This window comes from Urtica dioica, chromosome 8, assembly GCF_054948205.1.
Source record: "Urtica dioica subsp. dioica isolate 48M chromosome 8, U.dioica_male_clone48M_v1_H2, whole genome shotgun sequence".
NCBI classification, from domain to species: domain Eukaryota; kingdom Viridiplantae; phylum Streptophyta; class Magnoliopsida; order Rosales; family Urticaceae; genus Urtica; species Urtica dioica.
The window spans coordinates 30,512,116-30,582,973 of record NC_142763.1 but is presented as its reverse complement, the minus strand read 5'-3'; the positions used below and the strand labels follow the sequence as shown (position 1 = coordinate 30,582,973).

The 70,858-nt window shown below is 37.1% G+C and overlaps 7 protein-coding genes across 9 annotated transcripts; 4 read left to right on the top strand and 3 right to left on the bottom strand.

Moving 5' to 3' along the window:
- The first annotated feature begins 8,969 nt into the window (after positions 1–8,969).
- Positions 8,970–10,292, top strand: LOC149389128 (SWIB/MDM2 domain superfamily protein). Its single transcript, XM_089621594.1, has 2 exons — positions 8,970–9,412; positions 9,900–10,292. The coding sequence occupies exons 1-2, from the start codon at positions 9,119–9,121 to the stop codon at positions 10,014–10,016; spliced, it is 411 nt and encodes a 136-aa protein (XP_089477720.1). The 5' UTR covers positions 8,970–9,118; the 3' UTR covers positions 10,017–10,292.
- A 6,254-nt stretch (positions 10,293–16,546) lies between these two features.
- LOC149389127 (Pentatricopeptide repeat (PPR) superfamily protein) lies at positions 16,547–19,372 on the top strand. The gene is made up of 2 exons (XM_089624246.1): positions 16,547–18,081; positions 18,171–19,372. The coding sequence occupies exons 1-2, from the start codon at positions 16,645–16,647 to the stop codon at positions 19,200–19,202; spliced, it is 2,469 nt and encodes an 822-aa protein (XP_089480372.1). The 5' UTR covers positions 16,547–16,644; the 3' UTR covers positions 19,203–19,372.
- Positions 19,373–26,501: 7,129 nt separating this feature from the next.
- On the bottom strand, positions 26,502–43,414 carry SSN2 (zinc finger SWIM domain protein). Of its 3 annotated transcripts, none has more exons than XM_089623106.1 (6): positions 43,151–43,414; positions 43,029–43,050; positions 42,836–42,941; positions 42,655–42,762; positions 42,445–42,552; positions 26,502–27,024 (listed from the first exon to the last, which is right to left on the bottom strand). In XM_089623106.1, exons 1-5 carry the CDS (start codon positions 43,209–43,211, stop codon positions 42,451–42,453), a joined length of 399 nt encoding a protein of 132 aa, XP_089479232.1. In that variant the 5' UTR covers positions 43,212–43,414; the 3' UTR covers positions 26,502–27,024; positions 42,445–42,450. The 3 variants fall into 3 exon arrangements, with proteins under 3 accessions (XP_089479232.1, XP_089479231.1, XP_089479230.1); XM_089623105.1 differs by lacking the exon at positions 26,502–27,024 and adding an exon at positions 41,196–41,327; XM_089623104.1 differs by lacking the exon at positions 26,502–27,024 and having other exon boundaries at positions 42,412–42,552; positions 43,151–43,413.
- Positions 29,894–32,826, top strand: LOC149389126 ((S)-8-oxocitronellyl enol synthase ISY1-like). The gene is made up of 3 exons (XM_089623231.1): positions 29,894–30,085; positions 30,169–30,600; positions 31,918–32,826. Exons 1-3 carry the CDS (start codon positions 30,047–30,049, stop codon positions 32,614–32,616), a joined length of 1,170 nt encoding a protein of 389 aa, XP_089479357.1. The 5' UTR covers positions 29,894–30,046; the 3' UTR covers positions 32,617–32,826.
- Positions 40,664–42,288, top strand: LOC149389125 ((S)-8-oxocitronellyl enol synthase ISY1-like). The gene is made up of 3 exons (XM_089623103.1): positions 40,664–40,786; positions 40,893–41,321; positions 41,546–42,288. The coding sequence occupies exons 1-3, from the start codon at positions 40,748–40,750 to the stop codon at positions 42,242–42,244; spliced, it is 1,167 nt and encodes a 388-aa protein (XP_089479229.1). The 5' UTR covers positions 40,664–40,747; the 3' UTR covers positions 42,245–42,288.
- Positions 43,415–56,833: 13,419 nt separating the features above from the next.
- On the bottom strand, positions 56,834–59,138 carry LOC149389123 (Protein phosphatase 2C family protein). The gene is made up of 4 exons (XM_089623002.1): positions 58,696–59,138; positions 58,237–58,610; positions 57,608–57,844; positions 56,834–57,366 (listed from the first exon to the last, which is right to left on the bottom strand). The coding sequence occupies exons 1-4, from the start codon at positions 58,952–58,954 to the stop codon at positions 57,109–57,111; spliced, it is 1,128 nt and encodes a 375-aa protein (XP_089479128.1). The 5' UTR covers positions 58,955–59,138; the 3' UTR covers positions 56,834–57,108.
- Positions 59,139–67,515: 8,377 nt separating this feature from the next.
- LOC149389122 (RING/U-box superfamily protein) lies at positions 67,516–69,585 on the bottom strand. The gene is made up of 3 exons (XM_089624689.1): positions 69,131–69,585; positions 68,814–68,980; positions 67,516–68,280 (listed from the first exon to the last, which is right to left on the bottom strand). The coding sequence occupies exons 1-3, from the start codon at positions 69,350–69,352 to the stop codon at positions 67,797–67,799; spliced, it is 873 nt and encodes a 290-aa protein (XP_089480815.1). The 5' UTR covers positions 69,353–69,585; the 3' UTR covers positions 67,516–67,796.
- Positions 69,586–70,858: the final 1,273 nt, after the last annotated feature.

Sequence of the window (70,858 nt, the reverse complement as noted above, 5' to 3'; positions counted from 1 at the left end):
TACAAGGCATTGGAAAAAAAAAATGGAGTGGTCTTGGACCAACCATTTCAACAAAGTAAAACTTTGGCCAAAGAAATAAATATTTTGAAACACAATTCTTAGGCAACTTTAGCACTGTGCCTAGGACCTCAGATTTATTCTGAAAATATTGTCATGTTTGAAATGTTACAAGGCCTCAATATTTTGAGAAATAATGTCTCAGATTTGCGAATGTTAATGTAGATAACATTATGCCATCGGTGAATTATAAATTGGTGAGCCCAGATTATAATATAGGCCCTCAAATTTGCAACTTGTAACGTAAAGACCTTCACAAATCTAGTTGATAATTATAAAATCACTAAGGTTCAATCTAATTTGAAAGTTTAAAATTATACTATTTTTTTTAAAGCCTGGTGGTTAGTCTCGCCTCGCTTAAGGTCCCATGATTTATTGGGCTCGGCCGTGAAACAAACTAATCAGAGAAAATTTCATAACTAGATTAAAACATGCGTCACTTTTCATATTTTCAAAATATTTCACTAGTAGCTGTTTCTCTTTTTTCGGACAAAAATATCTCATGTTTCATAAATTTAGTCAAACAATTATTGAAATTTGATCACTAATTATTGAAATCTGGTCAACAACTATTGAAATCTGGTTAACTGTTATTGAAATCTGGTTAATTTTTATTGAAATCTAATTAATTGTTATTGAAATCTGGTTAAATGTTATTGAAATCTGGACAATAATTATTGAAATATAGCCAACATCTATTGAAATATGATAAACTGTTATTGAAATCTGGTCAACAACTATTGAAATCTGGTTCATTATTATTGAAATCTGGTCAACAACTATTGAAATCTGGTTCATTATTATTAAAATCTAGTTAACTATTATTGAAAAACGGTTATTTATGAAAATTAAAAAGTTTAGCGGTTAATATATTTTGAATTTATTCTTATTTACATATGAAATTAAATTCGTCCCTCTCAAAAATTTTAAAATATAATTTTGGCTTTCTTTGGTTTTAGAAAATTTATTTACAATATTTGAATGACTTATTATTAGAGAATATATTTATGATTAACAATCGAAGATATAGTGTTGTTGTCTCATATGTGAAGAGAAATTTTATAAATGGGCTTAATAATTAACAAAATATCATGGCTAGACTTTTTAGTTTAAAAATATTTAAAATTGGAATTTATCTAAAAAAATAGACAAAAATACCCTTCAACCAAATAATCAATAGTTTTTCTTCTTTGTTATCTCATTTTCACTCTCCCTGCCTCTCAATCACCCAATTTTATGAAGAATTTTGACGGGTTTGATGTGAGTTTGATGTTCTTGCATGGATTTGAGCTCGTCCTCCGTTGAATTCCGAAAAGTATGAATTTCTTGCTTATTTTATGTTTCATTGCTTATAGATGACTTTGAATGATTTTGATTGAATTCGGTAAAATTTTGATTTTCAATTTGGGAAAAATATGATAATGTACGATGAGATTCATACAATGCACATGGTGTACGATAGTGTAAGATGTCATTCAAAGGCTAATTTTTTTTTTGAATTACGATGATGTACGATGGTATACGATGGTGTACAATGATATACAGTGATATATGATGAAATACAAAAGATAAAAAAGCTAAAAGAGTATTTTTGTTCTTTTTTCGTCAAAAGCCCAATTTTAAGTATTTTGAAAATAAGAAGTTTAGCCTTTAAATTTTGAGATTTGTTAACAACTAGCCTATTTAGAAAGTAGATTTAAAATTATAGCCAATCTATTCATTTATTTAAAACAATAGCCAACATAAAATTCGGTTACACAAAATACCCCCACAACCCTCGTCAAAACTCCATGAGCCTCTCCGAAGCTCTCCTCCACTCCAAAATCGCCGCCTTCCTCGCCTCCGACACCTCTGCCGCCGATCTCTTTGCCGACTCCATCTCCGCCGCGATCTGCGCCCTAATCCTCCCCAACCCTCCCTCTTCCTCGTCTCCACAGCCATCACCGTCAATTTCAGCGCTCGGAGCCCGATTCTCACCGTCGATCCCATCGGCCACGGAATCCGTACAGTTTCAGGCCGTGAATTCATGCCATTTCTTCTCACCCGCCATTAAAGACCTCACGAACTCGAAGCGAACTCAAAAGCTCACTCGCAGAGGTTTGGCTCCGCTTGGGCTGGGACTACTCGCCTCTCCGCTTCTCTCTCGTCCAGGAATTTGTTCACTGTAAGTAATTCCTATTTGGCAACTGAAAAAACGAGTGTTTGTTTTCTTTTCTAACGAACTTATTTTTTTTGTTCTTATTAGAGAGAGATGTGGAGCTTGGTGAATTCGAAGCACGTGAACTGTAGAAAGGAAATGCGCAGAGTTGTAAAAGCTGAAATGTTTGGACAGTTGACCAGTGGATTAGAGTCAGCTTGGAACAAGCTCAACGGAGAAGGGTTTTTTTTTTTTTTTTTTTAAAGATTTTGTGTTTATTTTGTCAATTTGTTGTGATTCTTCAGAGATTTTGACGAAGGAAAACATTGTTGAGCCAATTCGAGATATTAGGAGGGCTTTATTGGAAGCGGATGTAAGTTAGAGAATAATAATAACAATAACTAAAAAAAATCCCTTGACATCACTTGAAAAATATTTGATTTGAAGAAGTGATTTATTGCAGGTCAGTCTTCTTGTTGTAAGAAGGTTCGTTCGATCTCGCTCTCTCGCCGCTCGGTCTCTCGTCGGAGCTTCGCCGTCAAGGCTTCCTTGCATTGAAAAATCTAATATTTTTTTTACTAATAATCTGTAATTATGATTTACTGTCCTCGATTGTTCACGGAAATAATTAGTAAATCATATTTATTGTTTGATTAACTAGTCCTCATCTCTAATACTTTTCCTGTTAGATTAACTAGAAAATGTTATGGTTAATCGTATTTACTATTGTTCTTGTTACGGTAAATAAGATTTACTATTATTCTTGTTACGGTAAATAAGATTTACTATTGTTCTTGTTACGGTAAATAAGATTTACTTTGTTCTTGTTACGGTAAATAAGATTTACTATTGTTCTTGTTACGGTAAATAAGATTTACTATTTTTCTTGTTACGGTAAATAAGATTTACCTTTGTTCTTATTACGGTAAATAAGATTTATTGTTGTTCTTGTTACGGTAAATACGATTTACTGTTGTTCTTATTACGGTAAATAAAATTTAATATTTTTTGTTACGGTAAATAAGATTAACTATTATTCTTGTTACGGTGAAAAAATATTTACTCTTATTCTTGTTACGACAAATAAGATTTACTAATTTTTTTGTTATGGATGATATTATTTACTATGATAGTTAATAATATTAACCTAAGGGTATTATTGGAATATTGGAATGTTGTCATGATAAATTGGCTATTTTCCTAAATATATTAATAGTTGGGCTATAATTTTAAAGTAGGGGTGTTGTTTTGGTTAGTTGTTTAACCGGCCCTTAAATTTTGACGATCATTTTATGAAATTTCTCTATTCGAAAGTAACATAGGATTGGCCACAGGGCGGTAACTATTGACTTGGCTTTGGGCTGGAGTTATGACACACATTTTCAGCTAAGGTCGATGACTCCACTCCACTCGCGGAGGCCTTCACCTTTTCCCAAAGTCTCTTTATTTTGAGCTTCAAACTTTGTCCATCTACTGTCTCTCTCTCTCTCTCTCACCACTTTATTGAGTATCAGAGCTTGGCTTGGAAAATCTCGTGCACGCCCCAGTAGCTCAATTTCTTTGTTCTATTCAGGTGATGAAAGGTTGGAAAATCATATCTTGGTGGAGTTAAGGTAAAGAGAGCCAATTGATCCATTTTGTTTATAGTTTATCCTAGAAATGTTCCTACACAGTATTCGTCCTCTCACATTCAAGTAAAAGAAAAAAGATAACAATAATCTCTTTAGTTCTCACGTGGCACTTTGGGTCCATCCTTTTATTGTCAAGTGTGATCTCAAGTGTTGATCAGATAACACAATTACCCATCAATACTTGTTTGAAATTTCGGGGGAACCGGTCACTTTCCGTCCGAGAATCAGAAAATGGTGGGATTCGCAACTCACGAGGAGGTTTTATAAAGGCTTTTAGCAGCTCTCAATTCAAGTTAGCTGAGTGTTAGGGGTAGAGCTCACCGTATATCCCCCACATTATTGAATTAGACTTCAAAGAGATTGTCTCTCTGTCTTTAGAAGCTATGGACCGTGTCTTGGAGGAAGATCTAATCGAGGACATAATGTCTTAAATTTTTACTCTAATTTTTTTCTCTTTTATTAAAATAGGAGCGAATAACGTTGCCCACCTTCCTGTTTTCTTGGGATTTAATTCCACAATTTTAAACCATTTTTTTTCCCAAAGTTAGTACTTTGTAATAATAAATCTCGTTTTACTGATTGAAATGAAGAGGGATTTCAAACAGAAAAGGAAAAATGAATAACAATGTGATCATAGAATTACAATAGTTTGAGAGTAATATACCATAATACAACCACAAAGGAAATAGGAAAGGATTAATAATAACAAAAAATTAGGTAATTAGCCAACTAAAATATTTGAGATTGCTATATAATCAATGTTTCGTAAATCTTAAGTAAATAGCCATAAAGATGACGTGACATTCCTAGTTTATCCTTTTATTGACATAAAAGAATGGGGTATTTATGTCAATTTACACGTGTAAGTACATGGACGTGACTGTTTACCTAAAATTTAAGAAATGTTAGCTATATAACAATGTGAAACTATAAGTATGACTATATGTAATGAACCCTAGTAATAATAATTAGATTATGCTTCACGTGAGCTTTGAAGCTTGTATTGCAGTAGGTAAGTATCATCCAAATTTGTCTTTAAAAGGCTTTTACTAATTTATTAGTTATAAACTATTAATTTTGACGACTTTTTTCTTCAAATTGTATTTTTTTTTGTCAGCAATACCTTTTGTGGATAAGTTGTTAACTTTAAATTCATTGGGTTTGGGATATAAACTGCAAATATCAATTACAAATAGCTTACGCAATATTTATATTTATCGAAAAATTAAAATCTTAAGATATAAAAAGTATTGGCGTTCTCTTAAACAAAAATAAAAGAAAACGACTAGATGTAAAAGTATAATGTTTACCGCTTTTACTAAATAATAACGTTTTTACTATTGAAGTTTGAAGACCAAATTTTCATATATCGTTTTTGTTGTCGTTTCGAACTTCTAAATTTACGGATAAGCGTCATGCTAATAAAAATTCGCATGAATAATTACTAAAACAAAAACAAAAACAAAAAAATTTATCGGCAATATGTGTAATCATTGATCAATGAGTTACCCCTCTTGTTACTATTTTTTAATGTTTAAAACTTGAATCATGTTGCACGTGTTACTATTAAGTTAATGCCTGCAATTTTTACTTAGTGCAATAGATCAATTGGTGAGCACCTTAACCCAAACTTAATGCAGAGTTCCACTTGGAATTAATTGTCCTTAAAAAAGTGTGTACAATTTGTAGAAATATACAAGTACTCCCCTTTTATTAAATCTAGAGGAAATGGTGACAAAAGTCCCTAAAGTTTCCAGAAACAGCTAAGTTAGTCTCTATTCTTTTTTATTTTTTTACGGTAAAAGTCCTTAATGTTTAGTATTCATAATTCCGTAGGTCCCTAACCCCATTTTGGCGTTAATATGTAACGATGTTAGGTCAAAAACGTTAGTTTTGACTGAAAACATATTTTAAGTAAAAAATTAAACAAATAAAAACAAATTAAATGAAAGGTTTTGAAATAAAACAGAGGCCATATTGCCGGGACCGATATTGCTTGTGTGAGACTATGGATTTATAAGTCACCTGCCAAATAGAGTTTAGGATCATCAGCAAGGAGCAGATGTAAGCCTTCTAGATCTATGTGCTCCGAAATAGCCCAAATAACATGAGCACATATTCTTGGAGTATTCATCTGCCAAATGGACAGAACGATTTATAAGCAATTAAACAGGGCCGAGCATAACCATTTAAAGAATTTCCAACCTCACGTAAATCTTTCACAAGTTCACGTTGCAAGTTTTGCAATCTTGTCTTGTTTAAGATTTGGTCTTGAGAAGCACCGTCCTTGACTTTTTTCACACCTCCCCTCGTATCATAGATTTGGCATAACCTAACGAGCAGCTTCAAGTAGCAGTCTATGGCATACGTTCGACCATCACAGTCCCATTTGACACAAGGCCTGCAAACGTCAACCACTTCAAGAGAAGGCTCGGTCCAGTTTAGCGCACCATAACCAGTTCCGTAAGCTAAAGCTCCGATGACCCTGCTATCTTTACCCGAGTTCTTTTGTTCGGGCAACAATAGAGATAACTGGAAACAACTTTCCACCAAAGACGCCACTAGCTCCTCCATAAACAAGCTTTTATTCGTAACACTGTTAAGATCATCTCTTATTCTAGCTTCTTCAAAAAGAGAGGCAATATCGGTCCCGACAACATGTTTCTGTTTTTATTTATTTTATTTCTTTCATTTGTTTAATTTCTGACTTAAATATGTTTTCAGTCAAAACTAACTTTTTTGACCTAACATCGTTACATATTAACGTCAAAATGGGGTTAGGGACCTACGGAATTAGGAAAACTAAACATTAATGACTTTATTGTAAAAAAAAAAAAGAATAGGGACTAAATTAGCTGTTTCTGGAAACTTTAGGGACTTTTGGCGTAATTTCCGCTTAAATCTATAAAAACAAACATACTTTAGATATATTAACCAATTAAACCACTAAAATTAAGAGATTTGGTAATTAGCCATTTTATTTGTAAATTTTAAGTAAATATCCAATTCAGTGACATATCATCCTGTGGATGATTTGGGCTTTCCAATATTACATTTTTTTTAACGTTTTAGTTTATATAATTTAGACAGTTTTCATTTTAAATTTTGAATAGCCTTAAAATTGGTTATTAATTAAGATATAGAGGCCGTGGCGAAAGTCGCGGTGGAGCATGCACTCGAAGAAGGTTGATCAAGGGAAGGACGTGCAGGAGCAAGAGTGATGCTCGCATTAGATACCTTTATACCCTATCTCTCTCTCTCTCTCTCTCTCAATTTCTCAGATCTCTTCTTCTTCTCGCCGACGATTCTAGGCGAGGGCGACGGGGGTGAGGCTGTGCCACTTGTTGACGGAGGCAGGGACGTCGTGGGATCTGCCGAGACCGAGGCAAAGGGCGCGGCAGAGCATGGACTCGAGATAGGACAACCAAGGGAAGGAACGATGGGGACAAATATGAATCCGTGGGATGAGGAGTTTGGAGACATCAAATGCGGGTCTTAGAAGAAGAAGAAGTTGGCGCGAGCATACTGGAAAGGAAACCCGAATGTTGGATCTCCGGTTCGAATAAAGCTGCCTCAATGTCACCACTCTCGCATTTTGGGAGCCCGAATTTTTCATCAGGTGCTTTTTTTATTCTCGTGTCGAAGGATCAACGTATGTAATAAGCTCTATCTTCATGAAAACAAGATTGGGGTAAATAGGAGAGCGGTGGCTACGAGAGGTAAAAGTGTTTGATCAGTGTAAAATTCAGTTAGTGTCGATTGATTGGAAATTTAGAAAGTGTGTGTCAATTTTGCAAGCTGAAGGATATGCTTGGTCTGTGAGCTTGAAATACATTATGCCTTGGGATCGATCGATTGCTGTTTTTCAATACGGCATGGAGCGAATCGTGGCGCGAACGGCCATCGTCGTGGAACTAGGTTATCCGCGACGAAGAGATAGTCGAAACATGTCTCCTGAATCAGCTTCAAATATTGACGATCCAAAATACAGTGGTATGTGTGAAATGTTGTAAATAACAGTTTCAACATGTATACAAATGGTTATCTATTAATAATTTAATTAAAAATATTTATTGACTGTAAAAAATATGGGAAGAAACTTACATTTAAAAGGTTGACTGCAAAAATATTCATAAAGTAGACGTTAATAGTTGTAAATAGTTGTTAATATGTGCAAAAAAGGTCAATAACAGTAAATGGTAGTTAATATGCAATATATAATAATCGTCAAATTGTCAATACATTATGGTACAACATTCTTGCCAATACATTATCCACACGCATAGTACGTTTACTAATTAGCGATTTAAGTGTTGCGGGATAAGATTTGGCATAATTAATATGGATTTAAACAAACGACAACAGTGATAGTCAATGAGTAACAGATTAACATATGCGGATGGAGTTAAACAAATGACAACGGTGAAAATGTAAATGACCATGTCGGGAAGCTAGAGTTGGTTTTTTTGTGTGCGCTTAGGCTATTTGTGTGTAGAAAAATTAGACTTATCTTTGATTTTAAAATTGTTTATGATATATTTTTTAACGAGAGTCCAATTACCCTTAGAATTTCACATCGTTATTTTACCTTTTTTTTTTTTTTTTTTTTTTTTTATGTAATATCGTTATTTTACTTAAAATGTGAATGTGAAACTTCCATAATCAACAGAATAATGTGATATGATGACCTTTTTATATCTATGTTAACAATTTGATTCTCAAAGTCAAAACCACTTTATAAAAATAAAATACAAATTTCGTGTTAAGGGTTTAGTTTTTGAAATTAACCTACGAACTATCCTTAATTAAGATTTGAATAATTAAGGCGTCATTAAGAATTAAATTCAGATATTAATGATACAAACTTTAGATGACAATCTAAAAACAAATGGGCTTTGGATATGGTATGATCCAGAGTGAAAATCTGCAAGCAAACGAATACGCACTTATTCATAGCCCAAAGCCACAAAAATCCAATTGTCTGCCCAAAGCTTTTCATCATTCTTTATTTCCATAGTTATCCCGAAAAGCATACGAAGAGAACAACGAGGGTAGAGGGCATTTTAGTACTTACGAACTTTATTTTCCCAAAAAACATAAAATATATATATAAAAAAAACAAATAAGAAACAGTACAAGTTTTTAAGCGGGTTTCAAAAATCCTTTGTCTCACACACACACATATTCACTCGCTTCCCCTCTTTTCTGATTCAGACACAGACACACTCCCAAAGTCACAGAGACGTTATCTTCTCGTCTCGAGGGACCAAAGCAGTTTCAAACTTTCGAAGACATGGCGCTCTCTGCAAGCTTTATCTCCTCGACCTTTCTCTCCGGCGAAACTCCGTCGTTCTCCTCCGTCCCCCTCTCTCGCTCCGCCGCCACGCACGTGCGCGTGGTTCGCACAGTCACCCGCGCCGCCGCGTCGAAGCAGGCTGCGGCGTCGCCGCGCAAGGGAGAGCCGAGGGGAATTATGAAGCCCCGCCCTGTCTCGCCGGAGATGGCAAACCTCGTCGGTGTTCCCGAGATTTCTCGCACCCAGGCCCTCAAGGCCATCTGGGCCCACATTAAGGGCAACAATCTTCAGGTCTTTTTCTTTTTCCAATTAGAAAACCCCTTTTGTGCATTCTAAAATGGGGTTTTCTTCGTTTGTGGGTTTTGAGTCTTTTTTCCCCATGTTTTGTGTTTGGATAAGACTAAAGTTTGTTTCTTTTTCATGCGGTTCAATATTGTTTCAAGCTTATTTCTTTTCTGGATTAGGTTATACGACATTGACAAATTCATTGTCTGAGGTTTTGCTGTTTAGGTTGCGGCTTATCGAGAATAGAACGTTATAATTCTTGTTCGGTGTTTATCATTTGTTTGTAATGTATATTATGATTTTGGTTACATTTTGGGATTCAGGGCTGGCTTGTGTAAACTGTTCGTAGTTTCTTTTTTTCACTCGGATGTTGAAATAATGCTATTTTTTTTTCGGTGGTTTCTTTCACGGGATGGCCTGAAATGGTCCAAGTTTATTTTCAGATGCTGAGTTGCATTATAATACTAAAATGTGTATTAATATATCTCTGCAGGACCCTGAAAACAAAAAGATCATCGTGTGCGACGAGAAGCTGAAGAAGATATTCCAAGGGAAAGACCGTGTCGGATTCCTTGAAATTGCAGGGTTGATTACCCCTCACTTCCTTTGATGGATGACTCGGGAGAGACGGCGGTTATGGATTCTGATAAGTATCTGTGTAGCTTTTTTTTTGGGGGTGGACTTCATTTTGAATCTTAGAAGTGGTATTATTAGTTGTAGTATTTCCTATAGAACTAGATCTTGAAGAGGTTTTGTATCAGAATGTTCTATATAATGTGGTAAGCTATTAGGTGATATCTTCAATGAATGATGTGTTTTGCGTGTTGTCTAAAATCTGGAATTTTGCATTGTTCATCTTCTGTTATATAGTTTTTGCTCATGTTCATGTTTTTTTGTATCCTTTTTCTAACTGATTTCGAGTCGCTCTCATTTGTAGGGCTTTAAAGTTCTATAATGAGGTTAGATTAACAATAATCAATGGAATACTACCCAAAAAAAATATTATACTAATGTTGACAGATATATCAGCAATTTTTTTATTTTTTTTTTATTATTATTTTTTTTTGGAAATTAGGTTTTAAACATTCACTTTTGGAAATTGGACATGACTAGTAAGTTTCATGAATACAAAACAAAGGGTGATGGAGTTCAAATCATGAATATCTTAACAGTGAACTGACAATTTTGGCTTTGTGTTTCTTTCTTGGATTTGAAGCAACCAAGAGAGAAAATGGCTTTCGCCTTGCTCGGCGCAAGTACGCAGCCGGGTTGTTAACGAACAATAATATCCTCACATCAAATCCGAGCACTTTACCTATGTGCAAGATCAAGAAATTATCTCGTGAAGAGGTGTCTTGATTGACAATTTGATTTAGATAGAAAAACATTTGGAGCTCTTCAATACTTAATTCTCGCGCGACCTACTCTTTACTTTAATAGTCAACAAATCCCGAGGCACCTCAATTTTCTCATCTTCATAGAGAGCTGGCGTTTAAAATCACATGTTAATGTGTAGTCCTTGACAGTGACCTCATCAATTAAATGTTGTAGCTTGATCTAGCCGTGAAGCTGACTTCATGGCGGTCGCATAAGCCATTGCTCAACACATATGGCTAAGAAGTTTCCCGCTAGAGATGAGAATCAAAGAAGATGGAGAGAATGGTCAGTGTTGTGACAGTGTTGGAGCAACGTCTCTTGCACTGCAAACCCAATCTTTCATGAAGGACTATGCCTGTGGCGATTGATGTGCATTTGTTTTCCGTTAAATAAAGGTCTTGTAAAGGAACCAGAAACACGATATGTGTCTTCAGAGCATCAAACATCTGACATCTTTACGAATGCCCTATCGATTCCTGGCTTTCAAGAGCTTTGCTATTTTCGGATCCCCATCGAGGGTCAAAAATTGCAAAAAAAAAAAAAAGTTTGGGTTCTTCATGATGAATTGATGCCACGTCCTAGCTCTTTCTCCTTCATCGAGCGACCATTCCTTCCAAATGACACTAGAGTGGAGGACCTTTGACATGGAAATGGAGATTGGAATTCAAGCTTTATTCGGGTAGTTTTCAAGCTCGGAGATGCGGATCCCATTCTTAACATTCCCATAAGCTCCCGATACGTCCATGACTGCCTCCGTTGGCATTACTCTAAGGATGATGAGTATAACGTCAAAAGCGAATACTATTTAGCCTACAACCCAAACCATAACGCCGTCTCGTCAGGTTCCAATTCATCGGCGTCATGGTGGAAGTGCCTCTGGAGTCCAAACCTTACACATAAAGACCAAACACTTTTTATGGCGACTCAGCCATGGATGGATCCGTCAATGATACCCTAGCAAAATAGAAAATTATTTCTAACTCCGTTTGTTTATTTTGCGCTCGGCCCCGGAGACGGTGGTCCATGCTATTTGGACGTGTCCCGATGCTTACGCTTTGTGGCCGAGTGTCGATCTAGCTAGACCACGCCATAGATCCTCGCTTTCTCTCGGACCAAATTGGATTTCTTACATACGCAACGTGTTTTCGGCAATTTCACCAGATAAACACTTTTTTTTTTCTATATACAACGATGCATGGTTCAACAAAAATTTAATAATAAAAAAAGTTTATATTGATAACATGAGTTAAGTAATATTTGTATCAATAACACCAACGTGAGTTTATTAATATTTGTGTCGAAAATTATGAAAGTTGAAGGAGTTTTGACTCTTGTTGTCACTGAAAATTGGACAACATCGAATACTTCAGGCGGTTCGATCCAAGGCCAGACCAAGTGGCCGGCTTGTCCGAGCTGGGTTTGTAGAAATTCGAAAGTCACGAGTTCCCTCCCCTAGCTCACGAACGTTCTTCGTTCATCGCGGAGATTTGAGAGTAAGCATAAGAAGAAAATAAGTTTAGAGGAAAGTAGAGGCGGTGCCTCTGGTTCGCGCTCCGACGCTCGACAGTAGTCTGATTTCCATGTGTGAAATGGAGGTGCCCTTATTCTTTGAGAATATTTGAGAGAATCAGGCTCGAGAGGAGTGTAATTATGTGCTGAGAGTCCTCGGCAGTGTTTCACGACTCTGGAATCAAGTGATTGTGTTGAGAGAGAATTGCGTACATTTTACCTCTGGGTGAGAGGCATATAAATAGGGGAATGAGGGCTGGATAAACCCTAAATTTCGTGGTGCAAGGAGTGCACGCATGATTTGGCTTGCGTGGGGCACAATAGCCGTCAGCACGGCTCGCCAATCGTGAGGCGCGGTGCACCGGTTGATAGGCTTTGGGACGCACCGCGCCACTTGATCGGTACGGCGCACAATTCGATTAGCATGCACGCCTCTCTATTGAGGCGTGGGCTAGGGGATTTTTAGGAGCGCGCACCGCGCGCGTATCCGTGCGGCGCACGCGCGCCTCTTTTCTGAGGCGCGCACGAGGAGATTTTCAGGAGCGCGCGTCCGTGCGGTGTGCCAATGTCTTTTTGGCCTGTTTCTTCGTTTTTATTCATGTGCTCGGCTCGAGTGGACTTTTTAGCTTTCGTGGGCCCGAGTCGAGCTTCTTTGTAGGCCACATTTGAGGTTTGACGTGGAATTCCATGTAAGTCACAAAAAAAGTTAATATTTTCAAAAATGACAAACAACTCTTATATTGTATGTAATGGATTATGGATTAGTAACTAGTCTTGCTGTAGACTAAAATTAAGTTTATTATGCTTGAATGGCCTTGTAATAATGGATTTAATGGATTAAATTGAACTTGTGACAAATGAACGGTTATATGAATAGGATAAAGATTGGTCACATTTCTGGCAGTTAAAATAATAATAAAAAACTGCATAAAAACTAGGGTTATTAAGTTATATAGTCACACGACTATAGTGAATTGAGATATAGTCCACATTTGGTTAATTTCTTGTAAATAGCCAAGTGGACTTATTAACAGATTAGTAAAAAACTTATTTAACACAATCAAATATGTAAAAAATAGGTAGTTAATAGGCTGCCACGTATGCAAGTTGGCAATTTACAAAGTATTTAGCAAATATTGGCTAATTTACAATTCATATAGTTTAGGTGGCTTACGTAGCCAATTTTTTGTAAAAACTATTTAGGAAAAAGGATCTCATAGTTGCAAAATATTTAAATCTGGAATTTTGATCTAAATTCAGACAAAAGCCTATTTTTCTATCTTAAATCATCGCATTTAATCGAAAATCATCGTAAATCTTCGAATTTCATCGGAAATTATCATAAATCTTCGAATTTGATTGTAGATCATCTTATTTCATCGTAAACAGCTATGAATTTCACCGGATTTTATTTTAAACCCTAGTATTTTATAGGGAAAAAAAATCACAAATAGAAAATCCTAACTTTTCCAAAATTGATCCAAATCATCTAATGACCATTCTAATCATTATTAAAGTTTAAAACTATACTACAACAATTCAAACACAAAATAAAAAGGAAAATCTTACCTTTTTTTTTTGTTATTTTGAGCATCAGAATCCTAAATCCGAAAGAAAGAGAGTATCATTTTGATTTGGAATGAGGGAGAGATGAAAAAGGGGAAAAATGGGCTGAAAATGACATTTTTGTCCGATTTTGAGTTACAAGTCCAATTTTAAATATTTTGCAACTATGAGGTCTAGCTTTGATATTTCTCCACTTTTGAGCTCTACAAAATGAAATTTCTCTTTCTAGAGGTTAAAATATTAAATGAAAACTCCATAAAAACTATATATATTAAAAATAAGGAACAAACAATAAAACCCCGCAATTGATAAAAATAAATCTTTTCCATGTCCTTCAATTGTTATCCAATGTTCATCTCGAACGACAATCATCCTCTCTTCTTTCTCGTTTTCTTCTTCAATCCAAATTCCAAACCCAAACCCCAACAAACCCCCCAAAAACTCCCCCCCAAAGAGGAAAAAAAAATCCTTGTTCTCATGATATATACGGACGAAAACCGCACTAAAACCCTTCAAATATATATTTTCTATGGTGGATAAACTAGCTCTACCTCTTCCTCCTTCCAAGCCTTGTCTCTTATCACCATCTTCAAAATCAAAACCTTTCTTCTTCTTCTTCTTCTTCTTCTTCTTAAACCCTCTTCTTCGAGACCTCTTTCTGCCGCCCCCTACAGCACCAACACAACCTTCACAGAAATCTTGTAAAGATCAAATTATGGGGACCCCTTTCATTCATACATATCATATACTTGATTGTATGGAACAATTAAACTCGTATTACAAATAAATCTTGGAAAGATCAAATAATGGAGATAAATTATTGACTCAAGAGATTGAACCAATGTCCCTACACAGGAGAATACCTCACAAACAGGAGGTAGTGTTACTCAAGTTAGATGTTAGGAGGTGTGTCACTTTATCGTGATAAGCCAAAACTCAAATTTTTAACAACTCTATTATTAAAATCAGGAGAGATAATTATTTCTTAAAAAAAAAACTCTTTCGTGACTATTTTTTATAATTATTTTCATATCTCATGATCGACATATCACGAAATTATGAAAGACATTCTAATTTCTTCACAACTTATTTAGTTATAGGATTGTCAGATTTTGAGTTTAGTTGATTTTGGTAATATATCGTGAGTTTAATAATACTTTTATCAAAATTTTATGAAAGTTTCGACTCATATAACTTATGTAACAAATTATGGAATACCAAGTTACTAACTATGCAATGGACTAAATTTAAGTCTATTATGCTCGAATGGTTTTTTTTTTTTTTTTGCTCGAACCCTTGCTTTAATGGTTATAGGATTAAAATAAACGTGATATTCAAATGAACGGTTGGATTGAATAGGATAAGGACTGGTTACATCTCTGGCGGTTAAAATAAAGAAAATTCCATGAAAACTAAATATTATTATGGGGTAACAAGCAATACGGCAATACCCTTGTTGACAAGCAATAAATTGAGTTAAAAAAAGAGAAATTTCATTTTATAGACCTACAAGTTAACAAAATATCGGGGTTAGACCCCACACTTTTAAAATATTTAAAAATAGACTTTTGTCCTAATTTCGGACACAAATACCATTTTAAACAAATACACTCATTTCACTTGAGATATCTTCTCAATCTTTTATTCGATCTTTCACGCTCGATTCCGACGAGATATAACTAAATTCAATGAGATATGAAGGAATCCGACGAGCTATGATAGTATAGAATGACAAAATTTCACGTGAATTTGACTTTTTCCGCTTAAAATATCCAAAAAATATGAATTTTATCGTATAGCATCGTACATTATCATATGGCATCGTACGTTATAATTATAATGTACATTATAATTTATATGATTTTAATGTACGATAAAATTCATACAAATTATGATGCACATTATAATTATAACGTACGATGTCGTACGATGGCGTACGATGAGATACGATACATTATAATTATAATGTACGATAAAATTCATACACATTATAATGTACATTATAATTATAACATACGATGCCGTACGATGTCGTACGATGCCGTACGATGAGATACGATACATTATAATTATAATGTACGACAAAATTCATACACATTATAATGTACATTATAATTATACCGTACGATGTCGTAGGATGAGATACGATACATTATAATTATAATGTACGATAAAATTCATACAAATTATAATGTACATTATTATAATTATAACGTACGATGTCATACGATAATGTACGATGTTATATGATAAAATTCATATTTTTTGGATATTTTACGCGGAAAAAGTCAAATTCATGTAAAATTTTGTCATTTTATGTTATCATAGCTCGTCGGATTCCCTCGTATCTCATTGAATTTAGTTATATCTCATCGGAATCGAGCATGAAAGACCGAAATAAGGATTGAAAAGATAGAGAGTGAAAGTGAAATGAGTGTATTTATTCAAAATGGTATTTATGTCCGAAATTGGGACAAAAGTTCATTTTTAGATATTTTTAAAGTGTGAAATCTAATCCCGATAAAAAAAAAAAAAAAAGGGTAACAATCAATACAACACCCCAGTTGATAAACGATCTTTGCCACGTCCTTGAATTGCTATCCAATGTCCCTCTCCAACGAAAGTCATCTACTCTTCTTTCTCTTCTTCTTCAATCCAAACCCAAACCCAAACCCAAACCCAACAAACCCAAACCCAACAAACCCAAACCCCAACAAAACCACCAAAAAAAGAATCAATCTTTCTCAAATACATACCATTCAAAACCACACTAAAACCCTTCAAAAATGTTTTCTATGACGGATAAACTCGCTCCACCTCTGCTTCTTCCTTCCAAGGCATTCGTCTCTCGTCACCATCTTCACAAATCAAACCTTTCTTCTTCTTCTTCTTCTTCTTCACAGTCTCAGGTAAACCCTCTTCTTCAAGACCTATTTCTTCCGCAAACCCAACAACACCGTCACAGCACTATCCCAACGCAACAGTCTCCGATTACGAGGAAACGCACGAGAATCGGACGGCCACGAGATGTCCACCGTGGCAAACCCTGGTCCCACCACGCCGAAATCTCCACCCAAGGTCAGCTCACTCTCTCTTCCATGCTCGACCCGAATTTCGACCCGGAAAAACTCCCCAACCTCCTCGCCGAGCTCGTCAAGTTCCACAGCCCGAGCGCTGGAGAAGAACCTCTCTCCGCCGACATACTCTGCATAATCAAGAGCCTAGGGTTCCACAAGAAACCGGACTTGGCTCTGAGCGTCTTCGAATGGGTGAGGAGCTCCGAGAAATTCAAGTCCGCTCTGAGCTCCTCGGCGGTGGCCGTGATCGTCAAGATGCTCGGCAAACAAGGCCGTGCCTCAATCGCCGGGAATCTCTTCGCGGGACTCGACAGAGACGGGTTCGAACTCGACGTCTATGCCTACACTTCGCTGATAACCGCTTATGCCGGGAACGGAAGGTTCAGAGACGCCTTGGCCGTGTTCAACAAAATGGAGTCCGAGGGTCTCAGACCGACCCTGATTACATACAACGTAATCCTCAACTTGTACGGGAAGATGGGAACGCCGTGGAGGAAGATCTCGGGATTGGTCACGGAAATGAAATCCGCCGGAATTTCGCCGGACTCGTACACCTACAACACCCTCATAAGCGGTTGCCGGCGAGGCTCGCTGTACGAGGAGGCCGTCGGAGTGTTCGAGGAGATGAAGAGAGCGGGTTTCGAGCCCGACAAGGTGACCTACAACGCGCTGCTCGACGTCTACGGGAAATCCCGGAGGCCGAGGGAGGCCATGGAAGTGCTCCGAGAAATGGAGGCCCACGGGTTCGGCGCCACAGTGGTGACCTACAACGCACTCATCGCGGCCCACTCGAGGGACGGGCTTTTGGAGGAGGCCCAAGAGCTGAAGGCCCAGATGGCCGAGCGGGGAATCAAGCCCGACGTGTTCACGTTCACGACGCTCCTTTCTGGCTTCGAGAAGGCCGGGAAGGAAGAGTCTGCGATGCAAGTCTTCGAGGAGATGAAGGAATTCGGGTGTAAGCCCAACATATGCACTTTCAATGCTCTGATCAAGATGCACGGAAATCGCGGCAGGTTCGCCGAGATGATGAAGATCTTCAACGAGATCAAAGCCTCTGATTTCTCCCCCGACATCGTCACGTGGAACACCCTCTTGGCGGTTTTCGGCCAGAACGGGATGGACTCGGAGGTCTCCGGGGTTTTCGAGGTTATTCCAATTTATTACATTTAATTTTATTTCGTTTAAAATTAACAGAGAATCATTTATCATAACCGAAATGGCATGTCTTATTTCAGGAGATGAAGAGAGCCGGGTTCGTTCCGGAGCGGGACACGTTCAATACCCTCATCGGGGCGTATAGTCGGTGCGGATTGTTCGATCACGCCATGGAGATCTACGAGAGAATGATCGAGTCCGGAGTCAACCCCGACCTCTCGACCTACAACGCTGTGTTGGCCGCTCTGGCCCGGGGAGCCATGTGGCAGCAATCCGAGAAGATCCTCGCCGAGATGAAGGAAAACGGACGGTGCAGACCCAACGAGCTCTCTTACTCCTCGCTGCTCCACGCGTACGCCAACGCGAAACAGGTCGACCGAGTCCTGGCCCTCGCGGAGGAGATTCACTCTGGCGCGATCGAGCCCACCGCGGTCCTCCTGAAGACCCTCGTCCTCGTCTTCAGCAAGATCGACCTGCTGGCCGAGGCCGAGCTGGCCTTCTCCGAGCTGAGGCACAGAGGGTTCTCGCCGGACATGACCACGCTGAACTCGATGCTCTCGATCTACGGCCGGAGACAGATGGTTGAGAAGGCCGACGAGGTCCTCGCCTTCATGGAGCAAAGCGGGTTAACGCCGAGTCTCACGACCTACAACACGCTGATGTACAGCTACGCCCTATCGGAGGGCTTCGAGCGGTCGGAGGAGATTCTGAAGGCCATCGCGGAGAAGGGGTTGAAACCGAACGCGATATCGTACAACACGGCGATCTACGCGTATTGCAGGAACGGGCGGATCGGGGACGCTTTGAGGGTGTTCAAGGAGATGAGGTGCGTGGGCGTGTCGCCGGATGTGATAACCTACAACACGTTCGTCGCGGCTTACGCTGGGGAATCGTTGTTCGACGAGGCGCTCGGCGTCTTGCGGTACATGGTCAGGAACGGGTGCCGGCCGAATGAGAACACGTACAACACGATCGCCGACTGGTACTGCAAGGTCGGACGGCAGCGAGACGCCAAGGCGTTGGTAGGAGATCTGCGCGGCATCGATCCTCACTTCTCCAGCACGGAGCAGAGTAGGTTGTTGCAGCGGATAGCGGAGAAATGGTGTACATGATATGTATATAATCTGTTTTTATTGAGATTGGAAATGTGGACTATATAACAACCAGGTTTGAGATTCATGCTCAACATGCCTGGCCACCTCATGTTTTGTATTAGATTAAACAGACTGGCCTCTATACGTATTTGCTCAATATTATAGTGTCTTTTTACATGGGCCACGAATTACTCGATTTTGAGATGGAGGACTTACAACTTATTTATTTATTTATTCTAATATGATATTTTAGATAGAATTTAGTGATACGTAGTAGTATCATAGAACAACAAAATTCTCTAAATGAGTGAGCATAAATACTGGCATGGGCCGGCCAAAAGAGGACTAATGAGTTGAGGTACAAGAAATCTCACAAAGGAAATTCCAAAAACTGGCCCTGCCCTTGTCTACCAAGGAACGCCGGCCACCTAAGGCGGCCACTTGGACTGGCTTCTGGAAAATTTCTAAAAGTGTCGGAGAGCGCGTCAAAGGATAACCCAATACGCCCATCTAGCTAACTTCTCTTTATTTTCTCATGAAGAGTCATGAACCACTTTCCGGCGAGGTAAAGGTGACGAATTAGAAGATTCCACCACTGCAGACCGGGGGCAAATGCCCTCATGAACCTTTGGAAAATTGTAATTTTTACCCTAAATTTTTTATATTTTTAGCCTAAAATTAGTGATTCAACCTCAGACATCTGAGGGGCTTTTTTCATATATGTTGCAATTTTGTATCACCTTTGTAATCTAAGAAACATGAAAGACAACATAGCACACAATCGATTATGAGCATAAGTAAGACGAGGTGCACTATAATTAATGGGATTTTTTAGATGCTACCTCGAGGTGATGTCTCTTTGAGAGCATTCATCTTAAGCCGAATACTAAAGATTGGGTTGGATGCCTGTTTACAGTTGCTGGGTTCCGATAACATGTTAAAAGTTTGTTGTCACACTTATAATGATCACATTGCATAGAATTCGAGTCGATGTGAGACATTCTAATACATAAATTTATACAACAAAAGAACTTTTTTTAGAAGTGATATACGTCGTTTCTAAAGCATAAATGCTTCTTCTAAATGTGATTTAGAAGAAAACATTAATTAGTAAAAGAGAGTAGCGAACGTATAAAAAAAATATTATCATTTGCAAAAGTCACATATATGTCATATGTGACGATAGAATTAAAAAAAAAACTGAACTAGAAAGCTGTGTCGAGTTGAGACTCAGGTCTGTCTAACTCGACCTAGGAAGATTGGAGACTCAATGGTCTCTGTCACCACATCCATTGCGTGGAATCTCTGCCGACAAAAAATCTACACGAGTGTTATTGAATGTACAATATGAAATTACTTAACGTGATGTTAGATGGTTGTTCAACTAAGTTGTTGTGATTACTTGCTGAACAACTGATTGATTTTAGTCAGATAACTAAGATCAATGATGAATCAAACATATAAACGAAATCAATAAGAGACACACGAGATTGGTAATCTTGTTCGATGAAAATCACGTACTCAGGGGGACTGATACGTCCGATTGAAAAGCAATCCACTTACAATCGTCAAAGGTACATGAATATTAAGTTTGATTAAGCTCCCCTTTGCAAACACCTTCGTCTTTGACACCTTCTGGATTCTTTGCAACCTAAGCTTTTCTTAGGTTTGAGACTCTCTCTCACTTTCACTCAATCTTATCCCAAAGATTCTCAGCACGTCAATATGCAAAACATGTTCCCACACTTAGTACGATGGTACAAAAACTATGATTACTTAGAGTTTGTTGTCGATGAAGATCTGCATAATAGAGAAACAAACTCGAAGCTATGGCTACATGAATTTGCCGAACAGTCAAAGGAACGACCAAATCACACAAACCCTCGGTGGATTTTATATGACTAAGTTCCTATAAATTCGCAAAATCTAATAAGTCAGATTCTCCAAATCCGATCTTATTCATCGAAAAAAATTGGAACTAAACAATGTGTTTAGTTGATTTGTTTTGCGTGGGAGGAAAAGATGCAAGTACCTTGGCTTTAAGTTGTTTGAACAACTTCTTGATGCTATGTCTGTTACAATTTTTTTTTTCAAATAAACTATGTTATAAAAGATTCAACAATCTCGTCTTTGGAATTTTTATGGCAAAACAAACTCATCTCGCTACACAGAGTGTTTCAATAAAAAAGTTCTAGCAACTTAACATAACCAATAAGTTCAAGAATGTTTAAACTATAGATATTATGAACCCAAAAATTAAAACACTCATCAATAAAAAAAAAATACTCCCCCTTTTTGCCACAAAAAGACAATCAAGGGATATATAACAGTCTAGATTGAGAGTAAAAAAATAATAACATAAAAAAATTCTTATGGTCGCAATGGCTTGAACTTTTAACTTCCGTCTTCATCTTCTTCATCAGGGTCTTGAACTTGTTCCTCCATTGGATACTTGATGTCTTTGATCAGGTTGGTAAGAAGCCTCATCTGGTTGGTGATCCTTGCACACTCGGCCGTCTTGAACTTCACTTCTTCTTCAAGATGCTTGAGTATCTTCTCTCTCATGGACGAGGAGAGAATTGATTTACCTGCCGGACATGAAGATGTTGGAACATCTTATTGCACAACTGGTGTAGGCTGCCCCCCCTTTATGTCATTCTTGTGCTTTCCGATGAACAGTTTTGGATCAGCGCATAGCTCGCATCTATGTGCCACCAACCATGAGCCCTACTTCACAACCAGTTCATAAATGAGAGAAGGAAATCCGATGGGATGGTTTTGTTAGGAATATTGCTCACTGAAGATAATAAAATAAACATGAATGATTACTGAATTCGATAAGAAGTTTACTGTATTAGCATTTATGATTAGTGGGTTGTTTTCTAAAGAGAATCGATAACAACTATCATCCATAGCCTCCGTATTAAACTCAATTACATGATAGGCATCTAAGTTCGGGTGGTGGGCTAAAACGTGATTAATGATTGATATATGTGGGGCACAAGTGAAGGTTGATCACTTGGTGTGAGCACTCTACCTTTTTGGTAAGTGTAAGGCCTGTACAGACTTTGGTTGTTGATGTGTCGTTTAAGTATCGTTACGATACACTAATCAAGGTCACTATGATGGTCACATTGAGAATTAATCTAAATCCTGAAGTGATCACGGGCTTCTAGGTTATATTACTGGGTTCTTTGACTCATTCGTTAATGGCTACTATCATGCCAAAATATTTATGTCTTGGAAATTTAGGATATGATCTAACCAGAAAGTGATTCACAGATACAGAATCCAGCCTTCCTAAAAATAGGTCAATGTTCACCCACCTAAGGGTTGATTCCAGAACTGATTGATTGTGCACAATTTCGTAGTAAGTACGTACGAAAGAATCTTTCGCCGGGGAAGCAACGGTGCTTAGGGCTCATATGTATCATGAAGGGTATAACGAAATAATTGACTTTTCTCGATACGAGTTGAACCTAGGGGATTGAGATCATGTACTGACTAAATCAGTGGACGCTCTTACGATGAATAAAATATAATTCTAATAATAAGAAGAGTGCAGTCTTGGATCATTTTGTGGAGTATCCCCAAGATTAACGAATCGATAGAATAGATAAATGACTATTTCGTTTATTTAATCGGATTTGTTTGAGCTTCTGTTTCTAGGTTCATAGTCCCCGATTCGGATATGATAAAGATGGATAAGAACTCTCTAGTAATAGTGAATATTTATTATTATAATCTCACAGCTGTAAAATGTATTAACATCATTCATTAAAAAATTAGTCTATTTGCTGAATTAAACTACTTATTGTGGAATTAATTATTTATTGTTGGATCAAGTAAATAAATAATTGAATTTTAAGTTGGGCCTTGTGCACACTGTAAAATTCAAAATTTCTACGGCCAGTACCAGTACATATGGGCGCCTACTTTAGGGTTTAAATACCCAATATTCTCTCTATAATTAGTTGCTAGATTTATGGAAAAGAAATCAAGTAACTAAATAAATAAGAGACATAATAATAATGGTTGAGATATTTTCTCTCTATTAAATAAGGAAATAAGATATTGTCATTTATTCTCTCTCATGAATATATTCCTAATATCTAGGAGAATAATCACGGTAGAGATATTCTTGTCATTAAATAAGGAAATAAGATATTGTCCTCATTATTCTCAAATATCTAGATTCCTTAAATATATGAGAAAAATAAGTAAATATAATATCCTAGATTCTGATTTGATATATGAGAGAAAAAGTAGGATTTGTAGTCAAGATCTAATGGTTCATGTTTAACTATAAAATATGAAAGAATATGGGAGAATAAGGAAACCCTAATGGCTTCCTATAATATATCCATTTTATCATTATAAAAGGGGTCAAGGAGAACACAAAAAAAAAGTAAAAAAATTCGCCCAGCACCACTAGGTGTGGCCGAAATTTCTTCTCTCTCTTTCTCCCTTGGAATTCGCGATTCCATTCCTATAAACACAACACGATCTGAATCTCTAAATCATAGTCGTTGTGAGATAACGAGCGAGCTCACACTTTTTTCTTATTCCATCCAGAGATTACATTTCAGAAGATTATGGTATCATCTCTGGAGATCCAAACGAGGAGAGTCCTGTCGTTGTTCCCGAAGATTAAAAGCTTGAAGGTTGAGTTATTTGAGCTCAGAACGGGATCTTGAAGAACTCGATTGAAGGAGTCAATAGCAGATTGCCAAACATGTAAGTAATATGAAAACTCATATTTTAATCAGTTGCTTGAATCGGTCTCTAGGTTATTCTATTCAAATCTGCAAATCTAGATCTTGTTTTAATAATCGTATAAATAAATAGCATGTTAGCGTAGTTATTTATTTTCCGCACAGTTATAGAATGTTTAATTCCCAACAGGTTTACTTTCTTGGAATCACCATGAGCTGCAATTTGGTTGAAGATGATCTCGCCGATGTTGACGGCTTTCTTGTTCCATATGGTATAGAGAAGCTGAGCCATGGACTTAGAAAGGGTGCCTCTGTGGAGAGAGGGGTACCAGTTCCTGTCGCTATCCCATATAAAAGGGAATACTTCGAGGAAAGATCAGTGGAAGTCATCTTGTTCTCAATCCAACTGGATTTCTCTCCTCCGGTGAGACATCCGGCGATCTTGCCAAGATAAGATTCTGGTTCAGCATGTTGTTCAACCAACAAGTTATCGTACTCATTGCTCGAGTCAGGTGTGATGTGCAGCTTCTTCTCCCTGATCATGATCTCTCCAAATAGTGGACTTGATGAGTTCCCAAAGTCCTCAAATAGGTTGACTATGACCTCTCTAACATGTTGAACACTGCACTTCTTGGAAGAAGTCGCAGTGGAGAATAGGTTTACCTCTTTTAACAAGGACATAATGTAGGGAACTGTGTACTTTTCTTTGTCAATCCTCTTCTCGTTTATGACTGACCGCTTCAGAACCATGTCCCATTTGCTGGCGTGAGCTTAAGACTTGAACCAAACACTCTTCTTCTAGACTCCTAGTGCTCTGGTTGAGTTATCTTCACCCCAAGCCAAGTTCTTCATCTTGGTTTGGATCTTCTCCTTGGCTGGACTTGGCTTCGTAGCTGCAATCTTCTTCTTTCCCTTTCTCTGGGTAGCCTCAGTTTCCAATGCTGCTATTGCTGCAGTTGTTGTCACAGGATCATCTTGAGAGGTTTGTGAAGCATCCTCTTGAACATCTTTTGGAACATCTTCTGGAATTGCTGATGAAGAAGCTTTAACTCTCATTTTCTTCAATATGGCTAGGAGAACAACTAACTAGCTTGGCAACATCAGCTATCTTCCAGAGTAGTGATATATTCCCTTTCTTCCTTCCACGTCAACTGAGAACGCACCTTCGTATCCAAGTTTTCCTTTCAGCCATTACACACACACACACACACACACACACACACACACACACACACACACACACACACACACACACTTTCTCTCTCTCTCTCTCTCTCTCTCTCTCTCTCTCTCTCTCTCTTTTGTATAACGTCTCGCACAAAAAATAAAACAAGGCTTCTTTTGACCTACAAGGTCCAGAAGGAATTGAATCGCCCGCGGGTTGCCAAGCTCACCGCAGTTCCAACTTAATTACTCTTCCTCATCCACTTGAGGCCTCAAAGGCCCAGACTCCCGCTCTTCTCATTTTTGGGTCAGCCACAATCAGACCCACTTCATCCACTTTTTCTTGATAGAGAAAATCTTTAAATTAAACCATCTTCAGATTTTCCGACGTGATTGCCTCCCCTAATTATCTGCCTTCCATTTTCATTCCACTCCCAATCAACGAAATCTCGGCTGTAATTGTCTTTCCTCTACGAACCTTCCTCGCCACCAAATGAGGAACCACAATTTCTGCTACTCTTTCGTTGATTATCTCCTTAGAATCTATCATCTGCGGAAAGTTTGGATTTCTCATTCGCTCTCCTCCTCTTGGATGTTCATCGGTCGCCTTTTTTTCATTCTTCATCTCCGGCCCTGGCCTGAGCCATCGCGACCCGCTTTGAATTTGTTGACGCCTTGGCTGAGCTCTCAACCAAATCCCATACAGTTTCACAATCTCTTCCGCCGGTGTGTCAAACAACTTCTTGCAGAATCGATCTGTGTGACTTATTATAAATTTGATGCGTGTCGTTCCGCGATCAAAAATAAATTCCTTAATTGAATACCAAGTATAGCAGCAAATAAGGGTCGAACCCACAAGGACCTAGATTAATTAAATGATTAACTAATTTCAAGAAAAATAACTATAATACAAAGAATCAGGGGGGTTTTTGGAAATTATAAATTTAACAAAGAAAACCAAATGGTAAAAAGACACGGTTAAGGTTTCATTCGCTCCCGCAACAATCCTATTCAATCTTGGTTCGACAATACTCGCACAACTCGTATAAAATCAACGTCCACAGAAAATCGACACACGCGGTCAATAATCTCCGCAATCCTTTGATATTAGCTAATCACGACGTTGCGCCGATAAAGAGCCCTAATTGTTAAACAACCTAATGAACACGCGCCTAGATTTAATCTAACAACAGCAATGAATTCAGAGAGCAAGACGAACGGAACAATATAAATTCAACACGCGTGATTCAATTAATTCCGGTTACTCTTTTCACTACGTGCACAAGATCCTTGCGAAACCCGTACCCGTAGTCGCACCACTAATTACTAGCAATCCTAACAATTACGGATTAAAATTGCCAGTATGGCTATGAATAATAATATTCCTATCTAGGTGATCAATCCAAACAGAAACACAACAATTCATGGACACTAACGATTGGAAAATAAATAATAACTTCAATACTAGAAGTAAAAAGCAAAATCTACACCAAGATCTTCAATTCATGTTTTGGGATTGAAATTCCCCTTAACCGTTCAAAACCTAACTAGACATAATTAAATAAAAAACAATACAAGCAATAGAAAAAAGAAAGAAGATAGAACGAGTTTTTGGAGTCGGGACGGTCTCCACGGGGAAACTGTCCGTACTCCAGTTGTCGCCGAAAGTCCTTTTCTCTCTTCGTAGTCTTTGCGGCTCTTCTTTTGCTCTGAAAATCGTAGTCTAAGTGTGCTAGGTCAAAATCCGAAGTCCCTTTTTAATTGCACTCCGAATGGGCTTTACTTGAGTTGTATTGGGCTTTTAACGGAACTGTACCGCGGTACTGCCACTGATTCTTGCTCCTGTACCTAGGTACTAGACTGCTGTACCGCAGTACAGCTACTGCTTTGCTCCTCTTCAGTGCGCTGATCCGTTTACTTCCAAAAGTTGACATTTTAGCTCCGAACTCCCCCGGATTCACCTAAACACATGTAAACACTCAAATCATTAGATGTTCAATTGTAAACGTGATTTTAAGTGATTATGATGAATAACGTGGTGAAGAATGATCACAAAATAACAAGAATTATGCACTTATCAATTCCACATATGAAACAAATTGAAGGGGCTCATTCATATTTCAGATTAATCCAAAAGAAATTTCCATCTTTTTTCTTTATCTTCGTTCTCTTTTTTAGAGGTGTTTCCAGGTTCAATGAAACCTAGACTATAAAGTACTCTTGCCAATTCCCCATGAAATTGTTTGTATCAGAGGCAATGAATCGACCCACATAATTCCGGACATCATTCACCAATCATTCTGACATAAATCCCGATTGGACATCGTGCAATTAGACCCAAATGTCCAAGGTCTTCAACTCGATGTGCTTCAAAATATCCCCGACTTCCAGCCTAGTAAAGACCAAGAAAGCTCTATTAAATGTCCATGGGCTCCATTCGATCAACCTTTGGATGTCCACTTCATGATGGAATTAAAATATGTACCGATTATGGCCAATTTCCTTCAAAAATATTCCTCTCTTGGGTTGCCATAACTCTGCCAGAGTGTGCTGCATCGCCAAAAAGGTCCCCAACACCACCGCACGTCTACATCCTCTAGGCTCTCCTCGTCGTTCTCGTACGCCAAGCCTCCCTCCTCTAGTCGGATCGGGTGTTTGCGTAGATATCCGTCAAATCCTCAACTTCTCCTCATGAAGCCATTCTTCTGTCAACGTCGCCCCATCGAAACCTAATACCATTGGTTATTACCCTAGGGCTATTCAAGACTCCAGTACTCTCTCCTTAGGAAAGGAATTTTAAAAGCCAAAGCTTAGGAACGCAAAGGAAAGATTTTGAAATGGAAAAGTCAAAACTCAAGAGACAAAAAATGATAGCTACCCAAACCAAGGTTTGGCTTTCCGGGGAAACCGGCCGGATTTCGGCCGGGATTTGCCGAACCGGAGTTCACCAGGAAGAAACGTGAAGAAACCGCTGCCGTGTCGTGAATCCGGTAAAAATACGACCGTTTTATGTTTTCTTCTGCCTTCATTTGCTCAAATCCCCCCTCGTATCGTGATTTCCGTCAACTTGACTGCACTTGCCGGCGGATTCCATTCGTCACTGCCTTCGTTTATCAAAAACCGAGGTTTCCGAGAGGTATGAGTCTAGGGTTTCGGAGATTTGGGGATTTTTTCAAAGATTTGTGTCTTAATCCTAGAATATGATGATGAATTGATTTATTTGATGAGAAATCATAATTATTGTCATGATTATGTTGAATTTAAATTAATTTGGCGATGATTGTGATGTTGATTATGTTTATGTTGAATTAAACTTAATTTGATGATGAATTGATGATTGTGATCATGTTTATGTAAAATTAAAATTAATTTGATGATGAATTATGGCGTTCGGTTCTCATTCACGAGTGACGAGAGACACTTCACGTATAATAATTACTAAGTAGTGTGTTTTATATTTTTTTCGTACATGTTGTAATCAAGGTTTGATTTATGGTACTTTATGTTGAATTTTATCTTAGTTTGAACTTTGTGTTTTATATTTTTTCATACGTGTTGTAATCAAGGTTTGATTTTACGGTACTTTATGTTGAATTTTATATTGGTTTGAACTTTGTGTTTTATATTTTGTCGTATGTATTTGTAATCTAAGTAATTTAGTTTTGCAAAATATGAAAAAAAAAGTGTTTATTATTGTAAAATATTTTTTGAATACCCATCGGTTTCCTACATTTTTGTCGATTTCGTCTACTGTAAGCGGTTTCTTACCAGTACCGATTGCCTTTTTTTTTTGTCTGAATCTCTCTCGGTTTTCATTCCGGTAAGCGATTTTCCCTTAAAATTGAAGTCCCGATACGATAACGGTAACGGTAAACAGATCCTTGACCCAAATCATACAGAAGCACACGAGTTTTTTTTTTTTTTTTTTTTTTTTTTTTTTTTTTTGTCAAGATATAGTTGGTTATTGCACGTCTCTAATGGTGGATGAAATATTCCACTCTTGATGTGGCAAAAGTGGTAGTCTTCCAATTGATTGCTAATTCCTTAACAAAACGTAGTTTTCAAGTCACATGATTTCAGTGAGCAACTCTGTTTTTTCCTTAACTTTTTCCTTTGTTTGAAAACCACAAACAAAAAGGAGAAAAGTCATTGAAAAAAAAAGAAAAAAAACTCTACTTTGTTAGTTTGTATTTTTTTTTTCTACTTTGTTAGTTTGTATTTTTTTTAAAATCTATTTTAAAATATTGTCTCAAGTTTCTATTTCCCTCTAGTATATCGTAATTAAGTCGTAGCTTAAAATCAAGACTATTTATCTTCATGTCTTTTTTTTGTTTGGAAAAATGGTACAAAATAATCATTTGAAACTTATTGATTAACAAAATAGTCAAAGTTTCAATTTTTCAGCAAAGTAGTCAAATTTACGTTTTCAAAATTTTTTTCACAGTCAAAATTAAAATTTTTTACAACTATTATAAGTAATTGATCACTTTCAAAAAAATTAATTTTTGGGTCAAATTTTTTGGGAAATTAAATTGTTGGACATTTTCGTTATTTCACTAAATTAAGACAAAATTTAGCTATTTTACAAATTCAAAACTTCAAATTGATTATTTAACTACATCGCCTTTTTTTTGTATTTGATTTCCTTTTGCCGTTTAGCGTAAATAACAGTCCCTAAATTATCATGCTGTTATATTTTAGTCTTTAAATAATCTTTTAAAGTAAAATAATTCACTACTTATTGATGTTAATATTTTTGTTACAAATTCAAGGCAGATTGTTTACAGTTTCATTTAAAAAAAAAAAATCGAATAAGTATTTATAATTTGAAAAAACATTATAAACTCGTGTCAGGAACAAAAAATTCACACGGCTTTGTATGCACTGCTCTTCGAAGAATCACAGACCAACCAAACCAAACCATAAAATTAAACTCTTTCTTCTCTAATCTTCTCTTCTCTCAAACACTTTCACATCAAAGCGATGAGTTGGTGGTGGGCTGGGGCTATCGGAGCTGCCAAGGCAAGTCATTAATTCTTCCATTTAACTTCCAATTTATTAAAACATGTCCTATTTTTGTTTCTTTAATTAAATTAAATCAACAGAAACGAAGCGAGTACGAGGACGCGCCGGCGTACGAGAGCGTGGCGTTGGTGGTGGGAGTGACCGGAATCGTGGGGAACAGCCTGGCCGAGATTCTCCCACTAAACGACACTCCGGGAGGGCCTTGGAAGGTCTACGGCGTGGCGCGTCGCCCGCGGCCCACGTGGCTCTCCGACCACCCTTTGACCTACGTCCAGTGCGACGTCTCGGACGCCGACCAGGCTCGCGACCGCCTCGCCACGTTGACCGACGTGACGCACGTGTTCTATGTCACGTGGACCAGTATGCCCACGGAGGAGGAGAACTGCGAAGTCAACGGCGCGATGCTGAGGAATGTTCTGGACGCGGTTATACCCAACGCGCCGAACTTGCGCCACGTGTGCCTACAGACTGGACGGAAGCACTACGTTGGAGCGTTTGAATCCTTGGGAAAGGTATGTATACCGAAAGGGATAGATAGAACAGAGCCAAAAAAACATTATATACGAGGGAGATGTGGTTTAATGTGTGCCATGATCTTTCGGGACTTTTGTCCACCTCGTAATTATTTAAATGAGCGGAGTTAATTGATAATAAATATAGGGTCACCTCACCTAGCTAAATAGACATTAGAGAAATGAATATAAATATAAATCATATTTAGTTAGTTTAACTTTAAACTAATTAAAATTTAAAACAAAGTGTAAATAATTTAAATGCATCATGTAAATATATATATATATATATATATATATATATTTGTGTATATGGGGTAAATATTTTATTCACACTGTCGGTGGCGGACCCAGGTGGAGGGGTGAGGATGCCTTGGCTCCCCTCCACTCAAAATTTTCAGTCAAATTTTTTTTTTTTTTTACAGCTAAACATTTTTTTGGCCCACCCTAAAAAAGACTTCTGGGTCCGCCAGTGACACTGTTAATGTTAATGTCGTCTTTGGATCGACACTTAGAACCACAAAGGGTTAGATTTATGGCCGAAATCCATGATTGCACGTAGGCTAAGGGGCGGTGAAGTTCTCAAACTTGGTGGTCTCGTCGGAATGTGGTTTTCGAGAACGTATGCCTTTTTATATTTGGAGGTTATGTTATGCAAAATGTTTTGGTTAAGATAAGTGTTTAAAAATGCGTTTTCAAGGCACGCCTTGAGGTGAGGCGGTCGAAAAAAGCCTCAAGGCTTAAGACTCGGAAAAAAAAAATCCTCTGACACCTTTTTGGGTTTAGGCGTACGTCTTAAGCGTACGCGTTAAAAAAAGGCTAAATTAAATGTTCGGGCCTTTATTTTTTTGGTTTTTTAAGTAAAAAACTAAAAGACAAACGTTAGACTAGGGTTTATTAATCGCATATCCTAAAGCATAATCGCATTCCCATCTCTAAGTCTTCTCCGCTCCTGCGTGACGATGGTGGAATGTTTAACTTTTAGAGTCTCAAGTTTATTTAGCGTTTGATTGTTAGAAGTTTTATGAGTCAGACATGTTCTCATTGTTAAATTAGTATTTGAGAGTTATACTAAGAATTACAAGTCTAAAACTATTTTGAGATTATTTCGAATTCATAAAATATCTTTAATTTACTTTTGAGGTATACGCCTCGCCTCAAAAACATAAATCCCCTCAATTACCGTTTACGCCGTTTAAAACATTGGTTAAGATGAATAAAAGCACATTTAACCAAGTTTCACGCAGAAAATAATGAATGATCTTGTAAATTTTGTGACATGTAAACAAAAAAAAAAAAAAAAAAAAAAAAAAACAGGTGAAGGCACACGAGCCACCATTTGAGGAGGACATGGCTCGGCTACACACCCGAAACTTCTATTATGTGCAAGAAGACATCCTGAGCGAGGCGGTGAAGAGGAAAGAAGGTGTGACGTGGTCGGTCCACCGCCCCGGAATCATCTTCGGATTCTCTCCCGTCAGCGCCATGAACCTCATCGGCGGCCTCTGCGCCTACGCCGCCATATGCAAGCACGAGGGCGCCAAGCTGCGCTTCCCCGCGGGCCGGGCTTGCTTGAACACCCTTTTGGACGTCTCTGACGCGGACCTCATCGCCGAGCACCACATATGGGCCGCGGTCGAGCCCAACGCGGGCAACGAGGCCTTCAACTGCAGCAACGGGGACTTGTTTCGGTGGAAGCACATCTGGCGGGCTCTGGCGGAGCAGTTTGAGATCGAGTGGTGCGAGGATGAGGAAGGAGATGAGAGGGTGAGTTTGGCGGAGACGATGAGGGACAAAGGCGGGGTTTGGGACGAGATTGCGAGGGAGAACGGTTTGGTCGAGACCAAGTTGGAGGAGATCGGGTGTTGGTGGTACTTGGATGTCTTGCTTGGGGCCGACTCAAACTTCGATAGCATGAACAAGAGCAAAGAGCACGGCTTCGTCGGGTTCAGGAACACCAAGGCCTCCTTCGTGTCTTGGGTCGATAAGATGAGGGCTCACAAGATTGTTCCTTGAACGTCAAGAAACAAAAAAAAAAAATAATAAATAAAGAATCTCGTGAGAGGGATTTTGTTTGTGCTTATGTCTTGTGTTTGTGGAATCAATGTGTTTTTTTTTAATGGACGCTATGTTTGAACGTGGTCGTGTTTGAGCGGTGTCTCTAAATCTTGCGTGTAATAAAAAACATGATCTTTATATGCTATAAATTGCCACTAATTTCTGATTTATTTTTTCTTCTCTTGCATTTAAGTTGATCGTTGCAGATATTTGTTTATCTTCACCAGATACTTTTAGAAAAATAAGGCACAAAAAACACAAATAATTACATAATCCCCTAACTCTTTAATTTCTTCTAGCAAGTGTAGTCATTTTTAACGACAGGTTTTCTTTTGCTGAGTTTCTAAGACAATTTGACATTAATGTATCAAACACTGCGATGTAATTCGAACATATATATAATGGACTTGAGTACTAGGCAAACTTTATGCTGCATATAGATATGATCTCAACAGCTATAAGACATTATTGTGGATTGAACCATGAAAACTAAACAAAGAGAAAATTTATTCATATCAATACTCTTTTTTTGTCCGTAATATACAACTTTTTTAATTCTTGATGCCTTCGGGAAGATCTATAGACTGATTGATAAATAATCTCTCTCTCTCTCTCTCTCTCTCTCTCTCTCTCTGTGTTCATAATACTTGTCTGTTTTAATCTTTGTCAAAATTGACCGTAACTTCTTTACAGGGGAAACTGCGGTGTCATTGTTCACTAAATTATGTGTATTACAATCTCATTAATCTTATATATTGGATAAACGCTCTCTTATCAGACGGTTGATATAAGGATGAAAGCTTAATTAATTGCATAATGTCATATCTCATCCACGGATCTACCCATAATAGATTTTCAATGTAAAATAATAATAAAAAATCATTGGCGGCAGAAAACAAGCTATCAAGTTTATCATCTTTAGGCTCAACTTCATAATGAAAATCGGTTTAGCCATCAAGTTTGATGTAATATGGAATTTTAAATGATCGGCTTAAATATTTGCTGAAATAATGGTCTCGTTTGGCATAGCTTTGTTTTTAAAAAAAGTTTGTTTAGAAACTATTTTTTTTAAAACTAACAGGTGTTTAGTTTGTTTAGATACAGTTTTTTGAAAAAAAAAATGTTTTTTTTACCAAAAACTAACAGGTGTTTGGTAAACTGTTTATAAAACAGTTGTTACTGGTAACAAAATCTGATTTAGCATTTGGTAAAATAAATATATTATAGTAAAAAGACTAAAATAGACATGTTCTTAAAAATTAAATAATAATTATTAATATGCTTATTTATATGCATATATATGAATAATATTTTTTTCTTAAAAAAATCAAAGAGAAAAAAAGATAACGTAACAATACAAACTACTATTGGACTCCAACGACCAACGATATTCCAATAAAATGCACAAATCATTTTTAAACAAGTTTCACTCTTAGATAGGGAAAAAAAAAAGATGAGGCAGATAAAAAAGTTATGTATTATGGTACAATATCCCCAGAATTTACGAGGGGAGATAAAATTTAGAATATCATACTGGGCAAAGTACAGATGACTTAGAAACACTTTGTACGAGGATATTACGGTAATTTGTATAGTGAACTTAAAAACACTTTTTCCAAAAGCTAGGAATCCTAGCTTTTCAATCTCTTGTACAAAATCTAAAATCGCTTTTGAAGTTTTTTGTAAAAACAGTTTTTCCAAACACCAAATAAACATAGACGTGGACGTGGCGACTACGTTAAGGAATCTGAAGATGTCTTCGGGGGCCTTCGAAAGAGTTATCTTTTATGTTGAACAATTTTCCCACCTTACAAACGACTTAACTAGAGGTAGGGTCCAATGGTGCACGACTCACTTATGCTTTTGTTTTTGGAAGTCTCGTGGCGAGCCGTCTCCACAACATGGAGCACATGACCTCCCTGTTCGATGCCAAGAAGGGCCTCCCATACCCGAAAATTCAAGCAGAATCACCTCTTGTGGACAACTAGGCCCCAACAAGACATACATTTGAACCTTTTGTGAAGCTTCGAACACACTCATTTGGTGGCCTCAATTTCCTTGCAGTCGGGTTCACATCGAGCGAGTTTAGGGTGAGAAGAACCTCCAAATAGAAAATTAAAATACTATTCTTGTATGATCAGAAGGACAACTTTTTCATAGACATCTCCACATGCTACATTAAAGTATCTTTAAAAGGAGTAGTTAGAGAAAAAGTGAGGCTGAAAATTGTGTATATCGTATTCACTTAAAAGGCTTTATATACACATATAGAGAGGACGTAAATAAACCCTAATAATAAATGCTAATTCTAGATTATTCTAATAGTAAATGCTAATTCTATATTATTCTATAACACTTCCCCTCAAGCTGGAGTATATATATTTATCATACCCAGCTTGATACAAAGATATTTAATCCGAACCCCATTTAGAGCCTTTAAGAAAATATCTCCATAATTGATCGTCTGTCTTTACACATGATGTGGAAATTAAGCCTTGTTAAATCTTCTCACGAACAAAGTGGCAGTCGATTTCAATGTGTTTTGTTCTCTCGTGGAATACTGAATTGGATGCGATATGAATAGCAGCTTGATTGTCACACCATAACTTCGCCGACAAAGAGATGTTGAAGCTTATCTCTGTCAATAGTTGGTGTATCCACATTATCTCACATGTTGCTCGTGCCATAGCTCTATACTCCGACTCAGCACTATATCTCAATACCACATGTTGCTTCTTGCTCTTCCATGAGACCAAGTTTCCTCCTACAAAGACGCGATACCCAGTAGTCGATCCCCTATCAATCTGCATCTGTAAAGCATTCATTGTGAGTATGAACATGATTAAAGTACAAGATCCCACACCCTAGTGCTCTTCTCAAGTAGTACAAGATCTGCTCTAATGTTGTCTAATGGTCAACTGTCGGAGACGCCAAGAATTGACTTACTGTACTAACGAAGTATGCAATGTTTGGGCGAGTTACGGTGAGGTAGTTCAGTTTGCCGACCAATCTTCTGTATCGTTCAGGATCATCCATTGGCTTTCCTCCCTTCGTAAGCTGAATGTTGGGAGTCATTAGGGCACTATATGGCTTGGCCCTTAATTTTCTTGTCTCGGAAAGCAAATCAAGTACATACTTCATCTGTGATAAATATATACCTTTTTTGCTTCTCGTTAATTCAACATCCATGAAGTATTTTAGCGTAACCAAGTCCTTCGTGTGAAACTGAGTGTGGAGAAAGGTGTTGAGAGACGAAATTCATGTAGTATCACGTCATGTAATTACGATATCTACATGAATTACGATATCGTTAGCATAAATGACTAGAAGAATGATACAGTCTTTTATTTTCCTGAAAGTAACAGAGTGGTCAGATTTGCTCTTTAGTAGCCTAAACTGTTCAAGGGCTCGGCTAAACCTTCTGAACTTAGCACAACGGCTTTGTTTTAGCCCATATAACGCTTTTTGAAGACGACAAACTCTGCCATTCTCCCACTAAGCAACAAAACTAAGTGGTTGCCCCATGTATACATCTTCATGTAGGTCCCTATGTATAAATGCATAGGTACAAGTTATGAGTTTCCACTAAGGAGATGAAAAGTCAAACATACATAAACTTGGCGAGCCTTTGGTACAAGTTATGAGTTTCCGCTAAGGAGATGAAAAGTCAAACATACATCAACTTGGCGAGCCTTTAACAACTAAGCGAGCCTTCAATCGAGCCTTTGACGACTAAGCGAGCCTTCAATCGAGCAAGAGTTCCATCTGGATTCATTTGACCGTGAAGACCCATTTACATCCAATTTCTCGTTTCTCTGAAGGAAGAGTAACCAGTTCCCAATTACCATTGTCATCTAAGGCATTCATTTCCTATGTCATTGCTTTCTGCCAACGTGGATGATCTACGGCTTCACGAACAGTTTTAGAAATTGTGATTGAGTCAAGTGATGAAACAAAGGCACGTGAAGAGGATGACAAAAGATTATATGATATAGAGGAAGAAACGGGAGAGGTATACTGGTGTTTACCTTTGTGTAATGTGATGGGGAGATCATCGGTTGAAGGTGGATCTGATGACGAAGGACCCAGTGTACGACATGTCTCTGAAGGATCGATGAGTGTGTGTCGTGCCGGGAAAATGTGTCGAGTGTATATGATAGGTGGTAAAGGAAGATAAGGTAGTATAACATTGGGAGCAGGTTCGGTGGTGCCTATGGAATTATATGCTAAAGGGCGACTAGTGATGAAACGTCTGGAGAGGTGATTGGATAAACTAAAAGTTCATCATCCTCTGGTGGTGCAATGCTTGTCTCTCAGATGCAAAGTATAGTAAGTGCTCTAGAAATGTGAAATCAATGCATCGATACCTATTTTGAAAACGAGAGTATCCTAAGAACACACATTTTAAAGATTTTGGATCTAATTTTGTGAGACCTAGATGGACATCCCGAACAAAACATGCGTTACCAAAGATTTTTGGATTAACTGGGAATAAAGACTTTTTGGGAAACATCGTTTTGTATGGAATCGCACCTTGAAGAATAGATGATGATATACAATTGATAAGGAAACATGCAGTAGAGATAGCATCGGCCCAAAAACACTTTGGAACACCTGTTTGAAATAGCAAGGCTCGCGCAGTTTCGAGAAGGTATTTGTTTTTGTGTTCGGAAACTCCATTTCGGGACGGAGTATCAACACAAGATGTTTCGTGGAGAATGCCATTTTGGGCCATGTAATTTTGGAATTGACTGGACGTGTATTCTTTTGCATTATCACTACGGAAGGTGTGAATAGAGACATTGAATTGAGTACGAACCTCCGCACAAAATGAACAAAATAATGAGAATAATTATGAATGATTTTTCATTACAAACAACCAAGTTACACGAGAAAAATCATCAACATAAGTGATAAAGTATCCAAACCCTGGTTTGGACACAACTGGACAAGGATCCCAAACATCTTAATAAACTAACTCAAAACGAGCGCTAGATCGCTTATTGACTCTAGGACTAGAACTAAGGCGATGCATCATTAGCAAACTGACATGACTCACAGTCTAATAGGAAACCGAGCGAAATTGAGGACATAGTAGCTTGAGAAGATGAAGGGAAAGGTGACCTAAACGACAATGTTATTCAAAGGCAAATGTGACGCTGGGACAAGAAATAAATTTGGATGCGTCGATGATGTAGAGACCTCTATATGCATATCTTTTACCAATAATTTGTTTCGTCATAAGATCCTGAAAAACACAAGAGTCGAGAAAAAAATGAGATTGAACAATTCAATGTTTTTTGTGAGTTGGCTAACAGACAAGAAATTGAATGATAAGTTTGGTAAATGCAAGACATGGGATAATGATAAGGAAGCAAGTGGACGTGATAGTTCCCGAGCCAATAGCATTTCATGGAGATCGATCGGCTAAAGTAATCGTATATGCGAAAGCATGAGGTGTGAGAGTGGAGAAGAGTCACTTTTCATATGATCTGTGGCACCAGAATCAATGACCCATTTGTAGGATGAGGAAATGAGACACCCATTCGGATTACCTGATTCGGCAATGGCAGAGGATTTTTAAGTCTTTAGTGATTCCTAGTGCTCGTAAAATTTGGCATACTCATCAGCAGAGACACGAATCAAGTCATTAGAGGCGGATGCAATGTGGGCCGAGTGGTTCTTCTGAATCTTGTACAAGAGCTTTTGTCACTCTTGCTTGGTGTGGCCTGGTTTCTTGCAGTAGTTACAAGTGATCGTGCCGGACTCTTTAGGGTGAGAGTCAAAAGTTTGTGGAACTCCAGGTTTGCAGTTAGCAGAGCGAGTCATACGTGTTTCGAGATAGCAAGGCTCCGCTGTCATGAGTAGGTGGGGTCCCTCCATACAAAGAATGCGGCTGAATACCACTTGGAGTGAGGAAATGTCAAAGCCATAGATAATGTCTGACCTTGCAGTCTCCAAAGTCGAAGGGAGTCACGCTAGAAAACTCATGATGGCCATATTTGCTCTTGTTGTTGCTCCTGAACTTTCACATCTTAGCTGAAGGGAAGCAGCATGTTGAACTCTTCGTATGTCTTTTTAAACTCCATAAAGTAAGAAGGGAGTGATTGGTCTTGTTTCTCAGCCCTATATAAAGTTTTGCACACATCAATTATACGAGAAAGATTTTCTTTCCCAGAGTAAAGGAAGTTCAAATAATTCATTAGCTCTTTGATGAACTCACAGTGATTAACAAGGCCAATTCCTTCACCATCAATTGAGTTTCGGATTTGAAGAAAAATACGAGCATCCTCGCGAAGCCATGTTTGTCGCGACTCGTCACTCGGGAAAGAGTCGGTCAAGTGATTCTCTTTATCGATACTTTACAGGAACAAACGAATCATCATGCTCCAATCAAGGTAGTTCGAACCATTCAACTTGTGGCCCGTGATCTTTGAGAGAACAGGCACCATCTCCGATACACCAACATGTTTCTGTTCAACCATTTCGACCTGGGCAACAACACAAAGACAGCGAGACGTCAAGGTGATACGAGACCGACGCAAATGAAACGAGAATAAAGATAAAATGTCTGACCAAAGAGGGAAAACTGAAATAAATAAGTCGAACAGACCATGTAGAGGTGGACGAAGCGGCGGAAGTCGACAAAATCGGAAAATGGCACCGACAGGGTGGCGCGTGGGCTTCACGCGCAGCGGAGACGAGCGAAGCGTATGGTGCGGTAGGAGGCGCGTGGGCAAGCTTCTGGGTTGGTGTTCGGCATAGACTCGGTCGAAATTTGATGCTCGGTCGTTCTATGAGGATGGTGAGATTAATATTTCAACCGAAAAGGGTGAAGTTATGTTTAAATTTGAAGGATAAATTAGGGTTTTTATATGGGAACGGATTTTAGGTGAGGATGAACGAATTTCGAACCCAGAAAGGGATTGATAATTTCGTATTTTAAACTGCTAATTCGGATTTGTAGGTAACCACGCTCTGATACCAAGTAATTGGAGAGAAAGTGAGGCTGAAAGTTGTGTCTATTGCATTTATGTAAAAGGCTTTATATTAGAGGGGTCCACGGTCTGGTCCGGTCTAAAACCAGTCCAAAAATCAAACCGGACAGACTTAATTTTTCCGGACCAAACCGATTAAAACAATCCGGTCCGGTTTAAACCGTTTCGGACCGTTTTAGACTGGACCGTTTTGGACCATTTTAAACTTGACTATTTTATAATCTATTTTTTATTTATATTTTTCTTAAATAATAACCGGTCCGATTCTCTTTTAGACCATTCTAGACCGGACTGTCTTTAGACTAGACCGTTTCAGACATTTTTATTTAAATACTAACCGGTCCGATCCGGTCTAAACCACTGTTTAAAATGTTTAGACCGGACCGGACCATTTAAAAGTTCAAACCAGACCGGTGAAATTTTTAAGGGATTTGGACACTAGTAGGAGTAAATAAGTGGCTAATTTCATATTACTATTTTTTTCAAATTAGGCAGATCTAAGAGTGTTTAGTTACAAACATATAACTAATAATGACAAAATTGACATTTTTAGTTACTTGTTCGTAACTAAACACTCTTACTCTTAGATCTGTCTAATTTGAAAAAAAAAATAGTAATGTAGAATAACCAACTTATTTACTCATATCTGTGTATAATTCTAAATTTTAAACCGTTTAAAACCGGACTAACGGTCTAAAAACCAAGGATCCGGTCCCGTTTACGATGTTATTGATTTTTTTGTGCCTTTCTGCTTTGTACACATACATAGAATGTAAATAAACCCTAATAATAAATGCTAGTTTTAGATTATTCTAATAGTAAGTGCTACTTCTAGATTATTCTAATAGTAAGTGCTACTTCTAGATTAATTTATAACAAAAGGAAAATAAAAGGCGCTATTATACATTCAACGCTCTATGTATTGGAGCCCCATCTCTATAGCAGTCTCAATCACACATTAAATAGCAATAATATACACTCATAAACCACCATCTTCTCTCCGATCAATCCACGTATCACATTACTAGAGCGCACACACAGCCATATACAATCACTCACTTCTCAAAACTTTTTTTCAATACACCATAACAATGAGTTGGTGGTGGGCTGGGGCTATAGGAGCAACCAAGGCAAGTTTCCTTGTTCATTTTCCTTTTTCTCGATCTCGATCTCGATCTCGATCCCACTTTCAACTCCATTTCTCTCTTATTGCATTGTCATGAAATGGTTAAGCAGAGACGGAACAAGGAGCCGCCGGAGAAGTACGAGAGCGTGGCGCTGGTGGTGGGGGTGACCGGCATCGTGGGGACCAGCCTGGCGGAGATCCTCCCGCTGGCCGACACCCCCGGCGGGCCGTGGAAGGTCTACGGAGTGGCTCGGCGGGCCCGGCCCGTGTGGCTGGCCGACGGGCCTCTGACGTACGTGCAGTGCGACGTGTCGGATGTCGGGCAGGCGAGGGAGCGGCTCTCGGCGCTCACAGACGTGACTCACGTGTTCTATGTGACATGGTCGAGCCGCCCCACAGAGGCTGAGAACTGTCAAGTCAACGGGGCAATGCTCAAGAACGTCCTCGACGCTGTCATTGCCAATGCTCCGAACTTGCGCCACGTGTGCCTCCAGACCGGTGGGAAGCACTACACCGGCCCATTCGATCTCATGGCACGGGTAATTCTGATACTTTTGTTTATTAGACCTTTAAAATAATCATCCAAGATGGAAATACGCCGGGTGATTATGATTAAATGAATGAGATTTACGAGAAAAGAGTTGCGGGTTTTCTTTTTCTTCCCTGATATACTCAATGTCCAACGGAAGGAAAATACTGGGGATTTCAAAAACTGACGAAATCTTTTCTAATCTTGAGCTTCCCTGATTAAAAAAAAAAATAGATCAAACCCCACGATACACCCCACCACGAGGGGCTCCCGAGGCTAGACGTGGAGAACTTCTACTACGTCCAAGAAGACATCCTGAGCGAGGAAGTGAAGAGGAAGGAAGGTTTGACATGGTCGGTCCACCGCCCCGGAATGATCTTCGGGTTCTCTCCTCTGAGCTTGATGAACGCGCTGGGCGGGCTCTGCGTCTACGCGGCCATTTGCAAGCACGAAGGAAAGAAGCTGAGATTCCCGGGGACCCGAATGGGCTGGGAAGGCTACCGGGACGCCTCCGACGCGGGCCTGATAGCCGAGCAGCAGATATGGGCCTCGGTGGAGCCCAACGCCAAGAACGAAGCATTCAACTGCTACAACGGCGACGTGTTCAAGTGGAAGCACCTGTGGCCGGTCCTGGCGGAGAAGTTTGGGATCGAGTGCGGAGATTTCGACGAAGTGGGGGCGAGCGAGAGCTTGGAAGATATGATGAGGGACAAAGGTGGGGTTTGGGACGAGATCGTGAGAGAGAACGGGCTTGTGGCTACAAAGTTTGAGGAAGTCGGGTGTTGGTGGCTAGTCGATATCGCTCTTGGCTTCGGCTCGATCTTGAGCTGCATGAACAAGAGTAAAGAGCACGGGTTCCTCGGGTTCAGGAACACCAAGTCCTCCTTCAGCTCTTGGATCGATAAGATCAAGGCTCATAAAATCGTTCCTTGATCTCCCACTTGGGATTCATTATTATTATTATTGTTTTGTTTGATCTACCGAATGAAAAGAGGTTTTTTGTGTTTATTTGCTATAGGCTGGTGCAAAGACTAAATTTAGAACACTTAAAATTTTATACTTCTCTACACCAATGTATAAAGCTAACTCGAGCAACTATATCGAATTAAAAAATCAGGGGTTTTCATAAATACCCATTTCTAGAGCTTGGAGAGCAACAATGCTAGCTCCTCATCAGACACCTCAACTTCTATGAACGATCCTAGCGAAGCAGCGAGCCTCGCTGCTAATTGGTGCTTACACTGCGAATCGCGACAGAGAAAGCGATAATTAAGAGAAAAAAAATAGTACTAATATGAGCAAGCCTAGTAAGAAAGAACCCTAACACAGACAATTTTGCTTACACAAAGCTGTTCTCCTCTGTTGACGACGTCATAGAAAAATGAATAGCAGGCACAGAAGTTGTCAGGGAAGCTAAAGTACTCCTCTTTGCTTCTTGATTCTCCCACTACCTGAACATCATCACTAAGAAACTGATTCATAATTGTTTACACAGAAATGGTATTTCCAGAAATGGTATCGAACCTGAAAGATAGAGCGACCACTGGGCTGTCCTGAGATTTTCTTGACGCCTCTTTGATCCACAATCCTAGTCGCTCTCTCGAAGTTCTTTCCGAACAAGAAATGTAACCTAAATTTTAATTTTAAACCCATGTGTAACACTTTCGATCGATAATTGCGAAGTTGATCTTTCTGTGGATGGCTTATTATTACTTACATTGAGAGTTGATCTTCTGAGACTGTCCGGTGACGAAAAATCCAAATAAAAGAGTCAAAGAAACTACAACGAAAGTGATAAGAATGGTTGTGTGTGTGTGTGAGTCGAGACTCGAAAGGTACCTGAACGAGTTGACTCAATTTCTTTCCACACACTCTCGGCCACCAGACCGCTAGAACTCATTCTCTTTCGAGTATTTGGAAGGGAATCACCAGAGGCCAGAGGGTAATTATTGTCATGATAATTCTTACAAAACTAACGTCTTATTGATTCTCTGATTTTATCCAAACCACTAAACTTCCATTTTTTTTTTTTTTACTAAACTTCCTTATCGTTTGATGATCGTTAATTTTGCTTACATTGCTGCGAGGTGTTTTTTTTTTTTAGTCCTTTAGGCCTTGGGCATGTTTAGGGATAAATATAGGCTAGCCCACTTTCATTGAGCACGAAATTCCGAGTTTGACTAAAAAGAATTATTCATTCAAGTGTTGATCGAAATTTCACTCACCATAAAATGGAAATTTACATTCTCTTAGTGAAAATTTCCACTTCCATACATTAAAATAAATATTTTTTTTCAAATGATTAAAATATAGTATTTTAGTAAATAAAGACTAAAATGTAAAACCGGGAAGATATGGACATTTTTTTTAAATTAAAACTATATAAGAAAATAATATATGAAATTTATATAATAAAAATAAACATATGAGAAGATTTTATGAGAATTTAAGTAGTGGAAGAAAGACTATGAGAAGATTGTCTTGTAAGATATGAAGAAATGTTGTGAATGATGTGATATTTAAATGAGAATGAAAAAGATGGTTAAAATATAAATAAATAATAAATAAAAAATTTCATCCCAAAGTATACATTTCTTACTGTTGGCAACATTCATATATTCTATTACATTTATGGTCGTTGGATTTGGAACAGTTACAAATCCAACGGCTGAGCTTAAACAAAAAAAAACACACATACATATATATATATATATATATATATATATATATATATATATCTACTTTATACTATAAATCACAACGATGATTTACTGTTCATTTACTGTTCATAACAGAGTCAATTATAATCTTACACGTATATAAGTTTTATTCTAAGAAGACATTACTCAATCAAATTGATTCACCTTATTTCTTCTTCTCCATTCTTCCTCACCACCTATCTCCCTCATCTCACCTCACCGCTCTCTTTCTCTTCCTCCGACTTTCACTGACTCTCGCCCCCTCTCTCCTGAACAACGCCACCACCCTTTCCCTCTCTTCCTCTCTCTCACCCGCTCCCTCTCCTTCGTCCTCTCTTCCTCTCTCTCACGCGAGCGCCAACCCCGACTGTGCACGCGCCTCTGCCGACCGCGCGATCACAGCGCGAGTCCCGACGAGCTCCGAGTCCTCTGCGCGACTTGACAGGACTCTTCCTCCTCCGCCGAGTCCGCCTCTGCCAAGCCGCTTCCGCCCCGTCGCCGACCTGTAATAGCAAAACTAATAATAAATCTCGAACAGCCTGTTCAGTTTTTCCTCCTGGTTCGCAAGTTTTCTATCTTTCTTTAGGGTTTGAATGTTTTCTATTTTTTTACTCTCCATATCAGGATTTAAAATTGTTGTTTAATTCAAGTATTTGGTTCACTCCCTCTTTGATATTTTCGTTGTTCCTGGTTTGGTTTCGTGATATATTTTCCACTGTCTGGTTTGATTTGAAAGCATGGAATTAATGTTCGATCGTAATTTTCCTTCAGGTTTTACTCATTTTCTTTTCACTCTGATAGATTTAGAGGGTCAAGGTTATTCTTGGTTTGATTCCTAACTGATTTTAGTTTGAACTGCGATTTCTCATTGCTCATTGTTGTTTGTCATTTTTGGAAGCGAATTTTGTTTTTGCTATGTAAATTTTTTTTTGTCTCATGTGACTGGTTTTGTTGCTTTGTTTTAAAGAAGAAAAAAAAAACGCTTGATGTATTAAAGAATTAAGAACTAGGTTTTGAATCTTTTTTTAGTTTTTTCTCCGAATTTAAAATTATTGTTCAATTTTATTAAATTATTCGTAGTTTTTGGTTTGGTGGTTCTTGAATTCGTGTTCACAATTCAGATACAACTTATAATAAGTATCAAATAGATTTGCTGTGTCTTTTAAGAATTGAGATTGTAGTGTGTGGATAAGAAAAGCAATGCATGAGTTTTTCGTGTATCTCTGTTTATGTGTCTGTGTCTATAATGCTATGTATGTATATATATACATAGAAGTCCTTTTTTGTCACTATTACTGCCAGATAGAAGCAAAGTTGGATTTCAAAAATCTAAATGATTTAGATACACACATTTCTTAGTTCGTCTTGAGCCATAAAGAGATTAACTTTTTACTTTGGTGAATGTTTTTAGGCTTATACTTGTATGGGGTCTTGTTTTTATATTACTCTGAGTTTGAATTTTTATGTTGTTAGCTTTGAAGTTTGTCTTTCACACCTCCCTATTTGGTCTGGCTCAGTACGTAGTTAGTATTACTCTTTTGTAGTTATTTCCAGTGCCTGTGGGTGTGTGATTGCAGGGGCTTGTAGGTTGCAGCACATTCTACTCACTGGTCGCTACAAGCTTCAATTAAATTGTGTTATAGTGATTACGTGAATAACTTTGTGTATGAAACTAAGGATCTATTAATATTATAATATTATTAAAATGAATTGCATGAATGATTTTGCTTCGGTAATTTATCTGTTATAATTACAGTGGATGCACAGAGGCAAACCAATCAAGTTTTTAAAATACCATTTTCCGTGAATGAATGACCTGGTGTCGTCTCGTCCTTCAACATCTTAATGGTGTAGTTTCTTGTTTTCTAATAAATCCTTATTAACCAATTGTGTAGCACGTGTTACTATCTAGTATATATATATATATATATATATATATATATATATATATATATATATATATATATATATATATAAAGGCAACTTGTGTCAGAACTCAACGGCATAGACATGAAAGGAATGGCTTCCGTGTAAACCTGGCTTAGCGGTATACACCGCACGTCCCGCTACCGCCTCCGCCTGGACTCCCGTTATTTGACCAAACGGGAGTCCCATCCCGTTACTTAACGGGACGGTAGCGGGACCCGCCTAACGGGATTCGGACCCCGTTAGGCTTAAAAAAAAGAAAAAAAATTTAAAAAAAAAGTTTTAAAAGATTTTAAATAATTATATAGAAAGATTTAATTGAAAGGATTTTAAACTAAATGAGTAGAAAGAAATAATAAAGAAGAATGTCAATTTAAAAATGGGCCTCCTAAAAAACCTCACCGACCCTTAAAGGGTGCGACGGCGAGAAAAAAGAGCACCCCTTATCTCGTTAATTATTTGAAAAATTATCCCGGACAAGGGCCGGGATATCTCTTAGTTATACAAGTTAGACTAAGCATTGATGTTTACATTTGCGAAATCAACTTCAAAATCGTCAAGAATATCAAAGCACATGAATGTTTCTTGTGCTCGATTTCTATGTTGAATCCAATCCTTACCGCATATCAATGCTTCGACCATCTCCGGTTTCAAGCTACATCTTCTATCGTCGATGATGCGGCCCGCGCTACTAAAAGCCGCCTCAGATGACACGGTTGAAATAGAGATGGTGATGATGTATTGTGCCATAGATGACAAGATCGGGAACCTCCTTGCGTTCTGTCTCCACCAAACCAAGAGGTCGATGGCTTCGTCATCCGGTTTGACCCACTTGTTCCGATCGTACTCTTGTATCTCGGGATGGGACCGTGTGTCGCCTGGGCTCGACCTCGGTTGACTTGTCCTACCTTCTTGTTGTTGAGGAGATGGGCTATAAGCAGGCACGTTGATGAACACATTCGTGTATTGGTGTCTTCTTGGATACTGCGTCTGTGATTGATTTGGTTGTGTTCGATATTGCAGTAGGAGTTTCGGTTCGTATACCCTGAAAAGATCATAAAAATCTTGCACGATCCTCGCAAGATCAAGTGCAACGTAATCTTGGTCCTCGAAATGATTTCTAATGTATTTAAGAAACTTTTTTAATCCACCGATTTTACATCGGCAGTCTAGAATGGCTCCAAAACCGTATAATAATGGAACATTTCCAGCCTCCCAATATTTTAAAAACTTGGCTCTCATTGCTTGAATACAATCTTAAAAAATTGTTTCGTTTTTATATTTATCAAAATGCACAGCAATTGCGGTCATAGTATGAAGACCGAGAAAAGAAGTAGGAGTGTAAACAACGGAAAGATAACAAGTTTCTTTGTAAAAGAACGTCAAGAAAAGAAACAAATTATTCAGCCATCTTAATATCATATTTGGTGATAGCGTCATCGCCATGTTCACTGTTAATGTAAGAAACAATAACATTGACATAATGCTCGGATAAAAAGTTGGTCAACATAAGAAAGGTAGAATTCCACATAATTTTGTTATCTAGATGAAACGTGCGCTCTTAAAGACCGTTGTGTCTAAGGCGTCTCTTAAGCTCGTCTACTCTACTGGTTGAACTATTGATCCAACTAATGTAATTCCTAATTTTGTTGATGGATGGGTCATAACTAGCGGCTCTAGCTTGAACTATAAGGTTTATGATATGGGTAGCACATTGTTGATGAAAAAGGGTATCGTCACAATGAAGTCTATCCTTTAACTCTCTAACCATGGCGTTGTTGCTTGTGGCGTTATCTAAGGTTACGTATATAATCCTATCGGTCAAACCCCACTCAGCTATAACACTAACTATGATATCTAAGATGTTTTGACTAGTGTGAGAACCTTCTATCATCCTAAAGGCTATTATACGTTTGTTGAGGTTCCAATCGTCGTCTATATTATGCACTACAACACTCATGAAATCCATCTTTGATTGACAAGTCCATATATTCGAGGTTAAGGCTACACTATACCTACCAGATGATATTGTGGCTTTCATTTGTTCATTTTCTCCTAAAAACCATTTTAGGATATCGGATCTCAAGGCTTTCCTAGACATGATTTGAACGTTTGGAATTATAGAACTGATAAATCTAACAAAGCCTTGAGATTCGATATGACTAAAAGATTGATCGGTGGAAACAAAATATTCTACTAAATCGCGTCTAAAGAGACAGGATCGATGTGACTTACAGTGCTTGACGAGGCTCCAGATTGCGTCCCCTGGCAGTGCCTGTGATGACTCCACAAGAGCGACGTCCCGACTCTTATGTTGTGAGCGCTGAAGATTTTGCCACAATTGTGATATTTTTGACCTTTTCGTTGTTCGAAATCACCTCTTCAAACCACGTCCACACAACGGACCTAGCACGACGCCGTGGTTGTTGTTGTGATTGTTGAGGTGGTTGTTATTGTTGAGGTGGTGGGTGCTCGTCGTTGTCGTCGTTGTTGTGTCTCCTCTTGTTGTTCATGTTGTCGAGGGCATGGAACTCTAACGGCAGGATCGACTTGACTTTGACTTCGACGTTGAGGTGGTGGTGGTGGTAGGTCTTCTTCTTCCTCCTCCTCCTCTTCTTCATTTGGATTTTGGGTTTCATCGTCATCTTCTTCTTCATTTGAATTTTGGGATTCACGCATATGTTGTTCGTATTCTTGAAATGCTTCATAAGCCACTTCGGATGGCGGAATTTGAGCTTGATACGCTTGCTCGGGATCCATTTGAGGGTAGTATGGTACTTGGGTGTTTGGAATTTCAACGAATTCAGAATGGCCGAAAGTAGGAGCAACATAATTTGGATCGAAACTGTATTCAGTGTTTAGGTCGGGGTGTTTTGAGACAAGTGCAACCAATTTTCTTCAAATCGGTGCATTTGTTGACCTAGGGAAGCTCTTCCCCTTCGACCTCCTCGGTTGTGGGATGAGGATGCCATGAAAAATTGAGATTGAGAGAGTTTGAGAAAGTTTGAGAGAGTTTAGGAGAAATGTGTGAAGAAAATGAATGAAATGAGGGGTATTTATAGATTTTAGAAATAAATTGGTTAAAAAAAAAATTATCCGAAATAGCCACCAACGGCTCTTTTAAAACGGTTAAAATTAAAACAGCTATTTTTTCGGTCGTTGGATCTTCGGCCAGAATTTAAAAAAAAATTCTCGTCCGGGACTAACGGGATCACCGTGTCCCGTTAGTCCCGTTAACGGGACTTCCGTCCCGTCCAGTCATAGTAGCGGGACTCCCGCTCCCGCTCCTGTGCCTAACGGTAGCGGGGATTCCGTCCCGTCCCGCTACCGTTAGGCTAGGTTTACTTCCGTGCACTTCCTGCTGGTTCCGTGTGTTGACTTGAAGAGATTCCTTCCATTCATCTTCTCCCATGGAAAGCTTCCTTCCACAAACGTTTTGCGGCCGGAAGGAACCGGAATTTCGTCGTCCTTCCGTACCATAAGCACAAGTTTAGTCGCGGACAAATTGAGGAAATGAAATGAAATTGATTCATTAAACTTAACATTCTTATGTTTGGTTTATATTCAAATGGTGGAATTATGATTCCATGGAATAATCATTACCTCTGTTAAACTTTCAAAGGCAACACAAAAAATAAATAAATAAAAGAATTACTTTCAAAATCTAAACAAAATTTTAATGACGATAAAAACAAATAAAAAAAAACAGATTTAAAAAGAAAAAAAAATTGAACCTCTATTTTACAAAAAAAAAAAAAAAGATTATTTACAGCAATGTCCCTTGAACTCATGCACGTTTAACACTATGTCCCCTCAATTTGAAAATCGTATACAGCCAACCTTAAAATCTTGCATCGTAGCAAACTCAGGCCTTCTGTCACATATTCTTGATGGACGTTGGGTGTGTGGTCACGTTTTAGCACGTGACAAAGGAAAGTATCAAAATGCCCTTAACATTAAAGAGAAGTTAAAAAAACCTTAGTTCATCTTCTTCTTCAATCTTCTTTTTGGAACTCGTCTGCAACTAGAGTCTTCGAGAGAGCCAAATACTTCCGGCAAGAGTTTTTTTGGAAGAGAGAGCAAGCGGTGCAGAGTCCCCAGCACTCGACCTTGTGATCGTCTTCTCTGATCTTACATAAGTGTCGAGAACCGGCGGAGAGGGAAATGAATCGGGTTTTGATCGGCGGGTTGTTGTTTCCGTTGACTATTTTGCCGAAGCAATTCAACTCTCCGGTGAGCTCCGAAATGGCGCAAAGAGAGGATTTGGAAGCGGCGAGCAAAGAGTGATGAGATTTTGGTCGGGATTTTCAGATCGCCAGAGTTTGGTCCAAAGAAGAGTAGACCGTCGTCTCTTGTATCGCCGCAGGTGAATCCGTATCCGGCGACGATGTTCTTGAAGGTCGTGGTTTGGTTCCGTGTCAGGGTTTCGGCGGTGATTTGGTTCAGGGTTTTGACTATTTTCCAACAGTCAATGGTGCCGTAATTGTTCTCGGACTAGTACGGCCCTTTGATCGCGCACAAGTGGGACTTCCCAGCAGCGATGGCGGAGTACGCAGTGGCTCTGAACTCCTCAGGGACAACGAGATCGTCGGAGGCTTCGGTACGGGGTCCATCAGAACGCTTGAGAGATGTTCGACGAAATGCCGCAGAGAAAACCTTCACCGCCGGAGAGCGCGAATATGGCGGGAATTTTGCCGAGGTTTTGATCGGGGTCCAGCAAAACGCCTGAGACATTTTCGACGACACCGCTGAAAGCTTCTCTCTCCTTGGCCGTCTTCGCCGTCACCAACGGAGGAAGCCACGCATTGTAAAAATACATTTTTTCTGATCCTGATTTCGAAACCTAGCAATCGAAAAAGAGGAATAGAAGCTCATTCGCTACTGAATGAATGAAAGGTTGGGACTCTGAGATAGTTTAAGTAGTTTTTGTTTTCTTTTATATCAAAAAATGAAAGTATTATAGTCTATTGTTATTTATTTATTTCTTTGATATTATGACATTTTTAAACAACAATTAAAAAAAATGATATAAAATAAAGAAGAAAAGGAAAAAAAAATACATTTTTACCCTTGTTTGTTTAACACCGTCAGATAAATTTTGACGGAAGGACTATGTTTGTTACAATGCAAGATTTTAAGGTTGGTTGTGTACGATTTTCAAATGGAGGAGGCATAATGTTACACGTGCAGGAGTTCAAAGGGCATTGCTGTAAATAATCCAAAAAAAAAAAAAAAACTTCATTCTTGTTGAAAAAAAAAAAAACACACACACACAAACACCATTTAACTCGGGCTTAAAAATTCTGCAATAGATCTTTCATTTATTATTAAAAAAAAAAAAAAAACATTAATGTTGTTGCGATTCGGGCTTCCTCGTCCTAGAACACGAAGGAAACATTTTTGTGGAGCATAGTTGTTTCAAGCAAAGATTGAAATTCCGCGGATTACAGTCGAAAACCGGATCGGAAATCATTTTTCTAGAGTCCCGGTACTGGTGTGTACAAAATCGGAATTTTTCTTGGATTCCGAGGAAACTGTTCCGGTTTTCGACGTTTTCCGTGGAATCCTTTCACTTTCCGGTTGTCTTTGGGAAAATTCTAACGCATTCCGACGGAAACTTACCTGTAAGTGGTCAAATACTGGTAATTCTTAAAATTTGATGATATTTAGTGTTTTTCACGAAATTTGTCATTAGTTTTTTATGATTTAGTTCAAATTCTTACTTTCTAACTTCATTATTGTGTTTAACTAGAGTTTGTATTCGATTTTTTTGTTACATCCGAAAATAGGGTTTAGATTTGAATGTGTTTTTGAGTTTTTTTTGTAAAATTAATTGTAGAACATGAATTTTTATATATAATTAGTTGATTTTTAACATGAATATTATCATTATTTTGATTTTGTACTTTGTATTGAACTATGTCATTAAGTTTGTGCTGGATTCTTGTTGAACTATTATTGTAGACTTTTTTTCATTTTTATTCTATGTTATGTCTTATTTTTTTTAAATATTTATTCACTACATTCCTCTCGATAAGTACGATATTTGACGGTAATAATGAAAGATTAGATGTCAATCTTTATATATATAAAAATTAAGTCAATCTCCAAGGCTGAATTTTGGGAACATGAATGTTGGCAGTCAACAAGAATACTAGATAAGATTTAAAATGTTGTTTTGAAAATCTCATCGAAATTGGAATTTCACCGGTCATCATCGTCGGTAAAAAAAAAATTGGTCGACAACTTCTTTAACTAATTTCACCAATCCCTTGAAAATAATTTAAATATGAGAAATTTGATAAATGCTACACCATAAAGTCTTTCGTGTCAAACAAGGTTTGAAATTCCAGGGAAACCAGACGGAAACCAATCAGGAAACCATTATTTTCAAAGTCTCGATACTGGTATGTACAAAAACTTTCACCTTTCTTATTTTTCTTGGATTCCAAGGAAACTGTTCCGGTTTCCGGTGTTTTCCGGGGAATCCGTCCACTTTCCGGTTGTCTTTAGGCAAATTTTCACGCATTCCTACGGAAATTTATCGGTAAGTGGTCAAATACCGACAATTCTTAAAATATGGGGTAATTAAGCTAAATGGCCTCCCGAAAATAAGCAATTGTTTTTTAGCCCACATTATGTTAATTTATGGTTAATAGCCAATTGGATTTATTAACAGTCAAAAGTAGACAGGATTGCCCTGTGTTATTCCCGCCCATTTTGTGATCACGGGTATTTAGAAAATCAGCTGTAATATTCGGTCATTAATTCATTAATTTATGGTCATCATAACTATCGCGTTATTTCTGGAAGCAAATTAAAATTCATTAATTTGTTGCTCCTTACTCTCTCCACAACCCACCCTCTCCTCCGAAGCCACCACACCACTCCACCAACACCCTCCTCCTGCTCTCTCCGCCTCCTCGCTGCCGTCATCCTCGCCGATGACGATGACGAAGACGACGGAGAAGAACAAATCTCCGTCGGCGGAGAGAGTTACGCGTACTTTGATGATCGGAGGACCAGGAAATTCTCGGATCTCCTTGGATTCCCACCACCAGGGACTGATCTCGATCGATTGGCCCGCTCGTCGTCCACGCTGAGAGGCAGATCTGCCACGAAGAACAGCCTCGTCACCGGTAAAATCTCCGGCGCCTCTCACTTCGTCCTCCTCTCCGCGATCTGCCACGAAGAACAGCCTCGTCGCCGGGAAAAACTCCGGCGCCTCTCACTTCGTCCTCCTCTCCGCGATCTGCGTCCAAAGGTCCCAATCGGAATCATGGACTCCGCGAAGAATAGTTTTTTTTTTTTTTTGTTGTTGCTCACATTAATAGTATGTTCATGTAAATAGAAAACATATTTACCGTATATTCGTGTAAATACGAAGCATATTTACAGTATATTCATTGTAAATACAAAGCATATTTACAGTATATACACTGTAAATACAAAGCATATTTACAGTATATTCGTGTAACTAAACTGAAAAAAAATTCTGGAAATTATGAATATATGGAAGACTAAATAATATTACTAAATGAAGAATATATTTACAAATTTTATCCATAATGAATTGCCACGAAAATATAAACTAATTACCTAAAGTCAACGCTAAAAACTTCCAAATACATAACAATAAATGGGCTGAGAACTTTCAAAATCTGCAGGAAATTTCAAATTTCAAATTTGAAAACTTCCCTATTCGATTTCATTATTTAATTCGAAATTTGAAAAAAAAACGGTCTAATTAATAAAATCTGCCGAATTAAATAAGGGCAAAAGTGTAAACCTAATTTAATTAATAAGCTGTCACGTAAGCAATATGGATATTTACAGGAAATTAACGAAAGGTTGGCTAAAAAAAATTGTTAGTGTTTAAGATGACTACGCAGCCAATTATTTGTAAAATATGATGATATTTAGTATTCTTCGCGAAATTTGTCATTAATTTTTTATGATTTAGTTCAAATTCTTAATTTCTAACTTCATTATTGTGTTTAATTGGAGTTTGTATCCAATTTTTTTCAATTTTTTTGTTACATTAGAAAATAGGATTTAGATTTAAATGTGTTTTTGACTTTTTTTTGTTAAATTAGTTGTAGAATATGAAATTTTATGTACAATTAGTTGATTTTTAACATGAAGATCATCATTATTTTGATTTTATACTTTGTATTGAACTATGTTATTAAGTTTGCGTTTGATTTTTGTTGAGCTATTATTGCAGATTTTTTTCCATTTTTATCCTATGTTATGAATGAAATTTTTTAAAAATATTTATTCATCATTCCTCTTGGTAAGTACGGTATTTGACGGTTCCTCGACGGTAATGGTATTCTCAACGGTAAAGTTTTCCTTTTCCTTTTCTACTTTCCATGGTATTCCTTTCGAATACCAGTGGTTACCGGTAAATTATGAACTTCGGAACGGTAACGGTAACGATATTTCGATCCTTGGATGAAACACATACCGTGTTGAAGTGACCGAGGACAATGGAGGCGGGGAGCAGTCGATGGCAATGAAGAAAGAATTAATCGATGGCGATGGAGGCAAAATCGGTCGATAGTTGTGGGTGAGCAAGGACGAAGCAGCATGACGATGGTGTAAACAGTATTCGACAATGACGATGACGATGGAAAGCAACGGTCGATGACCCTATCAACAGCGGCAGATGATTTTCTTCAAGAGATCTCTTCTTCAAACCCTAATGTTCGGAAGAGAGAGAAAATTATATTAAGTCAAAATGTTGTCTATTTCAGGGTATAATTTCGTCATTTTAGTTACACAGAGGGTATAATTTCGTCATTTTAGTTAAACAGGGGGTATGAACTCGACATTTTTGAAAATCGGGGGTTAAACTCGACATTTCACTAAAACACAGGGTATAAATGTGTTATTTTTCCTTTTGTTTTTATTTAAGGGTAAGTTAGACTTTTCAAATGGGTGTGTGTAGGGTTTTATAGATAATTGGTACATAAGTGTCTTTCATCTATCTTTATATTTTATATTTTCTCTCAATTTCTAGGTTTTTAAAATCGGAGAAAGTTTTGACCAAGTGTTCAAGTTTCAACCAAGTGATTTTTGTCCAATTTTTAGTATTTTTTTTATGAGTTTGTTCAGCTTCTTGTGTTCTATACCAATATTCTGTGGTATTCGACCAATTCACTATGTTGGGTGTTTTGACTAATTTACTTTGATTTTCGACTAATGTTCTTCTATTTTCGACCAATTAAATAATTACACTGACTTGTGTTTGATTAATATTTACAGAGCTATGAGTTGTTACTGGCGCATTTCAAGCATTACGATGGTCATATTATATACAGGACATCGCACATACTGCATGACATTATTGCATTGTTTACATCCAAATGACTTTCAAAGAGTGTTGAAGGAAGCCCATTTGAAGCCGTGTTAACGCTTCCAGGTGTTCAGTTCTCGGGAAAACTCATTGACCAAATGCTTCAGAGACGGGCATTATGCATTTATGTCATCAAGCATATTGAGTAAATGATGATGAAAAGAGAGTTTGATCATATTAAAGACGAAAATATGATACAATTTAGACAAAAATGGGCTGTAGACATTTTCAACCGGTTTGTGATGCCTTGGAAAAAAAAAATACGTGTTGTAGTACTTCACATTTTGTAACTTTGTCCCTGAATTGAATATGAATATGGTCATTTTTCACTTTGAATATTAATGTGTTGATTTTTCATTTTAGATTCTCAAAAATAGTCTTGATGATTACAATAGAATGAAGTACTTCATCATACATAATACTGATAAAAAAAGAAAAATGAAACTTAAACTCGAACAGTACACGACCCATTATTATGGGCCCGATAACCGCAATTGCTCCATTTGCGGTGGATCACACAATAGTCGTTTGATCTTCGGTCTTCCTCCGTTACTCTTTTTCTTTGGACGACCGGCTGGTACGCTGTCAACTGGCACCTTCACCTCCATGTTCATCAGCGATTCTGGAGCATTCCACTTGCTTTCGAGACCACAAGTATAGAAAACATCCGTGTAAACAACATATGTTCACCATTGGACCTATTTTATTTTCACAAATAAAGTCATGGTCAATTGGTCTAAACTTGGATCAGATTGATCGAAAAACGAAAGTTTACCATTAAATAAATGGTCAAAAATTTAAGAATTGGTCGAAATTTTGTAGAAATCAGTCGAAACAAAACTAAATTTGGTCGGAAAATACTAAACGGTCAAAAATTCATAAACTTGGTCGAAAATTCAAGATATCGATCGAAAATATGAAGAATCCGCAATTTTTTGGTCAATAGAAAAAAATAAGAACTTATAAATGAACGATTATATGTCGAAACACAAATAAGACGTACCCTTTACTTTTAGATGTCGACTTTCACTTTTCACACTTCCAACAGTGACATTCTCTCTCTTATCTTCTCTTTGTACGCATGAATAACAATGAGAAAACCCAAAATTCAATAGCTTAAACACACTTTATTTTGATTTTGATATCTTGCAAATAAAATAAAAATGAAAGGTAATTTGGACTTTTCAAGTAGGCATGTGAAGGATAATTTGGTGTCAAACCAAAAGCTTCAAAGTGTAGCATTTATCAAATTTCTCTTCATTTTCCTTATAACAAATACCGAAGGTGGCTTTTTATGATGAAAAGTTGTAATATGGATCTTCTGTCTTTTAGGTCATTCTGTGGTCTATAGACAAGATTATTCTATTTGTCAATACTGAAATGAAAATAGAATATATTTCAAGAGAATTCGGATCATATTCAGAGGCCCATAAATAGTGTCCTCTCTATCAACTTGCATTGCATGAACTTGAGTCACATGGACAATTTCATCGAGGTAGAGGGGGGAAAAAAACTAATAAAATTTCACACGACAAATATTAAAAAGAAAATTTAATAACCCTCGATAAAAAAATCTGCAGCAAAATATGCAATCTGCCATTCAAATATAAACCAGTCAGCATCTATTACTATTAGTAATAAATATAATATCTACATGATTGTATGTATACCGTCTTTTCCTCCTGTAAGTTCCTTATTGTTCAATTTTTTTTTCACCATTTAACTTGGAAAAAAAAAATTCCCCAAAATGTGACTAGTTTTCACTCTCCCAAATAATTTTAACTGCTCCAAAAACCGACACTAAATTCAAATCATAGATCATCTTCCGATTTATCTTTGCTCCGCCGCGTATAGATGTCAACGGGCGCGGTTGTGGAGCCAAGGTTGTATTGCTTGAATCTGCGGTTTGGCGAGCTGTCATGTTGATCAAGATAAACCACGATCACAGTTATGTCGTCGTGGAAATGTCGCCTTGTTCCTTTGACGATTTTCTTTATGTCGTTGTATCTCATCTCTCTTTTCTTGGCAGCCTCTTGAATCGCAGCACGTACGAGTCGCTTTGCGATTCCCTGCAAATTATAAAAAATCGGCTCAATAATAAAATAAAATAAAAATTAAAAGAATGTCGGGAAAAATTTAGCATATGTAAATATGTTCAGTTGTATAGGTGGTGAGCTTCATAACAGGTTCATTATTCTGGACCAAAATGCCACTCGCAGAATAATTCGGGAAGCACTTTTAAAAGCCTATAAGAAAATGACGGGAGATATTTGGATTTGTGGATCAAGTAAATGAAAGATAGTTACTCACAGCTCTTGGGTTACTAGACACAATCTCAACAGCGTCCTGATCGCTCAACTGTTCCCACAGGCCGTCGGATGCGAAAATGAGGAACAAATCCTGCGGTCCGAGCTTCCTCGTGAGGATCGAGGGCTCCGCTGTCATCACGGGCCGTCTCAGAGGAATAGGGTTCCCGAATTGCTGGAAGATCGGGTCTCGGATAAAGTCGGGCTTCTTCAAATAGACATCGCCGATCGATCTCGAGACCTAAGATGCACACACACAAAAATAAAACTTGTAAAGATAATTTAAATCCACCCGGAAAACTAGTCAAATCTATCCAATACCAAAAAAAAAAAAAAAAACCACACACACACACTATAACAAGGGCTTTAGTGAATAATTAATCTCACTTCGACAAACACTCACTGAATCCATGAACCACATTCTTAAAAGACAAAAACAAGCTGAATGAATTCAGGAACTATCTTATTTGATTTGGCCTTCCTTTCTACTCAGATATGCAAGCTCATGTGTAACAAACTAGCTAAAGCCCCAGAAAGAATAAGAGAGATGGGTTATGATTCTACAGTGAACCAGTTCATTTGAGTCTAATGATTAACACACACAGAAAAAAAAAAAGGTCCCAAGAATTTTACCTGAATGATGCCTTTAATTCTCCAGACGCCGCGAGTGTAAACGACGATGTGAGCGTCGTCGGGGTGAAGAGCCTCGACCTCCTTCCGGACCTCCTCGACTGCGACGTTGTGATCGGTGGAGAGTCGCTCGGCCACCACGGAGCTCTTCTTGGTCCCCAAGCCCTGCTTTCCCAGGACCGCCCTCGAGTCTCCCAGGTTCGCCACGTGGAGGACGTCGTTGGCTATGGCTCCGACGAGGCAGCACGACCCCACCGAAGCAATCTGAGGCCTCGCCGCCAGAGACCGCTTCACCAGCCTCAGAAACTCCTCCTCCGTCGCGCTGAACGCCTTCCTGATCACCTCCGCCGATAATCCCCCGTGCTCCGTCGCAAACTCTGCACGGAAAATCCAAGATATGATAAGCCAGAGAGTCTTTCAAATTCGAATTCTGTTGTAGAGAAAGAGAGAGAGAGTGATTACTCTGCATATAAGGGAAGAGGTGTTTGTTGACGAATCTAGAAGCTTCGGGACCGCCGTGACCGTCGTAAACGCCGACGAACGTCGCGGAAGGCGAAGTGAAGACCTGACTCTGGTCCTCGAGACTCGAGTTCGCCTGAACCACGGCGATGGAGAAATCGCCGGAAGCGTGAGCCTTTAAGTCCGTGTGCCACATAAGTCCGTCTCCTCCTCCGCCGCCGCCGCAGCACCGCCGGAGCGGCCTGTAACACAGCCTCAACATCGGCGTTGTTCTCTCTCTCTCTCTGGTTCTTGTTCTTCGTTTTCGTGCGCGTAATAGGTATCTTGGTTGGCTTGGTTTGAGAAGAAATGTTTGTTTGCTTTGTTTTAGGTTAGGTGAAGAAAATCTTTTAAAAGAGGAGAGAAAAATGTGAAGAGAGAGAATAAGGAAAAAAAAAGTTGTGAAGAAGAGAAAGAAATGAAATGAAAGAAAAAGAAAAGTCCGCAGCGTTAAGAGGACGGTATTAGACGTGTTCGCTGATAACATTTGAAACCCACTCAAAACTCCCAAACTCGACTCATCTCAACTCATCTCAACTCAACTCAAAATATAATTTTTTTTATATTTATTTTTATATATATAACCGCGTAAATTAAAGACAACGATGACTCAGAAAGCTCACCCGTTTAGTCTGGTTTGGTTTTTTTTTTCTTTCATCTTTTTCCCTTTTTCATTTTCCTTAACTTTCGCTTGACTTTTGCTTAACTATTATATATTTGGCCAAGCTACATCATAATTATATATGGTATATGAAATTTATTTGTGTGTACTTTCCTTCATAGTGGTGGGATGATACTATAATCAATGACATTCAAAGAGTGCGCGTTTCTCATTAAAAAGATAATGCATAAATTATATTAAATAGCTTATCGAACCACGTTGGAAAAGATTTATAACACCGTGGGTATTTTTTTTTTTTTTTGGTCTATTTTATAATTTTTTCCTATCTTTAAAGAATTCCATTAGGTAATTTATCGCTTACCACTAGCGTACTGTAACTTCAATTTTACTAATTTATCGCTTATTTTATGTGTATATCGTGATAAATGTCAAAAATTTATCGCGATTTATTATATAAATAAATTAATATAAATAAAATATAAGGCATATGCAAAAATTTTGAATTTTTTTTACGAAATTTGATAAAATATTTGCGAAATTATTTGCAATATTTGTGGTATTTGTAAAAGAAAATTGTTGTATTTACGAAATTTGTAAAAAAAAAAAATGAAAACATTTGCATTATATACTCGAAACTCTATTGTGAGTTTGCAGAATCCGCAATATTTGAAACCCTGGGTAAGATTCTCTAAGCGTTGATACAATACATATTTGACTCCAAGCAACATCATACCTTACAATGGAATCGAATAATGTTCATAGGGTTTGTAAAATATCTAAAGCTCATATGTGAAATATTATAAGAGATTTGTAAGTAACTAGGTCACTTTAAACATGTGATTTTGGATCTAGCCTATGTTTGACAATTTTTAGGGATATAGCCAAATGACTTATGTGGCAATAATTAAAGTCTGATTTGCCCTTATTTATTAACAAATTCGTCCCTTTCTCTTTCCTATTTTTTTTCAAATAATTTTTTTTGCATCAAAACTTCAAAAATTCGTATCTTTCTCATACGAACTCGAAATTGAGTGATTTCAGATCCTACAAATTCGTGGCGTCGAGATCTTCAAAAATAGACCCATTGTGTTTGATGAAAAATTATGTTTAATGCATCATAGTTACGCTTCCATTTATTTTTTTTGATAATTTCAAAAATTTCCAGTTATTTCCATATTTAATGTAGTAACGTGATTTTTCTACATCTATGGTATTAAACATGATTTTTCATCAAACACAATGGATCTATTTTTGAAGATCTCGGCGTCACGAATCCGTAGGATTTGGAATCACTCAATTTCGAGTTCATATGAGATAGATATGGTTTTTTGAAGTTTTTATGTAAAAAAAATGTAGGAAAATAGTAGGAGAGAGAAAGTGACGAATTTGTTAATAAATAAGGGTAAATCAGACCTTAATTATTGCCACATAAGTCTGTTGACTATTTCCCTAAAAATTGTGAAACATATGCTAAAAACAAATTTTATAGTTTCATTTTGGCTATTTCGCTACACTGCCATATTATAAAGTACATAAATTTTTTAGCTTTACTCTTATAAGTTATAATTAATGGGCGAATCTGATCAACTAAAAATTTTGAAAAAAAAATACCTCAAGTGTTCTTCAAGGTTTCGGAATAAAAATGCTAGAACTATATGCTTAATGATTAAATATAATTATATTACAAAGATCCAATATTTATTAACAAGATTATTAGAAAATTTATGTGATTGAATAGGTTAGTGTCTTAGAGTTTGCGTTCAAATAAAGACAAATTTTGTGAGATTTGCTAAAAGCTGGTTAGAAAATAGTTTGATATAAAAACAAAATAAGTGACTGATTTCTTCATAAGTAATGTGTCAAAAAATAAATTTTACTATGTTAAGCTACTTAGCACTCTCCTCTCGTAGAGGCGCCAATAGCGCATTGTCAGCAATAAGTCGTATCATTTGGGTTTATAAAGTCGTATTTTTAATATTTGCAACCAAGCAATCACTTGTTTACACCTTAATCAAGTTTGAGTTAACTAAAATAATCTAATTGTCCTAATCACACATTTCCAATAAAAAATATTATTCTCGTTTACCATTTGAATAATTTATGCATCATGTGATATAAATATGGACAAAAAATTTATAGCCTCTCCGGAGATTTTCTTTTTTATTATAGCGACGCTGAAATACTACCACGGTTCTGACTATACGCGTTTTTCTTCCAAGGTTTTAATATGGTACAAGTGCAACAATACTATTAACAAATCGTTTCATTAGTTATTTAAGCTAACCCAATAACATGTTTACTGCAAATTTCAAACCACCTCAACCACGAGAATTTATACATATATTTTTCATAGTAACTCTTGAATTCACTACATCTTGGTTTGTGGATTTGTAGTGTTAATATTTAGGAATAAAAGCCATTTTCTAATAAGGATATTGTAAAAGATTTGCAATAGGTCAAGGAATATGCTTTATGTCGTGGTTCTCATTATTTCTTTGCCCCTCTTACTTTAAAAAAAAAAAGTTATATATGTCGAATAATTTAGACTACACACACACAAAAATAGAGAACCTCTTTCTCCATAAAAGCATCTCCAAACTAAAACTCCATAAATGCAATATTTTACACTCCAAACTGCAATTTAAGTCACTTCAAACAATATTTCATCTCAGACTCGATACTCCATTTTTAACACCAAAAAAAACATATTACATATTTTCTCTAATATTTTAATAATTTTAACTTCTAGTTATTTCACTCTAGTCCATATGTATATTTAGTTTGTTTCTTTTGGGAAATTCAAATTATTATTTGTAAAAAATAAATGAAAATGGTGATATTTGCAATATAACATATTTTTAGGGAGACATGTCATGTATAATAAACTGAATGGATATGTCTAATATTTCTTAAAACTGAGGGTATAAATTACGCATTTTGATTAAACAGAAGGGATACTGCTGATATTTTCCCTTTATTTATTTTTAGTTTATAACATTTAATTCCTGAACTATGATTTTGTGCGTACTTAATTAACAGCTATTAACGCATATTTACTGCAAAATGTGAAGTCCAATACTCCCATTTCCTTTTATTTACTAACTACAAAATAGATAGTTACAGTTATTAACTACGAAAAAGCTTTTTTTTGGGTTTTTTTATTTACAGAGAATGGTGATAAAAGCGGAAACAGAATCACGAATTCAAAGAGAATCACAAGGATAAAGCTATATTATTTTGAATGGTAAAGCTCAATTCTAAAAATCAAGATTTTTTTTTAAATCCTTGTCATTAATTGATACTTTTAGAAATTAATTTATTATTTTTATTGATTTATTAACACTTGTCATTAATTGCAGATTTTTATTATTTATTTCTAATTTTATTTTGTTCATTATAGCGGGAGTTGTTTAAGGGTATTTAGGTCAAATGTATCTCTTAGTTTAGACGGGTTGGCTATTTTACAGAATGTTTGCAAACATTGACTACATACAAAATTTCTAATTTATTTTGAGCTAGAAATCTACAACACCCTATCATATAAATTTAGAATGATTATGTGGCTCTTCAATAAATACATAATATCATTATATATATATAGTATAAATACACATTACATATAACATTTAATTACTTGGCAAACAATTATAAAGTCAAGTGCGTGATACTAAAATACTAATTAGAACTTTACACGTATAAAAAAAACATAAATTATAGATAACAAAAATACAAAACATAAAAAATTTATCATTTAGTCTTTCATTTATATTTTTTTTTTCCACACATTATTTGTCAATACGTTTGCACTTAACTTTGGAATGTATTATGTCTATCATATTCTTTGCACTTTATTTTTAATGTATAATGTTTAGTAATTTATTTTTTAGCGTTTTAATTTGTATATATGCCATGTAATATGAAATGTAATAAGTTTTGAGGTTGTTTTTGGAAATAGTTAAATTATTTAAATATTACTAAAATCTCACTCCAAAATTGAGTTGATGAAGAGTAAAACTCCATAATTTGAGTTTTCATATTCACCAACTTCAAACGATGTTGGATTGGAGGATACCCAACCTCATTTTGTCACATCTCACTCCATTATGGAGTGACTTGAAGATGGTCTAACAGAAGAAAAAAAAAAAAAAAAAAAAAAAAAAAAGTCTAATAGTTATTTTGGATTCAAATACTCGTGACTAAACTTGGGTCATTGGACGCAGTGAAATTTTTACTTCCAATAAGACGGAATCCTTAACAAAAAAAAGTTTATGGTCAAACCGGAATAGAAACTTTCCTTCAGTTTCTTTTGTCACTATTAATGAAATAAATTAAATTTAAACCTAAAATATATCCTATAGTCCGGATAAATCGAAGAATAGTGCCAAAACAGTACTAGAATTTTCGGTTATGTGAAATAGTACAAGAAGCTACTTTCTGATTTCCTGAACGGTGCCGAAACGGACGGAATTTTTGGTTTATTCCATTATAATAGACACCTTGATATTTCAAATCTTATTTTATTTTTATTCACTTTGGTTTTACTATCGATCTCCTTTTTCATTTACTCTCTCTCTCTCTCTCTCTCTCTCTCTCTCTCTCTCTCTCAAATCCAGCAATCACATTCAAACTCCATCTTCAAACTAAAATGAAAGTTTAAAATAATATTTTGTATTTTTTTTATAATTTCACATTATTTTACAAGTATACATATATTTTTGAAATCATATTTCCTTTTTAGAAAATAATGGATTTTGTTGCAACGTGTTGTGTTTTTTTAATAGTAAAAATATTCAAAAAAAAGTAATTTAATTTTATGACAAAATATGCACAATAGGATAACGTACGACAAACTATGAAAATCATCCTCTCAATATTTTTATAATATGTTTTAATTAAATTTTATATTTTGCTTCCAATATGTTATGGATTTTGCTGGAACTGAGTAAGTATTAATTTATGTCAACTATAACAATTATGTTGGGATTCTTCATTAGAAGAAACGTTTTTAGATCCATTATGGCACAGTCTTTTTCAAACATAAATAAGGATTTAAGTTTATAAATCTAGCAATAATATGAAAACTCAAATAATTAGCCAAAGCTTTTTATTTTTTAATATGATCTAAGGAGCTTAGTTTATTGATCTTAATTATTAGAAATCTCAATCTGACGGAGCCTTAAATGTTGGGTTTTATTTTAATAACTTTGTTTTAGCTTTTAAGTGTTACTATATAACACGCAAAGGGGTCAAAATCTTCCATCAGCGTTACGTCATACATGGTTTTGATGTGAATTCAATCGTACATGCACGTATGGTTTGCTTGCTGTAGACCATTGATTTATAATTATAGATCAACACTAGTGACGTCTTCTATTAGACCATCTCCAACCCATACCCATAACATCAAAATAGTGTAACTTTTGCATCAAAATAGTGCAACATCAAATAATGTTTTCATATCAAACCCACAAAACCAAATAACACACCAAAAAAATATTATATTTTCATATTACTTCATATCAATTACAAATTACCCTTCTATTAATTTATTATGTCAATAATAAGCTAATTAAATAGTATATTGTTTTTTTGCATCAACATATCAAATTAATTTTACAATTTTATTAAGCATTATGTTAATACTACAAAATGAATATATAAAAAAATCACACTAAAAAAATAAACAGTGGAATAACATTTATAGAATAAAGATTACATAAATACATTACATTTCATTAGTAAAATTAAATATATCAAATAAACTAAACAAAAGAAACACAAGATCAATTTCAACAACATGGATAAGGAAATTTCGGGCAATACATCAACAACATCCGAGCACCCAACTCTGATGATATACCGAACTATTAAATAATAGTTTTTTATGTAATTTGTGATATTTATTTGCTTATGTATGCACTTGTATTTTTTTTTCCATTAAGTCGTGTGTGGCAAGTATAATTTTAATTGAGATTGTACTTTTATGATTTTTAGTATATTGGTGTTTATTTTATTTGATAGGTAATTGGTGTTTATTTTATTTGATAGGTAATTGGTGTTAAATTAATGTTATATATTTTCATAAATTATTTAAATAGGCTCAAAATTATAAATATGTTTTATCTGAGGATGAATTTGCAATTAATAATTTTGTTGCACCAAAATGGTGATAATGAATAATGTTGCACCAAATATAGTGATAAACTATTCATTGCACCATTTTGGTGCAAAATATGGTGTGGGTTGGAACAAAACCCACACCAAATGTGTCACTTCTCACATCAAAATAGTGTGGGTTGGAGATGATCTTAGTAACGTTTACCTCTATAAATTTAATCTATATATTGTTCCTTTCGAAGCTCAAATTATTTATTTGCTTGAAAACCTATTACACAATACACTTCACTTAAGAAATTATTTTATTTGAGGAGAAGGAAAATGACAATTCTTGCTTTACAATAGAAAGGAAAACAAAAAAGTTTTATGACACTCATCACAAATGGTTTGTTTATTTATTTATTATGTATGTTAATCAACATAACAATTGTCTTGCGAATAACTCAAAGTTTCAAGCACAAATATGCCAAACACAATAAATTTTAAAGACGACGAGTCTCTAATTACAGACGATTCTATTAACCAAAGAAAAATATTTATATTTTAAAAGGTGTTACGTGATAGAGAAAGACCGTTGATGAGTTCGGATGTGTGTTTGAAAGCGCCCGTTTTTTCTTTCTTGAGTTTACCTTATATATATTTTGCATTGATCAAACCCATATGATTATTATTACGAGTGGTAGCTACTGAGTATTTGTCTTTGATATAAGTTTATGGTTCTTGATCGTTGAATCGTGTCACTTCAACTATTTCTTTGGTTTGTGGCCACACATTTGACTACTAGTCATTGGATCATCTTAGCTCCTCCTTAACTCAATTTTCGCTCGACAAGTTTTATCATTCTTAACTTATAAACCCATCTCATCTCTCCTTCAGTCCGCAAGCTTGCAAATGCTCGGACCCTTTGTGACTTTATGGTCACCTTTTATGTTGTGTGTGTATATACATATATATATATATATATATATATATATATATATAAAATAGAAAATTAGGGAAATAAACAATTTAAACGTTTGACATTCCTAAATAACCAATACTTGATAAATTTTAGGTAAATAACCACTTTCAGACGTAAATTTTAGATAAATAACCAACGTGTAAAATTTTAAGAACTAAATCATTAAAATTCAAAAGTTAGAGTTTTATTCATGCCAATTGCTCCTTAAAAAGCAAAAAAGTTCAAACAATTTCTTTACGCGTCTTAGTGATGAGAGTATTGAAAACTTAAAAGAGATAATATCACATACAATATATGATCTCGCCTAGTCAAAATTTTGCGTTCACCAAATCCGCTGGTCTAATACTGGGACTAAATGCATGAAAGGACATTGGAGAAAATCTAAACGAGTTGATTCAAAGACTTCCAAGTTTGGCTCTTCATTTGGAAACTTCATTTGTCTATTAGTGATTGGACTTTGTCAAGCTCGGTGACTTGACTTGTACCATGAATAATCAACGCTGCATTTTTTTATTCTTCCAAGTTTTCCAAAAAGGAAGTCAGTCAGTCAGTCATAGAGAAAGACAAATTTGAACCGTGCGATGTAAATCCAATGGTCGACAACATAAATAATAACACGGGATTCTTGAGCTTATTGTATTTTGTAATTATTTTAGCTTGCAACTGTATCTTCGGTCACCAGAATCATCAGCTTCGCCACCGCTTATTGAGTGTTCATGAATTTCACGTCAAAATCAATAATCATAATACAAATATAAACGAGTAAAGACCTCTAATATTGTTTTTAAAAAACTAGTTCCATATGGCTCTTAGACTTCTTCTCTCAGGCTTCAAATACCACACAGCCTTGTATTAGTAGGAAAAACAACAAATCCTATTTCTTTAAAGTTTAATCAATTATTGCTGATGAAATCTACACCTGTTGTTATGACATCGTAATTGCATTTTATTAAAGGCAATATACTCATAGGGAGGTTGTTGAGAGTAGACTTTCCATCTGTGTCATTTATTAATCATACAGATTATCACTTGATCATTAGTTAGGAGTCTGCATTAAAAATCGAACAAGAAATTAAACAGCACGAAACTTAATATTCAATCTAATTCTTTAAGATTCAGTCTAAATTTAGTGAACACGTTTACTGATCACACATTAAAAAGAGAGTAACAATGTCTAAAAAAAAAAAAAAAAATTGTTACGATTGTCAATAAAAACATATGATAATAACTAGTACTAAAGAAACTCGTACATCTACCGTTTACAATACACCACTACAAAGTTGACAAGTTGAGTATCAAAACTTTAACTACACTACAACAACATTAAGTTAAAGCTAATCTTTCTTTAGGGCGTGAAAACCGAGGCTACAAGGCTTTCACGATTGTCGATTTTTGTACACAAATAACCCTTCGACAATACGGACAGTCCCCACGAATCCGAACCCAGGGCCGTAAACAAGCGGAGTGAAACCTATGGTCGCAGGGCAAGCGTATAAGCTCGTCTCCTAGGGCAAAGCTCTCTAGGCATATACTGCAATCCCGAGATGATCTCAAGACCGCTCTTTCTTCGTAATCTTCTCCTCCGATGCCCGTTTCCTCATCGATGCTGAAATGCTGCGATTGCAAACAATCCAAAGCATCTTGACTGAGACCGACCGGCTTCTTGCTCTGTTCTCCCAGTAAATGGAGCCTCGAGTTTTGGGAGCTCGGGTCGGTTGTTGGGGATCCATAAAAGGACCATCGGCCAAGGAGATTTTCAGTTTCCCGCTCATTAGTATAAAAAAGACTTTGGGAATTGTTCTGCCTTATACCAGAAGGGTTAAAACTCGATGGAACTCTCCCATGTTGCCTGTAACAAAAAAAAGGTCAAACGTATCAAATCACACCCCCATGTGTTCGGGCCTAAGACTAGCTTACAAGAGAAACTGCAACACCCTAGATAACATTGATATACAGGGGTTGAAAATGATACTTTAACTCATCCAGTTGCTACCCAGAATTCTCAACACAACAGCAAATTAGGTTCATTCTTCATGAGATGAGACTCACTGGTTTATTTTGTATTACTGGATATATAATAGAAAGGATTCTAGATATGGAATTGGGACATTGTTGCGCTCTCCCTAAGGAATATCATCTAAACACTAACAATTTTCAATCATTTTCTCTTCTATCCCCTTACTTACAAACTAACAAACTTCTAAGAATTATATACTTTACACCTAACTATCTAAGTTCCTAACATTCATCTAATAGTCTTTCTCAAATATTCACTACGAAAAGAACTTCAATCCCCAAATTTCTACTAGTATGGAGCAAGATTATTGTTCACATTCACATTCTCTGGCTAAAATAGATATGATTTCCAGTGGCGTAACCGACCTAGTTGTGGCGGGAGGAAGACCCCTTAGCCTCTCGCGAAGCCGAGCCCTAGCCAGAAGCACGGCGCTGGGAAGCCTTTCGCTCGAAATCACCGGCGCCGGCGACCTCACATCCTCGCCGGAAGAAACCTGGCTCGAACTCTCCTCGAGCCGAAACGACCCGCGCTCCTGAGCAACACAGCACGGACCAAAATTATCAGTAGCTATTTACGATAAGAATGACATAAATTGAGTGATCAATTTCTGATTGACACGGCAAATACTTCGAAGCCCCAAATTAGTATCTCCGGAATTAAGAGAGAACTGATCGGGACAAACCTGGTGAGAAACACGGGTGAAGGAATTGCGAGAGTGAGGGTATCGCCGGAGAGGATCGCACCCGTCGGAATCGTGGCGGTGGAGATTCCGACGACCGTTCGCCGTCGGACTGTGCTTGAAGCTCCGAGTCTGCGGAGGAGGAGGAGAATCGAGGCCGAGATCGATAGTGCTCCGACCGATTCGAGACCTTCGGTTGTAAAATAGCTCCGAAGCGCTCGTCATGCAACAAAGAAGAAACAGAAACACACACAACCTCGCAGAAATCGATACAGTTTTGTAAAGCCCTAACTATCGAAGGAGGAGAGAAAGTGTATGGAGATTTCGGGGAAGGAAAAGTCAGAGGAGAGAGGCCATTGGAGAGCTTCCATGAAATAACGCTGCGTGTTATTTTGACAGTGACTCAGAGAGAGAAATAGACAGAGAGCAGTGTTCGCTTTCAGTAATGGATGAAAGAGAGAGAAAGATGGAATGTGTTTGTGGGGGAAGACGATGGTGGATAAGCTTCGATTGTGCCACGTGTCATTCGGTGCCTTGTTTACAAATCTAAGCGTTGGATTGTGGTGCTTAGGCTGTCTGTGGGTCCGGGATTTTGCTAAATGGAATTAGATATTAGATAGATATTTTTCTAGGATTGAAAATACAAGAACAATACAAAACAAATAGCATCCCTTTCAATTTTTAGTTATTTTTATAGAAGAATATATTATGGTCACACACAAAAAAAAAAACAGTACAAGAAATTAGATTTTATAAAACTGTTACCGGCCAAGTTAAATTTGAAAGCGGTCACGGTGGGGGAATTGGCTCGAAATTCCGACTATGGGGGTACACATTGATGTGGAGGAACAGTGTGACTATGGACTCAATGTTTGAAGTCGAACTTTTAAAACGATTATTCCTCGATTATACTAGTTAAATTTCGTAACTTGTTAAACTTTTGCATTCATGGAGCTACTAAAGATAATTATGCAATTTATTTTAAAAGTAGTAATTATGGTTAGATCTATCGGCGTGTTTCACTCTTTGTGTGAATCGTTTTAACCAACAGAGCTAAGCTGGATGACACAATGTATAATTCAAATATCATCAATGTAAAATGCTTTCGTGAAGTTTCAACGTAATTATTGCAATTTGTGTTGAAATTGTTAATGCATTTGATTGTGTACTCTATGTGGTGATGTAAAGAATATAATATTAAAAAAAAAGGAAAAATATAGAACAATGACGTTTATTTAGAGGAACAATAAAGCATTAATCAACGAATAGTGACACGTATGGTATAGTAGGAGATACTTGGTCAAAATATAGTTTGTGACGTTTTTTTTGTTAGTAGTTGACCAATTTGTTAAAATTATTTGGGAAATTGCTATAACTACCACCAATTCAATAATAATTTTCAATAATCCACCAAACAATAATTTTGGCCAAATATACCACTTGCCTCTATGTGTAAAACCATAAATACCCTTAAAAAATTATTCTTTACATTTCATCATCTAATTCATTCTCTCTCTCTCTCTCTCTCTCTCTCTCTCTCTCTCCCTAACGTCTGATACTTCTCCAAAGATACATCTCCAAAATCTCATCACTCAAACTCACCCAAAATCAAAACCCTTCTTCTTCTTTGAACCACGATCGAAATCCGTGCCCAAACATTTCAACGAACGAAACCCTTTTTCTTCTCCACGAATCTCTTCTCGTTCTCCACGAATCTCTTCTCCTTGCCCG

Excerpts from the sequence above, each read along its gene's own strand:
- LOC149389128 (XM_089621594.1), top strand. The coding sequence starts at position 9,119 with ATGGCGCTCTCTGCAAGCTTTATCTCCTCGACCTTTCTCTCCGGCGAA. Across the intron at positions 9,413-9,899 it reads TTAAGGGCAACAATCTTCAG|GACCCTGAAAACAAAAAGAT; the intron begins GTCTTTTTCTTT and ends ATATCTCTGCAG.
- LOC149389127 (XM_089624246.1), top strand. The coding sequence starts at position 16,645 with ATGTTTTCTATGACGGATAAACTCGCTCCACCTCTGCTTCTTCCTTCC. Across the intron at positions 18,082-18,170 it reads AGGTCTCCGGGGTTTTCGAG|GAGATGAAGAGAGCCGGGTT; the intron begins GTTATTCCAATT and ends GTCTTATTTCAG.
- LOC149389126 (XM_089623231.1), top strand. The coding sequence starts at position 30,047 with ATGAGTTGGTGGTGGGCTGGGGCTATCGGAGCTGCCAAG. Across the intron at positions 30,086-30,168 it reads GGGCTATCGGAGCTGCCAAG|AAACGAAGCGAGTACGAGGA; the intron begins GCAAGTCATTAA and ends TTAAATCAACAG. Across the intron at positions 30,601-31,917 it reads CGTTTGAATCCTTGGGAAAG|GTGAAGGCACACGAGCCACC; the intron begins GTATGTATACCG and ends AAAAAAAAACAG.
- LOC149389125 (XM_089623103.1), top strand. The coding sequence starts at position 40,748 with ATGAGTTGGTGGTGGGCTGGGGCTATAGGAGCAACCAAG. Across the intron at positions 40,787-40,892 it reads GGGCTATAGGAGCAACCAAG|AGACGGAACAAGGAGCCGCC; the intron begins GCAAGTTTCCTT and ends ATGGTTAAGCAG. Across the intron at positions 41,322-41,545 it reads CATTCGATCTCATGGCACGG|ATCAAACCCCACGATACACC; the intron begins GTAATTCTGATA and ends AAAAAAAAATAG.
- SSN2 (XM_089623106.1), bottom strand. The coding sequence starts at position 43,211 with ATGAGTTCTAGCGGTCTGGTGGCCGAGAGTGTGTGGAAAGAAATTGAG. Across the intron at positions 43,051-43,150 it reads AATTGAGTCAACTCGTTCAG|TCTCAGAAGATCAACTCTCA; the intron begins GTACCTTTCGAG and ends GTCACCGGACAG. Across the intron at positions 42,942-43,028 it reads TCAGAAGATCAACTCTCAAT|GTTACATTTCTTGTTCGGAA; the intron begins GTAAGTAATAAT and ends ATTAAAATTTAG.
- LOC149389123 (XM_089623002.1), bottom strand. The coding sequence starts at position 58,954 with ATGTTGAGGCTGTGTTACAGGCCGCTCCGGCGGTGCTGCGGCGGCGGC. Across the intron at positions 58,611-58,695 it reads CCTCTTCCCTTATATGCAGA|AGTTTGCGACGGAGCACGGG; the intron begins GTAATCACTCTC and ends TTTTCCGTGCAG. Across the intron at positions 57,367-57,607 it reads TGTCTAGTAACCCAAGAGCT|GGAATCGCAAAGCGACTCGT; the intron begins GTGAGTAACTAT and ends TATAATTTGCAG.
- LOC149389122 (XM_089624689.1), bottom strand. The coding sequence starts at position 69,352 with ATGACGAGCGCTTCGGAGCTATTTTACAACCGAAGGTCTCGAATCGGT. Across the intron at positions 68,981-69,130 it reads TCACCCGTGTTTCTCACCAG|GAGCGCGGGTCGTTTCGGCT; the intron begins GTTTGTCCCGAT and ends TGTGTTGCTCAG. Across the intron at positions 68,281-68,813 it reads CTTCCTCCCGCCACAACTAG|GCAACATGGGAGAGTTCCAT; the intron begins GTCGGTTACGCC and ends TTTTTGTTACAG.